We start from the raw sequence: 72,089 nt of genomic DNA on the forward strand, positions 1-72,089 counted from the left end.
ATAGAAAATAATCTGGAATCTGAACACATTGCTATGTAATTCAGACAGTCTGTTGTGATGTGAAGTTGCTGGTAACACTACAGAAGAAGACATAGCACTGTGGTAAGAATGAACACACTTGTATGAATAACATGAGGATTGTGTTTGAATGCATATGGGCTGTCTTAAAAGGAGTGCATCCCCTGGAGATCACATCACATGTCTTGTGACAGTGTTACCACTGTGCAGCCTGTCACACATCAAGATGTGTTGAGTAAGCTATTCTTGCTTTATACCATTCTATTCTGAACAAAATAATAAAAAGACTCACTAATGAATATGGATATCTGCACTAACTGATGACACCCCAAAAGAAGTCAACTCATTTTTGTCAAAAAGCACACACTAAAAGTGATCACATGAGCTGTGTATTTGAATGGCTGTGTTTTTCTATGTAGGATTTAAATCATGTAGCCACACTGTGTTGAATTATCCATTTTACAAATGTTGAGTAAGGTGATCCTGCCTCTAACTATCTGACACAATCACAGTATTTAGATTTTGCCAGATTTGAAACCCTGATTATCTAAGTCCACATTCTCAAGAGCTGCGCAATAAGCTCTAATGCCACAGAAGGAGTTATACTGCAAATGTCACAAAGCAAACACTTGAAGGGATAAGCATTGTGTTGGAAAGCATATGGCTTCTGTAGATCAATATGCATGTATCCTTTAAGAAGCTTTCCAGGGGCTTGCACAAGTATATAAATACTGAACACATATGAGACTGACTGCTATTTTGTAGTAAGCTGCTGAGATGTAAGCATGCATGTCTGTATAGTCTGTCAGTTAATCAGTTCATTTATATTTTGCAATGCTGCTATCCATCCTGATGTGTTTTTATGAAATAAAGCAAATAAACAAACTACCCAATCTGTCCGTCAGCTATATTAGAGAGAAACGAGTGACGTGGTATCAGAATGGGATCCAGTTTCTCCAGACTCAAGACCGAGAGGCATTCAGTTAAGATTAGAGGAATATACAGGAGTGAATCATCCCTACTGCACGTATAACTTGCAAAACTATAGCTATATTAAAGAGAGACGAGTGACGTGGTATCAGAATGGGATCCAGTTTCTCCAGATTCTAGATCGAGAGGCATTCAGTTAAGATTAGAGGAATATACAGGAGTGAATCATCCCTACTACACGTATAACTTGCAAAACAGGTCAGAAATGAATTTCAGGTATTAAAGCTTATTCAAATTATTTCTTATTTACAAAATATGAAATGAGGCATTCAGAACTCTCTAAACAATATTTTAAGTAAATGAAATGTCTGAAACTGTGACACATTGATAGAAATATTAAAATTATGGAAAATGTTTGAAATAAAGTCTGAATCTCATAAAATTAATGAAATAGGGAAAACAACCTAATTTTTTTTCTCAGCACATACTTTTTCATATTAATTGAAGCTGTTCAAGATATCTCAAGTGTAGGAAGTGTTTGCATATTTGTGCAGTATTACAGTACAATTATTTCACAAATTCAGACATTTCAAAGCATATTTCAGAAAGTACACTATTTTGATGAGTATATTGTGCATTTGAATGTTATTACAAGCACACCTAGCAGCTTGTTTGTATATAATTACAAGGCCATTATTTCAGTGTGTTTGAGCATAATTTGTTGGCATGGCAGATGGATTTCGAAAACCAGGTCCACTTGTGTTTGATACTAATATTACAGAGAATTGGAGTGTTTGAGCAAGATTATGATATTTTCATACAGGCTGCATTTTCTGATAAATATGACCTTACAAGACATTTATTTTGCTTAATTTAGCTGTGTCAGAAACCATTGAAAGGGAGCATTCATTTGTGTATGCACCTGCTGTATTTGCAGGAGAGGGGCAAAACTATCACATAGTTGTACTGGCTGAGTCAAGGGAGGACCCTGAGTGCTTGCAACATAAATTTAGAGAAATTTGTAACCCCCAAACAAATATTACAATGATATAGAAACAATCAGTTGCATAAACGAAACACTAACGGATGACGCTGCAGAAAATCCAAGTAACACAAAACAGGCTGTTCACATTCACTATTACCAGTAGCTCCAACAGACCCAGTTTTTTAGAAACAGCAGTAAACAGCAGTATACATATTATAATGAAAGTTCCATGAAAGCAAATGAGGCGACAGTCTGAAGACCATAGATAAAAGTTTTAATAACAGAGTTAGCGCTTTCACCCGTAGGCTTTTTCAAACTCACAAACATATCCCTTTACTCATACATCTTATAGAAATAAGAACATCCTCATAGGTCAGACAATAAAACAATTGAAGTTAATTGATAGCATTCTTAAAGGCATATTATCCTTGTATATAAATACTTATAAAATATATACTTAACAATACTTATAAAGTATCTAAAAATAACATTTATCTTTGAACCTGTTTGTGACACATATTACATGGCAAACCATGACACAAATAATAATATTAGTATATAAAAAAGTTAATACTAATATAAAAAAAATAGTTAATACTAATATAGAAAATGCACCATTATTAGTACATTAGTATTAAAATCATGATCAAAATACTATGCTGGGCAGCATAGTATTATATGCTAAGGTGTATCTCTATGTTGCTGCTGGCTACTCACTCTTTTTAGTCTTCTTTTCTTCAAAATAAGTTTTATTTGAATTTTATCATTTAATCCAGGTGGTCTGTCCGCCCTCAGGCGAATAATCCATCTAAGCTCACATTCTAAAATAAAGTTATCATAGTCCCCTCCCCTATCACTGGGATAGACAAGTTGTATGACCCGAAACCTAAAACTATGATTTCCTCTTTGAATATATACATGTTTGGCAAGTGCATTATGTTCTGAGCACTTATTAATATGGTAGACATGTTCCCTAACTCTCTCTCTGAGTTGTCTTCTAGTTTTACCCACATAGAAGCAAGTACAGCCTATGCACGTAGCTAAATAGACCAAACCTGTACTCAAACAATTTGTTCCAGTATTAAACCTATATATTCTATGTTATTGGATGCTCAAATGCAGTACTTTCATCTATATACATGCATTGATTGCATTTTTTACAAGGAATAGTATTTGCTCCTAGGTCCTTAGAGATAGGGCAATAACTACTAAGTGAAGGATAACATAAAATTCTCTTAAGGTTTGGTTTGTTGCGAAATGTAAAAACCGGTTGTACTCCTACCAGTTTACCTATTTCTTCGTCTAAAAGAAGTGTCTCCCAGTGCTTTATGACACTAGCTCTTAGTAACTCAAAATCTTTCGTATAATATGTTAGAAATTTTGAGCCCAAATTCTCATTTCTAATATCTGAAGTATCTGTCCCAGTGCATTCAGAGAAATATGGCTGTGCTGTAGAGTCTCTCAGAGTATATACATTCTGCAATGTCAAATCAAATGCTTTCACATCATATCCCCTTTCATTAAAATTATTTCTGAGAAGCTCAGATTCTAGTTGAAATCCTTCCAACGTCGGATTCAATCTAGATGCTCTCATAATCTGGCCTTTTATGACAGATTTTTACATTTCGCAACAAACCAAACCTTAAGAGAATTTTATGTTATCCTTCACTTAGTAGTTATTGCCCTATCTCTAAGGACCTAGGAGCAAACACTATTCCTTGTAAAAAATGCAATCAATGCATGAATATAGATGAAAGTACTGCATTTGAGCATCCAATAACACATAGAATATATAGATTTAATACTGGAACAAATTGTTTGAGTACAGGTTTGGTCTATTTAGCTACGTGCATAGGCTGTACTTGCTTCTATGTGAGTAAAACTAGAAGACAACTCAGAGAGAGAGTTAGGGAACATGTCTACCATATTAATAAGTGCTCAAAACATAATGCCCTTGCCAAACATGTATATATTGAAGGAGGAAATCATAGTTTTAGGTTTCGGGTCATACAACTTGTCTATCCCAGTGATAAGGGAGGGGACTATGATAACTTTATTTTAGAATGTGAGCTTAGATGGATTATTCGCCTGAGGGCAGACAGACCACCTGGATTAAATGATAAAATTCAAATAAAACCAATTTTGAAGAAAAGAAGACTAAAAAGAGTGAGTAGCCAGCAGCAACATAGAGATACACCTTATCATATAATACTATGCTGCCCAGCATAGTATTTTGATCATGATTTTAATACTAATGTACTAATAATGGTGCATTTTCTATATTAGTATTAACTATTTTTATATATATATATATTTTTTTTAATATTAGTGTTAACTTTTTTATATACTAATATTATTATTTTTGTCATGGTTTGCTATGTAATATGTGTCACAAACAGGTTCAAAGATAAATGTTATTTTTAGATGCTTTATAAGTATTGTTAAGTATATATTTTATAAGTATTTATATACAAGCATAATATGCCTTTAAGAATGCTATCAATTAACTTCAATTGTTTTATTGTCTGACCTATGAGGATGTTCTTATTTCTATAAGATGTATGAGTAAAGGGATATGTTTGTGAGTTTGAAAAAGCCTACGGGTGAAAGCGCTAACTCTGTTATTAAAACTTTTATCTATGGTCTTCAGACTGTCGCCTCATTTGCTTTCATGGAACTTTCATTATAATATGTATACTGCTGTTTACTGCTGTTTCTAAAAAACTGGGTCTGTTGGAGCTACTGGTAATAGTGAATGTGAACAGCCTGTTTTGAGTTACTTGGATTTTCAGCAGTGCCATCCGTTAGTGTTCCGTTTATGCAACTGATTGTTTCTATATATTTCTTCTTTATCTGTTGCGTTGGAACTGATACCTGTTCGTTGATCGTATTTTTGTTGTTTAAATATTACAATGGAAAGGCACTTATTTTATACAAGGTATCAAACGCCTGGTAAAACGCGTGCAGTATCTATAACTAATTTGAGAAACAGAGCTAAAATGTGCATATGTGGTGATTTAAGGGATGAGTTGATATAAGACATACTTTTTCTGTGGCATTAAAAATGATGTTGTGAGAAAGATTTTACTTTGTGACAGTGATTTAATTTTGAATAAGGCCATTGAGATTTGTCATATATCTATATATATATATATATATATATATATATATATATATATATATATGACCTCACAGAAAAGCACACAGATGTACTTACAAATGAAAAATGGATGCTTCCAGTAACCTCTAAAGCCAATTTTGATAGTATGCAGCACATGGTTAAAAGAAACAGGCCCAAACACATGGCAGCAACTGTAACCCCAGCATTAGCCTTTGGTAAACCCCAGAGCTTTCTAGCAAATTGCAGAGTTTGCACAGTCTCAATGAAGCACAGGAGTTTGTCAGCAAACTCGAAAAAATAGCCCCTGCCCAATTTTATTACTAACTGCGTAATTGTGATGGAAATCATGTGTCTAAAAGAGAAAACCGCTTAGCTTTTGGTCAACAATGTCACAAATGCATTAAGTGGAATCATTTCAAAATGTTTTATAAATCAAAAGACACAGCCTCTTTTATTAAAAGGGGACATTTCAAGAAACAAGTTGATCATTTAGAAAGCTGTGACCCCACTTTCTATGTTGATGATGTGTCAGTGCTTAATGAAATAGTCAATGCAGTAGAAATATGGGCAAAGAATGAAGTATTTTGTACTGTTCAGATAAATGGGAAACCCACAGAGCTCAAAGTTGACACAGGTTCAAAGTGCAATGTTACGTCAGCAGAAATATTTGCTAGGGTATGTGCTGGTGAGAAGCTTGATTTGGAAAAGTGTGTGAAGCTTGTTGCTTATGGTGGTGAAGAAATACAAACTGAAGGCTCAGTAGTGCTTTCATGTTACCTTGCTGGGACAAGCTATGACTTGTTATTTTCTGTGATCAAAAGGCATGTACAGTCATTATTAGGCCTCAGAGACAGTTTGAAAATGGAACTGCTTTCATTTAACAAGGATGTCCACCATGTTTGCTGAAAAGACCACTATTCTAATTTCACCCAATATATTCTCTCTACCTATGCTGATCTTTACGGAGACAAACTAGGGAAGCTTCCAGTTGTCTACTGCATGAAGTTAGACCCAGATGTCAGCCCATCTGTCAAACCAGCCCAGAAAGTTCCAGTAGCTATGCAGAACAGAGTCAAAGCTGAGCCAGATAAAATGGTGCAACAAGATGTAATTTGTCCAGCTGATGAACTGACTGAATGGTTATCTTCCATGGCTGTAGCTCATAAAAAAGTTCAGATAATATCAGAATATGTATTGATCCATGAGATTTGAACAAAGTACCAAACAAGATCTTAACATTCAATGCACACAGCAGAAGATGTTGCAGCTCTTATGCCAAATGTGCTTTCTTTTCTGTCTTAGATGCAAAGAGTTCATTTTGGGAAATTTTGCTTGACAGAAAATCTTCATTGTTAACCACTTTCTGTACTCTGTTTGGCAGGTACAGATTTTTGAGAATGCCATTTGGGATAAATTCAGCCAGTGAAGTCTTTCAACTTGCAATGGAGCAAATTTTTGGGTATTCGTGTGCTGTTATAGTAGATGATATTCTAGCAGGAGGTAATGGTGAAACTGAGCATGACAGAAACTTCAGGACAGTTCTGGAAAGAGCACATGAAGTGAATCTAAAGCTGAATCCTCAGAAATGCAAATTCAGGCTACAAGAAGTCATTTATGCTGGTTATTTGTTTAACAGCTCAGGTTAACGACCAGACTCTTCCAAGCAAACTGCTATTTTTAAGATGCCAGCTCCAGACAATGTTCAAGTTCTACAATGTTTTCTTGGAATGGCTAATTACCAAGGCAAGTTCATACCAGATTTGAGCCAATTGTCAACACCACTTATTGAGCTGACACATAAAGATGTATCCTGGTCATGGTTAGAGCAACAGCAGAGAGCATTTGATGTCCTGAAACAGAGAACTGCCAGTCTACCAACTCTCATACTATGATGTTCACAAATCAGTTACTCTTTCATGTGATACTTCAAAATTTAGTCTAGGTGCAGTCATTCTTCAAGACGGTCAACCTGTTGCCTCTGCATCCAGAACTCTAACCCACACTGAAACACAATATGCTCAGATAGAGAAAGAGCTTTTGGCAATTCTGTTTACATGTCAGAAGTTCCATGATTATATTTATGGTGGACCTATCCATATCGAAACAGACCAATAGCCTCTAGTCACTATTTTGAAAAAGCCTATGCATACAGCTCCTGCAGATTGCAATGCATGATGTTCAAATTGCAAAAGTATCATTTCAATCTTGTCTACACAAAAATCAAACTTATTTATCTTGCTGATACTTTATCCAGATTGCCCAGAAAAAGTTGTGAACAACATGAAAATCAGGTTGCTCATCCAGTTGTTGATTTTAAAGATATGGAAGTGAGAAGTTTTTCTTCCACACATGTTGATGAGCTTAAAAGTCACACAGCCACAGATCCAGTTTTACAGAAGCTCAACTACTTTATCAAACAAGGATGGCTGTCAAAGCAATCTAGTTTACCTCAAGAAGTATAACCGTATTTTCCTTACAGAGATGAGATTTTGTCTGACAATGGTATTATTATAAAAGGTCTGAAAGCTATTGTTCCAAAGTTCTTGCAACAAGAGTGCATTACTATCTTACATCATGGCCACCCAGGAGCAGAGTCTACCAAAAGAAGGGTGAGAGGACTGGTATTTTGGCCTTCCATGTCACAAGACATTAAGAGGGTGCTATCATCTTGTTCTATGTAATAGTACTAAGTCGCATCAACAGAAAGAACCATTTCAGCTATACCAGATTCCTGAACTACCTTGTTCAACAATAGCCACTGCCATTTTTGAATGGAATGGTTAACATTACTTGGTATTAGTAGACTATAATCTAGCATCCAGTACTATTATTTCTAAAATTAAGCATCATTTTGCAGCCCGTGATAGTCTGCACAGTTATTTCTGACAATAGTACATAGTTTACTAGCCAGCAGTTCAAAAGATTTGCTGAAGGGTGGGACTTAACACATGTTATGAGTAGGCCTGAGCATCCACATTCAAATGGTTTGGCAGAAAATGCAGTTCAAAGTGAGAAACAATTACTACAGAAGTAGAAATGAGACAATAGTGATGCTTTCCTGAATCTCTTGAATCTCAGAAATATTCCTCATGATAAACATCTTGGTTCATGTGCACAGAGACTTCTGTCGAGACAAACCAGAACCACGTTACCAATTAGTAGCAAATTATTGGTTCCATGTGTCAAGAACAACAGATCAGTGAAAGCCAATCTTTTGAAGAACCATTTATCCCAGAAGTCCTATTATGATAAGACCAGCAAACCACTCAATCCATTATGTGAAGGAGAGACAGTTAGAAAACAAACATGCAAAGGTTATGATCGGATTGGAGCTGTGAAGTTTATTTGCCAAGAACCAAGATCTTACATTGTGGAATCACAAGGAACAGACTTTAGGTGGAATCAGAGACATTTGATGCCAGTATCTGCACCTGTACCACAGCACATAGTCTGTGAAAGGGACTCTATATCTCAGAGTGAGTTGTCCAGTATTCTAGTTTTAGTGGACGTTGCAGTAAATATCCCTGTTCCTGAGATGAATCCTGAAGTTCCTGATACGAGTTGTTTACCAAAGACTGTCCCTGTTGCTAAGCCCAGTTCCTGTTACTATGTTACTAGATCAGATCACATCTCCAGACCATATTACAGATGTATGACAACTTGTACAGGAACATAGTGTTTGTTTCTAATGTCTCTATTATTGCATGTCTTATTCTAATGTCATTTCATGTGAGGACAATCTATTTAAGAGGGAGGATGTAGATCAATATGTATGTATGCCTTTAAGAAGCTTTCCAGGGGTTTGCACAGAAAGCACACAATTGAAGGGATGATGTAAACAGTGTGTTTGAATGGTTATGACTCCTCTAAACAGGGATTCAGGGATCAAACCCTTTTACCATGTAACTATCACCCCCTAAGTTAAATTATCCTCATCACATCTATTGATTAAGCCATTCCTGCCACTCACTCTTCTGTTAGACAGCCACAGTGGTTAGACATTACTGTATTCAAGCACCTGCCTATCTAAGTCTACACTTTATAAAATCCGGCATTAATCACTCACACCACAATAGAGAGATCATATTACATGACAACACACATTTGAAGAGGTGACTTCATCATTGTGCTCACATTTGAAGAGGTGACTTCATCATTGTGCTCACATTTGAAGAGGTGACTTCATCGTTGTGCTGCACTGCCTATGTGTAAAGTAAAAGGGCATGCAACAGTTGGGAAAATCAACTCTCTGTGTAAGTATTACCACTAGCTGGAAGTGTACAGATCAAATCTGTTGGGTTAGATGGTCTTTCCTGTCACTATAGTCAAATGAATTAATCTAGTCAAACTCTGCTGGATTTGAGCACTTGTCTCTCTAAGTCCACACTCCACAGAACCACATATTAATTGCTCACACCACAGGGAATTTTTAATTACAAGTGTCAGAGAGCACATAGTTGCAGCTTTCATGGCATATGTTTGAAGAAATGGGCAGTATAGATTGACAGACAGACAGCATAAATTTATTGAGCACAAATCCTAATTTACTGTAGTAATAAGCCATACATTAAATAATTCACATTAATTGTTGTGTTGAGAATGATATAACTGTGAGTCACTTTAAGGTATAATGAGCAGTGATGCAATTGGTGATGGTAACAAATATCAAGCACTGTAGTACTACCCATGTATTTCTGACTGATTATCACCACATCATTGCATGGTAGTCTTCTGTTTACATGTAAGCACTGGAGTACTACCCATGCATTCATGACTGATCACCACCACATCTTTGCATGGTAGTCTTATGTTTACATGTGGATTATTGACGAGTCTCTGTGACGTGTGTATAGCATGCAAGATAATTATGAGCCATACAGGCAAGCCATGTGCACAGCACTCATCAATACTAAAATCAACAGAAAAAATAAGGCATCAGCCAAAAAACAATGCCAGTTCCAAAGAAAAATGATTTAATGCAGATGTATTTGAATGTTGTGTTCTTGAGAAAGTTTTTATTAGAAAAGGTGATGAAAGATTATTAAAAAATGTTTTACTGTTTAAGGAAACTATTTATATATTAAAATATAATACTTTGACACCAAATGGTTTGAATTTAGAGGTAAATTGGAAAAGTTTGTTATAGTCTATATTTAAAGGTTTTTTTGAGTGTATAATGTTTTTTTAAATATTTAATTGTGTCTTGATTGATTAATTTGTTATAATTGTTTAATTGATTGTAATATATATAGGAGTGTATGTGTTTTGTATTTTGTGCTCATTGAAGGCTATTATGCCGAGGCTCTAAGCTGAATAGCTAAACAGCTGCATTAAATCATTTTTCTTTGGAACTGGCGTTGTTTTTTGGCTGATGCCTTATTTTTTCTGTTGTTTTTGGTATTTGGTTCTATGGATTCCAGTTCTTTACTTAACACTCCATGAGTTTTTAGAGAGAACTCTGTTCCGCCAGGTAATGGTTTCGCTACTGGCTTGAATGATGGCAATGAAGGTACTATGAACATTTCATTAGTTTCAGATGTTAACGGTCGCTCTTCTGGGACTTCTAACTTGTTTCCTGTGATGACGGCGATTCCTGATGCTGTGGTTAGACCGAAGGTTCCTACGGATGTTTTAGGTTCACCTGCAGTTCCGGATGCTCTCCAAGGCAAAAGGTTTTCCTCTACAGTTCCCACTTTTCACCGGGCTAACACTGGAGAGAATGTAACTGCTAACGGTAACATCACTTCAGAATATATTTCGAGAATTCTTCAAGAAAGACAGCAAAAATTTGTTAATCCTTTTGGAGCCCTAGGTGGACGTATGAACACTTCGATGTTTCCACAAGAGATACAAGATACTGTAAAAGAATTTGAGAAACTTTTATTTCGGGAAACACGCTGCCATTTTAATTTATTAGGATTAAACAGGTACATTGAACTTGATATTACCCCACAGGGTTTAAGGGCATTTAAAAGTCCAGCGACACCATTTGATAGTGCTGATAAAGATGATTTGTTGTTTAAGGACCGCTGGTTTTCGGCGGCTCATGCTTGTGCAATGGAGTGGGTGAAAATACTTATTGACAGAGAAGAATTGTTTCTACAGAAATTACAGAGGCAATTACATGCTATGCACTCTAAATTACTTATAGAAATAGGTACTGTCAAAGTTAATGACATTTTTGTCAGCTTGAAAGAAAATCTTAACAAATATGAGACCGAACAAATTCAGTATAAATCTACAAAAATTAAAAGAGACATTAGAGATTACGATAATGGGCAGGCGTTTCTTTGGAAAAGGAAACAACTTCCTCGCCCTTTTAAAAAACAGTCAAATAGTAATAACAAAAAACAGCTTTCTGTATCTTTTGCTTCTTCTGAAGGCTGTTGTCCTACTACCGACTCAGACGGTGAATTTAATGACTTTCCTCCCCTTCCAGCTGCAACAGATTCTTTAGCTCACCAACAACGTTTTCGGAATGAAGGTAATAATTCCAAAAGAGGAAATAAAAAGAAAGGCTTTGGTGCTGGTTCTTCACCGGGTGAAGGACAGTCTAAACAAGTATTCAAGAGAGGTAGATGGAATTGATCTAGTGAACTCTGCTTTTGCTCATGACTCTAATGTGGTTAATATATCTGGTTGTAATATATCTAATGAAGAAATATCTGTATTTAAATTAGGTCTCAAGTTTGTTCCAACTGTCATACCCAGACAACATTTACTTAAACAAGAAATTTTTAAATTTGTCAGAAAACTTCATCTGAAATATTATTTTTCTCATGACAAAAAAATCTTTTTTTAAGATGATGTTGTTCTTGGTAATGCCAGCAGTGACAGTGAGAGTACTGTTGATAGTTACTATTCCTGTCTTTCTGATGATATGTCATTTCCTATGTATTCTCAAGCATATTCCCTACTCAACACTGATGGCATTGACTTTCACAGTAAATTTATACCTCCATATAGTAATTCTACCATTATACAGTTTTCTGAAATGGTACATTTCTCTCTTAAGGAAATGATGGGTTCATTGAATGATGGATCTTGGAGGTATAATATGACAAGAAATGAATGGTGTGCTCTAAAGAATTTATCTAATAGACAAGATATTGTAATTAAGCGTTCAGACAAAGGCAACAAAATAGTAGTGCTTAATCACAATCAAGATATGGATATGTGTATGAAACATTTAAATGATCCTGTAACATATGAAGTTAACGACCTTAATAGATATTTGTCAGCTATGAAAGAATGTAATTCTTTATTTGACAGAGGTGTTAGACTAGGATATTTTTCTAAAAGTGATTCTGAAAGGAAATTTTGTATGGATAACTGTAATTTAGCTACCTCTTATTGTCTCCCGAAGTTGCACAAAAATATGGTAAACCCTCCGGGTCATTCCATTGTGTCGGCGAGTAATTATTTTTGCCGAAATATGGGCATTGTTATTCATAATTACTTATTACCGTATGTGCAGAAATTGGATTCTTATATAAGAGACTCTTTTGATTTTATTGATAAGATTTGTGATGTTATTTGGACAGAAAATATGTTTTGGGTTAATGTCGATGTTGTTAGCTTATATACAAACATTAGACATGTAGATGGCGTACAAGCTTTACATTATTTTTTAGGAGATAATCCTACTACTCATTTTATAATGGATTTAACTTCCTTTTGCCTCTCTAATAATTTTTTCAGTTTTAATGAAACTATCTACCATCAACTGAAAGGGACTGCTATGGGGGCATCTTTTGCCCCCATGTATGCAAACCTGTTTATGGCCAAATTTGAATTAGAATATGTATATACTAATAATTTTTTTCAAAATCATGTTCTGTTGTACTACCGTTACATAGATGACTTAATTTTTCTTTGTAGCAGTGGTTATGAATATGTGCAAGAATTCTTTTTAGAATTGAATAATAACAGGTATAATCTACATTTTGATGGTTTACAATTTGGTAATAAGGTGAACTATTTGGATATTTCATTGTCAGGTGTGGTAGGTAATTTGGTTCAAACTACTGTACACCGTAAATTTGTTGATGGCAATCAGTTCCTTTTTGGAACTAGTTGTCATCCTTTACATACCTTGTCGGCTTTACCATATGGAGAAATGATTAGGCTATCTTGATTGTGTAGTAATGAAGTAGATTTAGAAAAAAATATTTATGAGTGTATTATTATGTTCCTATGGAGAGGTTATAGTATGGAGATATTAAATTAATCCATTAATAAATGATTAGGAAATAATGATAATAGTAATGTGAATCAATTAATAGTTAATACAACTAAAGAAGATTTCATTTTTTCACCATATGTTAAAAATAATAAATATTTAAAAATTGTAGATCAGAAAATTCAGGATATTTATTTTATAACTACTTTTAATGTATTAAGTAATAAGATTTGGGAAATTATTCAATATTTTTGGAAATTTTTGACTTCTGATAAGTGTCTTTATAAATTACTTCCGATTATTCCTAAAATAGCTTTTAAAAGAGGTCAAAATTTATCTGATAAACTGATTAAAGCTTATTACATTTTTCCTGTTAATAGGGTAAATTATACTTTGTGCACATACGGTACTATTGCTTGTGGCCATTGTAATATATGTAGGCATGTGAAGTTATATTTTAATAATATTAATGGAATTATATTTAAACCTAATAATGTATTTTCTTGTAACTCCATTGGGGTAATTTATTGCATTGGATGTCCATGTAAACTTTATTATATAGGGGAGACAAAAAGAAAATTCAAAATTAGAATGCAAGAACATATTCGAGACATAAAAAGGGGAATATTGGATAGTCCAATAGCTTCACATTTTATGGAATTTCATAATAGTAATGTGGATGTATTTGAATGTTGTGTTCTTGAGAAAGTTTTTATTAGAAAAGGTGATGAAATATTATTAAAAAATGTTTTACTGTTTAAGGAAACTATTTATATATTAAAATATAATACTTTGTCACCAAATGGTTTGAATTTAGAGGTAAATTGGAAAAGTTTGTTATAGTCTATATTTAAAGCTTTTTTGAGTATATAATGTTTTTTTAAATATTTAATTGTGTCTTGATTGATTAATTTGTTATAATTGTTTAATTGATTGTAATATATATAGGAGTGTATGTGTTTTGTATTTTGTGCTCATTGAAGGCTATTATGCCGAGGCGCTAAGCTGAATAGCTGAACAGCTGCATTAAATAATTTTTCTTTCACTCATCAATACTACTCTGCAGCTACGTTTATCATTCCACCAGTTCACTGGGACACAACAATCAGGGTAATGCAACCTGCTGCCACAATCCTATACATATGGTAGCAGATAGACTGCATTACAATGGGCCCCTCATATCTGGACTACAATAAGGCAATAAATCACATACAAGTAATAAAAACCTGAACATTATGTTCAGTCTGTCATAACTTGTTATTGAAGAGCACTACTGGCAAGCTCATTTAAGTGATCGATGGCAAACTATTAGTGTATCCATATTATTATTATTATTATTATTATTATTATTATTATTATTATTATTATTATTATTATTATTGTTGTTGTTATTATTATTATTATTATTATTATTATTATTATTATTATTATTATTATTATTATTATTATTATTATTATTATTACTATTATTATATTTTTTAACATTGGGCAAGAACTAGCAGTACCCTTTGCTGTATGATGCCAAGTGTCATGAAAATGTTAAGTACAGACATAGTATTTTTGATTTTAATCTAATTCTGGCTGTGTGTGATGTTTGAATCTAGTGCTGGACATAATTAAAACACTGCAATGCTTTTTACCGTGCAGTGAACAAAACAGGGAGCAAGCAACAGGTAAGATAACTGCAGATTAATAAAGGAATTAGCAGGATAATGATGGGAGAGTAGCATATGCAACCAGTACTTCACAAGGTAAAAGAAAACTATAACAAATGTTGGCTTTGAACACCTGTCTAGCTTGATCAACATTTTCTGGACCTGCATATTGTCTGACCACACAAGAGAGGAACTCATATTTCAGCTATCAGAATTCACACAATAGAAGTGACTATGGCAAATGCATGAAGCAACGGACTATGCATGCATCAACCTTCAGAGTAGTATTGATGATTGAAATACCTTATATGGTGTACATTAAATCCTGGAGCCTCTTATTTATATATCATAATAACTGTATACTCACTCCTGTTGCACATTATAGTATGAGGAGCACCATATGACTGCAGCTGAAGGCAAAAATCCATTTTTTTTTCCCCAAAAGATGTGAAGCAGTAATTACTGTTTCTGAAGTATGGGTAGCTCTGCCACTCAATGCCAAACATCACTCATATTAGGAGTACAGAAATACATTTTTTTCATGGGTTGTCTCTTGTCATGTGTGGGGTGTATGAATATATTTTTTGACCAGATTAGAGATGTGAAGTGGGGATAATAAGACAGTGGTTCAAATGTAGAGCAAGCAGAGGATAAGGTACTGGGGGAGTCATTAAGTAATGTGAAGGATGGTGGTGGGAGAGCACAATAGCTATTGAGTTCATCACAAGCTAACATTCTATTTCTATGCATAATTTGACAAAAATTGGATCATCACATCATAAATTATGTGTCTCAACAACCTCATAATGTTGTCTGACCAAGTGGACAAAATCAACTGTGTTATTCCCAAACTTTGCATATCTGTGTGTCATCCACACACATATGGAAAGTGCAGAGATATGAATGGTGATTATTATTTATTTATTTTTTTTGGTTAGGACAGGTGGGCTTTTCTTTCTTTTAAAGCCAGAAAAATAATGGCGAGGACAATTAAGAATTGAGGTGAGTATATAGGTAAGTTTAAGTGGCAAGTGCAAACATAAGGACATACAAGACAAGCAGGGATGGTAACAGACACAAGAGGTTGGGGACACCATGATTTGAGATAGGCATAGGACTTCAGAGGTATATCCCCATCAAGCATGAATACAGTAGAAATCTAGGCCTCACCATCTAAACAGTCACTAATTTTCTTCTGCCCCAGACACCTGGGGAAGTGGTGGATGAGGCAGTGAGTTGGCTATTAACTTTAAGATTCTTTCCATCCAACTGATGCAGGTACTGAGTCCTCTCTCCATAATCTCCTCCACCAGCCCTGCCAGCTACTGTTGGGTGACATAGTTATCACTGCCACTAGCACTACTCCCAGTTGGTATCAAGGCACCAGCCCCTGAGCCAGAGCTGCCTGAGGCAGATGGTGCAGGTAGCACAAGGGTTGTGGAGGAACTCTGCTATATTTTGACCCAAAAGTGTTTGGTGCCTTCATTGCCTGTGATGGTGCTGTTGCAGCCACATGTGGAGGGATGGCAGTCCAAGCCCCTGTGTGTGGTCTAACTTCCCATCTTGGTTGTCATGTTGCAACTGATAGTCCAAATGCCATAAAAGGAAAAAAGAGACAGAGAGAGGATGAGGGGTGAGAGACAACATAGAAAAATATAAATGATGTAATTGTAATATATCCCAGTTGATGCATACTCCCACATAAATATTTAGATTTGTCACACCCATATATGAATGTCAACTCATATATTTTTGTTTAGAATAAAGCTTAATCTCCCTAATATTATACAAATTATGCAAAAAGTGTGACTAGAGGAAAGCTATTTATGCATCACATCATGAACTGTATATCTGAACTGAGTAAAATGTTTTCCTAAGCTCTTGATTGCAGAACAGTAAATAAAACAGACCAATTGCTTCTGCTTGGACTTGAACCCACCAACATCTATGTTTACCGAACCATAGATGAGTAATGCTGTGTTGCAAGAACCATTTATTTTGTTTTATTTATTTATTTATTTATTTATATGTATTTGTTTTCTGGGGTAGAACACTGATCTCCCTGGACATTTTCCAGACTTATACCAGAAGCAATGCCTGGTTAACTGACTTGAAAAGAGTCACTTAGTTCAGCAATGGAAGCTAAGGGAATGAAACCTTGCATCACTACACCACAGTAAACAACTCATTAACAGCTCCTTAATCCTGAAAGCCAACAGCCATTCATCCAGGCATCTACAATTTGCATATGTAGAGTATGGATACTTATGTATTGCTCTGTCAAACATTTATGGACTGATGTCTAGAGAATTGCTAACCTGTTTTAACAATCAATGCCACTATGATGTGATGAACAGTCATGCCAGACCCCATACTTATTCCATGTCTCTTTGAGGTGTTGCAATCTATGCAGAAGATACACATAACAGAAAAAAAAGAAAAAAAATGAACTGTTTGTATTGCCAATTCATGGTTATTGTACTGCATGGTTATGAGCCATAATACTTACAAAACTGAGGTGGGTTGTGGGTCTCAAAATACTCCTCTCATCAGTGAAGGAGGTCCTGCTTTCACCTTTTTAAGTCACTGTAATGGTGAAGACATTTTTGCATTGGTGAAAGCCACAGCTAAGGTATTCCAAGTCACAGCTTTGTATTGAGACTCAGTATAGTCACCCTGTAGAAGCCTACCACTGTAAAATTTAACAAGGAGTCCAGAAAAAAGTATTGGACTCCACCTGACATTACCTCTGTGCTCTAAATAAAACACTACCCTCACCATCACCTTCCATGTCTTCCCAAAGATCTTTGGAAAAATGGCAGGGAGATTAATGCCCAAATGTGCAGCAGCCTGTGCACAATGACATACACTTTAGAGAACAGTATATGCACAAGAGAAAGCACAGAAGTGGGCAAGAAGTGAATGTCAATATCTCAGTCATTAAACATTTGAAATGTTGGGACTCGGTAGAGCCAGTCCCAAAACACGGAGACTGAATGGCCTAAAGAACAAGCTTACATATACTAAGTCTAAGATGTCATTTCTTGGAATATTACCATTTCTCCAAGGTATGGCAATCTCGGAGTTGGTATATATAATGTTGGGTGTGTGGAGTGGGATTACCCCCCTACAAAATGAAGTTTTAAGAACACTCTTCTCGTGGATTTTGGTCTTTTTTGGGGGGAGGGGTCTTTTCCACACTCAGTATTTTAAGTGCTATCATTTCAATAGGGAACCATCTCAGTCACATTTTAAATTAAATATTGACCCCTCTGGGCAGGCACTCTGAGATGATTACTAGCATTCATAACTTAAAATATCATCACAAACAAATATGACATGAAAAACCTCCATGATATTGTTGTTATTCAGTATTGCCATTATGTAAATTCTGTTTAAGTTATAAACAATGGCTTGGTGACACATTAAAAAGTTAATAACTGAGTGATACAACCTTTGAATTGATGCCATAGTGAAAAGGAACTTGAGCTGCTGAACTATGTGTGTTATGTGCTATGGACACAAGGAAAATGATGTACGTTGTGGTCTACAACTTTGTACATGAGAAGATGTATGCCTGTATGTGGAAATTCTGTAAGTGCTGCAATACATGGTGTTCTTTTTTTTGAGAAATGATGTTAGACAAATATGTTTTTCATGGAAGTATTTCCATAAAATTAATTTTTATAATATCTTCAATGATAACTGAGTTGTGCTGAATGCATGATTATTTGCTTGAATGATGGCAAGTCTTAGCACATGCCTAATTATTTTCTGAGATTTTGCCATAGGGCATGAATTGCCAGTTGTCTAGAGTCGTTTCTGAATTCTGACAGTGTACCACGCCAACTGTTGCATAGTAATAAGCCACAATATAATTGCTGACATTGTGTGTGATGAACTGTTGTTTTCAATGACAGCATTAGGTATTTATGTGATAACAAATATGGAGGATAGGGCCATACAGACTTGACAAGAGGTGATGTTCTCCACAGTATATGCCAGTACAATGTAATTGGGATCACTATAAATATATACCACTGAACCAATGTTTCAACGTGTTGAAAGCTGTTTTGCTTGCTCTTTAGATTTCCCCAACTGTCTTGCTAATTTCAATACCATATAGTATTGCACATGTACTATTCATTTCACAGCATGCGCACAGAAGTGTATTTTACTATAAACCTGACATCAGTTATGCAGATGACAAAGGTCACATTATTATAAATATGATTATGTTTATCAGACACATTATACAATTGTATTGCAACATTAACAATATAAATTGCATGTATAGTTCATCTTAAAGTAAGGGAAAACAAAACAACAGATGTATTATATTATTAAAAAATATATTCTTAATGTAGATTAAAACCATGCACCATTTGTACTGTTATAAAGAACATATGTCATTAACATGTTGAGTCACTGAATAATTTGCATAATGTATCTATCTTCTGCATTCAGTAATGGTCAAACTGCTGAGTGAGATGCAAAGCCAGCAGTCTCATTCACGTGACTTACTCAGCAGTTTCAGCATTACCAAATGCAGAAAATACATATATATCATGCAACTTCTTCAATGTTAATGAAGTATGCATATGCAAAATTTCATTTTGATTTTCTTGCAATTGGAAATCACCCATTATTCAGTAAAGAGCATTGCAAATGTGCATGATGTGTAAAGCCAATCATCATGCAAAGGATGAAGCAAATAAAAAAGTCACTTTTTTATCTGCAAGTAATAATGAGTTGAGACCTAATTAACATATTCAACATACCTGGGTGGAGGGGGTTAATCTACACCATATAACCAGGACCTGGGACTGTGAAACTTCTCCCTTGATACGGAAGGCTACTTTGTTTCCCAAGTAATGCCAAACAAACTTGCTGATAGCAACGACTGTTGACTGGCAATACTTAGGATAGCAGTCTGAACATTTTCAAGCTATGTAATCTTCTTTACAGCTAGTGCTTAACAGATATATGTTGATAACTTATTTGCAGTGGCTGCTGTCTTACCTGGCAAAGTAGTAATTTTGAAATGAACAAACAAAAGTTTTGTTATTGCAGTTTTCCCTTGCTTGTATTTCATGAGGGTTGGGTAAGGTCCTTATGATGTTCAGAATGTCTGTATTGTTGAAGCTTATGTGGGTTATTATTACATTAAGCGACTGTTCTGTGTTTATGCTGTTTTATCTGCCTAGTAGTTGTATGTATTCGTCTATGTACACAAAATCATTTCTTTTTATTTCTGTATTCATACATTGTATCATTTTGTAGGGATGCATGTGGGGAGACTGCAAGGCTTGCATTGGTAGTTTCAGAACTGTTTTATACTATTATATGTTATGTCCGCATAATGAGGCATATTTGCTCCTCATAAGTGCACCAGCCTGTACCCCTACCCTTAGTGTGTCGTTTGGTCTGATATAGAATATCTTTTTCTAACACAGCAAAGAAATGGATCCAAAATCAAAAAAGGGGTCATCCTTATGGAAACTTGCCTTCACAGATGCTGAGAATGAGGTCATAGTACAGGCGCTCCATCTCCATGAGGCATGGCTACTACATACTCATTCAGCATTAAAGCCCTTCTATGATCAGTTCTGGTAGTAGTCATAAGGTCAATGATATTAAAAAGCCTACTGACAGAGCAAAGGCAAAGGGTTACCAGGGATGAGCTTCTATAAAACCACCACTCACTGAGAAGGAGAACTTTCCTGTCAACTGTAAGGGATTCAGACAGCTCAGAAGAGTTCCACAGTGTGGTATTGGATGTTGGACTAGAGATAGAGAACAACTGGGGGATTTCCAATAGTGACACAGGTGTGCAGGTATGCCATTCAAATATATACATTTGTTAAGATTTGTATTTGGTTGTCTCAAGTTGTATGATTATAATACTTCTATTAGTTGAAATGTTTAGAGACATCTGGCATTCAGATACAATGCCCACATGCAGATGGTTTGTGCATACCTTTTTGTTATTGGCTAAATGTTTTACTCTCTAAGATGATTTGCATTTGCAGGTGCGGTTTATTTATTTAGGTGCAGGTATTATGCTGTATTGTATTCATCTTTCTTTTTCTTTTATTTTTCTGGTTTCTTGGTCTATTCAGAAATGTATTTGTGGGTGAGGCTGGTACCAGTACTGTGGACCTCCCTCTTCTTGATGTCAGAGGATCAGATGCCTCTGATGAAGGTGGCAGCGATAAACAGGGACACTCTGGGGTTGCAGTCAGTATGACTGACATAGAGAGTGTGACTTCTACATCCCTTCAACACAGTGTGGACATAGTCATTATGCCTACACATACCCATGACACAGATCATCTGAGAGTGGACAGCTTGATGGGGAGCTGTTGGCCAGGCTAGTTTGATTTTCCCAATTGCAGAACTGGAGGACTTCCCCCCCTAGCCTTCACATGGGTTAAATACCACACAGGATTGCCAGTTGAGGTACTCAGAGAATGTAAGCATACTGTCATCTCATGATGTTGGCGTGTCAGTATCTTCCTCTCAGTGTATGTTGAGCACCATTGTGGAGGCGCAGAGGAGTTCCATGAGGGCCTCAAGAGAGATAGTCATGAATTCTGGCTTATGAAACTGCATGAATTGTGTGTGTGATTTCCCGGACAGGATGAATAAAACACTACACCATGTACAGCCATTTATGGATCATCTACTGTGGTAGTGCAGCATCCAAGAGGAAGAACTGCTGGTATATCGTCACATGTGAGTCACTGTAGATATGGATGTGCCACATCCCACTCGCACAGTGGCAATACTTTCACTACTATATGGGTGGTGGATACGTCCACACACAGACATGGTCAGCCATGTGGTCATGGCCATGAATATAGCTGTGATAGCTCTTCTAACAGACATTGCTCACATTTGGGTAGTACTCCATTGTCGAGCTAAGGTATTGGAATTAGCAGTGCAACCTCTGGCAGCAGAAGTTCATGTGGTCTAGGGTATCCACAATTAACCTGATCTTCTACCAAACGTGGCTCACACCTGTCCAGGATGCCAGTGTGTAGTGGTAGCACAAATGTTGTGTCTGTGTCCTGGAAGACCTACACACAGTATACCTTATGCTGACCATGACAGGTTACACATACAAGCAGACACACCTACTAATACACACACACGCACACACACACACACACACACACACACACACACACACACACACACACACACACACACACACACAGAGTGCATTCTTCAAAACTGGCCTTTTTATATCTAGAGATACTGGGCCTGACATTCACGCACACACACCTCTTTTGTGCCAGGCTTGTTGCCCTGTAACCACCACACGCATTCTGCAAATGATGTCAGCTCTGTTCTGCCCTTTGTACAGTCTATGATTTTAGGGTTGCCTATGGCTGATGTACAAAGTGGCCAGCTAGTGGTTATTTAGTCAAAAGTCATGTTTTCATTAGGTTATGTAATAATTTTCAGTTTTATTTTGCCTGCTTAGCCTCACTAGTGTCATTATTTATTTATAATTTATTGACATTTGTTTACCAAGAATGTCTGTCTGGATAAGTTTATCCATTTTCAGCAGAGGCCAAGGGAGGGTCTCTACAAATAAAAGAACAGAAAACACATATATGTAGGTGAAAATTGACATAATTTTACAATATACTGTAAATGCATATATTAATAATATTAATACACATTTGACATGTTTAATAAGAGACATATACCATCATTAAACCAAGATAAATGCAATACCATGTAGTATTGAAATGAGTTGACACGTTATAAGTGCAAGCGTTTATTACTCACTCATAAAGCAAATGGACAGAGGTAGCTTATAAATGCCTGGCTCACAATGTTCTATTTCAGATACAGGACATCATTATTCTTTCAGGAAAACTTGGCTAGGATTAGAGACCCCCCCCCAGTCATTAGTCTATGAGTCTAAGTGTCAGAGTCGAAAAGAAGGAGGAGAAGACGAGAGGAAAGTTAGAACAAATGTTAGAGGTAATAATTGGTAATTAGTAGCAGTAATATTTATGTAGCATAACTTGCTCCGCCCCTTACCCAGACGATGCTGAGATTGCCCTGACCTCTGCTGGAGAGTTTCTTACTTGAGCATGTCTGATGCACTCACTGGGTAGGCATTGCATGTTTTTAACAAACAAGATTTTCTTTGTACTCTAGAATTGCAATTTGTCATTTTGTGTTGTGATGCTGACATTACCCTTGTTTCTGTGGGGTTATATAACATGGGTCTGCTTACGAGTGATTCACAGGATGACAACACATTACATATGAAAGGGATAAATCTCTGGATTCAACTTCAATGTCTCGTAGATGGTTTTGTTTACATTTGTTGCATATATCAGTCATTGCTATGTCATTGTTACAAAAATCTTGTATAGATAACCATTAGATTTTACATTATGCTTACTTCTGTTTATATAATGTACAATCTGTTCATTACAGGTTCATCACTTCTCCTTTGTTGCTGCTGTTGAGAATGCCCTAGCCTAGTGTTACCTATGTCTGATGCTCGCGGTAGCCAGCCATTGCCCAAAACCTGTTTCTGTTTGTATCTGCATAGCTTTTTTGTATAATTACATTCTGTGCATATATATATGTAATTCACTGCCTCTTAGCCAGTTCCATGATATATTGTGCATGTCTGCATCTGCCATGATCATCCCCATCTGTAAGTTCCTCAGTTGATCTCTCATCTATGTAGGCTGGCCATTCCTGTGTTCATGGGAACTACAGTCTTTGTGCATCATTTTGCAATTACTTTCTAAGTATAATGTTATGTAAGAGTGCACAGTCAGTATTTTGACAGAGGTGGAAGGGTCATATTGCTGGTTACCTCCAGATGTATTTTGACAGAAGAACTGGGAATTGAGCAGGCCAAAACCATGCTCAGTGGTATTTCTAGTCTGTGTGTGTGTGTGTGTGTGTGTGTGTGTGTGTGTGTGTGTGTGTGTGTGTGTGTGTTTGTGTGTGTGTGTGTGTGTGTGTGTGTGTGTGTGTGTGTGTGTGTGTGTGTGTGTCTGTGTGTGTGTGTGTGTGTGTGTGTGTGTGTGTTTGTGTGTGTGTGTGTGTGTGTGTGTGTGTGTGTCTGTGTTTGTGCATGCACGTGTGTGTGTGCGCGCCAAGTGTGTGTGTGTGTGTGTGTGTGTGTGTGTGTGTGTGTGTGTGTGTGTGTGTGTGTGTGTGTGTATGTGTGAGTGTATACAGTGTTATAACATTGCTGTTGGTTTCTCATAGGAATTATAAGCCAAGGTTCTAGTCCATATCCTGCATCTCACACTAGATGTCCTTGTGGGAAGTCACCCCTTGAAAACCTTATGTACAAGTCACTATGTGCCATTTGTGGGGTTGTGGAAACCTGCCAGGATCACTGGCACAAACATTAAATGTGATACATACATAGTTAACAATGGGTTGCATCAAACCCGTCAAAGGTCTTAAAACTGAATGAAAATGAATTAGACAGCCCTGTTAGAAGGGACAATTGCCCTGTTCTCCCACATCCCTGCTACTTTAAAGATACCAATATCAAGATCACACAACAATGTAAAAAAGCAAATATTCTCTTAAATCACTATCTGCCAATCTTGTTAAAAAAAACACACAAGAGGTATGTAAATTATTAGTTTTAGTGAATGGAATATATTGACGGCCATGGTGGTGCAGCATTGTCACCTCACAGCAAGAGGTTCTTCAGTTCGATTCTCGGCTGGAGTGCCTATTGTGTGGAGTCTGTGTGTCCTTCCCAAGGCTGAGTGAACTTTAAAGACATGCAGGTAGGTACGTGCGTGTGTGGGTGTGCCTTCATTGCAGGTTGGGTGCTGGGCTGGCAACTCGACACTGTAAAACTCCACTGCCAATCATTAGTAGACCGGTGATCCACTGTGGTGACCCCTAACTGGGAAAAGCATCAAGATGTTTTAGTGACTAGAATATATCCCTTCACTTTTACTGATAAACTTAGTCAATATGAAATTAGCCATATGATTTTCACTATTTAAATATAAGCATTTTGATGTAACTCTGCAAAGTGAAATTCAAACAACGTAGGATTAATATAATAATTTTATGCATCTGAGATTAATTTGAAAACATTATATAACTTGTAATTATGTGGATTTTAAAATTACAACTTTAGATAAGTCTGTAATTCTAACTCACTCATATTTTATATCCTTGACTATATAAAGTGCATATAATATGTATTAATAACAGTCAAACGATTCTATACTGAATGCATTAATTAAACAATATATTCAAATAAACACAGATATTTTAAAGAGATTAACCTAATAATGCAATATATTTTCATCCAATACTAACATTTTTTTCAGATTTAGGTCTCTCTATATACTAAGTTGCAATGTAAGGTGTAACTTGAAGCTTTTGAATGGAGATCGCAAAACAATGTAGAACAGGGAATTTACCCTTCCTCAATGTGACGCAATCCCAGAGTCAGTATATATAATATGCAGGGGGTGTGGGGGTGCAGCCTATTGAATTTGGAGGTCCAGGGGGCTTGCCCCCTGCAAAAAAAAAAAAAAAAAGTTGATTTTTTTTTTTTTGAAGCTTGAGTGTTTGGAAACTCTATCATATCATCTCAACAATATGAATTTTCACTTTCTGAAAACATAAACTTCTGACATAAACATATATTATATTTCACTGAAAGGTTCAAAACAATGCATTTTAAACCATAGACATGCATGCTTACAACACCAATGACTAACTTTTTCCAGTAGATAATATGTACCCAAACTAAGTGGTGGGCTATGTCCCCCACACCCTCAATGTGGGGGGCTGTGACCCCATCACCCCATCTATATATACTAACTCCAGGCACACTACAATGGGGAAAAGCGCATATGCCTTTTACTTGCCTTACAGTACTCTACACAGTGCCAGTGCTTCACTTCAATGAAATGAGATTTGGTGAAATGAGTTTTTAGTAAGTTGAGCTTTCAGCGATTTGGTCAGGGTAAATTGACATTCAGTGAAATCAGCTTTCAATGAAATAAAGTAGACCTATATATATATATATATATATATATATATAAAATATATGTGTGTGTGTGTGTGTGTGTGTGTGTGTGTGTGTGTGTGTGTGTGTGTGTGTGTGCGTGTGTGTGTGTTTTCTGGTTTATTTACCTACTCATTGACATGCAACCATGGCTTTTCACCTTTCAGTGACTGCAGCTACTCTGGTAGTTTCACTCACCCTGTCACACTATAGGTAATTTTTCTGGGTACTACATAGGGGAACTGTATTTTGTACATTTGCATCTGTTGCTTTAAAAGCACAGTGGAGCATACTTTTATTAGACTCAACAGGTACATTGAATGAACATTTGGGACAAATATAAAAAACGTGCCGATTCAAACCAAAGAAGCGAGAACTCACCCTTGGTCCTTGGTTGAAGGAAATTACTCTGGAGAGCAGCAGTTGTAGGAGAAGGAACCAATCAAAGTAAATAACAATCCCAAAGAAAAAATGTGAAAGTATGTTTGCCAGAAGGCACCAGGCAGACAGTTACTATCAGAGACTGCTTCCTGGCGATATAAATTAGAGCTAAATGTACTGGCTGTGTACTTTAGTTAAAAAAAAATAAGAATAATCTTGAAATAAAATGTATACTTAAGGGGTGAAGTGCCTCCAAAACAAAGTTATAAGTCCAGTAGAAAAAAGAAATTAGAAGCACACCACGACAATCAAAGCCAACTTAAAAAGCTGATGTATCCTTTGTCGTGTTTTTATTTCAAGATTTATCTTTGTACTTTGTGTTTTTATACTGAGGGGACATGACAGAAGCAACTGGAACCCACATGAGTGAATTTAGAAGCAATATGATGAACATTAATAGTTTGGAACAACTACTACAAAATGAAGGTAATCCACTGCTAAGGTTATCCTATAATGACTTGGCTAAAGCAGAAACCAACAAAAAAGGACAATCACTAAATGTAAATATATTACAAACAATGAGGAGACTGGAAGATGTATTAGTGAAAATCAAGAATGCAGAATGGCAAAGGAAACATATGGAAGCATGTCTAGCATTTAGAATTGTCCCCAGAGGACTACGCATACTGAAAATGCCTACATTCGGATCCACATACCCTGAATTATTGTCGAAATGGCAAAAAATTAATTTGGAAACCAGCTTTAAATATATTGAACTTTTAATAGAGCAATATACTACCATAGAATCTGAACTGAAAAGCGAAGCAGATACATTAAATCAACTTTTGGTTAAATCCCTTAATAACATACAGACAGAGGGATTTTTTAGTGAATTATCGACCACATTATCTATACATGATAATAGACTACTCTTAGCTAAAAAAAAGGAAATTAGAAAGGGACTGTCTAGATTTCGCCAAGGGGAACGTCTTCTCCTGGCTGAAGGAGTCCATCAGGACCAGAAATGCTGAAACTCCCTCTTACACTGAGAAAGCAGTAACACAGTACGATCGAGTTACTGTTCCTACCACCACTACCGGTTCTATTACATCATTTCAGGCTAATAGCGTGCAAAAACAAAAAGAGGTAGTGGTGGAGATACACGCTGAGCCTGTCGCTACATTCAAGGACAATTCAGAGCCTGTCTCTTCATTCAAAGACAATCCTCAACCGGTCGTTCGACCTAAAACGACGCTAACAACAACGACAGCAATAGATACCATAGAGGAATTACATGAAGATCTCCATTTTCCCCTTTCGTTCAAACATATGAACAGAAAAGAATGGAGTCCGATTTACAAGGGGTGCAAGAGGATAACATCCGAGGAGCCATACAAATTCCAGAAGAAAATTCTGAAGCAAGCACAAAGGACTTGATAGTGAACTTATCGAAACATACTTTAACGTTAATGGAGGTAACTGTTTTGAATAAAGGATTATCTTTTATTCCTTCACAGTCTCTTGATGTAACTAACATTATAATTGACCTCAAGTGCTTTACTAGAAATGTAGCATTAGGCTTACTATACAATAATGATGATCAAGGTTTAATGAATAACAATGTTGGTGTATTTTCTAAACCATCAACTTTTATACCTCCACTACACAGTTATTTAGAATGTTTTGAAAAAGCATGTACTGCGGACTTATTAGCACTGTTTAATGATAGATCTTGTAAGCCAGAAACGCAGTTTTTTAATTTAACTAGAGAAGAAAGACAAGTTTTAAATGAATTACAGGATAATGTAAATATTGTGATTAGGCCTGCGGATAAGGGAGGTGCCACTGTGATATTAGACAAGGACTTTTATGAGAAAGAAATAACTGACATGTTGTCTGAACAGACTACCTATAAGTGCTTAACTCCTATGGAATTGAATGTTTTAATTAAGAATGTATACACAGATTTATATGATATGCTAATGTGCTCTATTATAGATAATGATCTTTACAAATACTTTCTTATTGAGAAACCACTAGTTCCTATGTTTAGAGGTTTACCAAAGATTCATAAGAACCTACAAAAAACACCTCTCAGACCCATAGTCTCAGGTAAGGGATGGTTAACTGAGAGCATCTCCATCTATATAGAGAAACAGCTAAAACCTATTGTACAAACAACTACATCTATCCTTAGGACACAACAGTTTTAGAAGCACTAACTACATTAAATAATGATGGGCTCTTGATGGAAACAGATTATCTAGTAACCCTGGATGTAAAGTCCCTATTTACATGTATACCCAATGATGTAGATCTAGAATATTTAAGGTTGTACCTAATTCAGAAAGATATAACAAGGGATGAGGTAATTAAGATTATAATGTTTTTGGAAATAATTTTGAATAATAATGTTTTCATATTTGCTGATAAGTATTTTTTGCAAACAACATGAGTGGCAATGGGTACCCCATGCGCAAACTCATATGCAAATTTAGTACTTGCTTACTGGGAGCATACATACATTCTACAACATACTGGTTTTTCTAAATATATTAGACTTTATAAGAGATTTGTGGATGACCTCTTTTTGATTTGGGGAGGAGACTATGAATCACTCAATGATTTTATTACCTATATAAATGGCACCACTAGCTTTTTAACATTAACTAGTAACTGTTTAAAAGATTCTATAGAGTTTCTAGATGTGTTGATTTCAAAAGATACAGATAAGATACATACATCGATCTATTGGAAACCCTGTTGAAGAAATGCCTTCTTACACAGACCCAGTATGCATCCCCCACATATATATAAAAACGTGGTAAAGAACCAGGCATTGAGATGCTCAAGGTTAATTAGTAAACAGGAAATTTTTGAAAAAGCCTTATTAGACACAGAAAAAGATTTATCAGACAGGGGTTATAATAAAAAAGATATAGAGAATCTAAATTATGTGGATCGAACAGGTAAAGGACGTTCATATATAGAAGGTGCTGAACAACAGAATAATAATATGGTAGTTCATCAGAAAAGAAATAACAAGATTGGACAAAGAGTTAATATTCCTTATACTAACTGTAATAGAATGATAACAGATGTTATTGGAAAGAACTGGGGAATTTTGACTTTAGATGAAGAGATTAGTAAGATAGTAGGTCAACATCCGAGCTTCAGTTATAAGAACACTAGGTCCTTGAAGAGACTACTATGTTATGAGCACAAACAGACTAGAATACTTTCAGTAAAAAAGGGAACTTTTCCTTGTTACAATTGTAACCAGTGTCGATATATATATATAATAGAAATACTTTTATACATCCTGACACACAAGTATGTTTTCTATGCTAGCTGTGCTTCCAGAAATGTTGTTTATTTAGGTGTTTGTCAGAAATGCAATATGTATTATGTTGGTAAAACGAATAGAACATTAAGAGAGCGAATTAGGGAACATCTATATGCCATAAGCAAAGAGAATGAGACCAATGCCCTAGCCAAACATGCAATTTATAATGATACCACACATAAATTTAAGTTCATGGTTTTAGAACTGATACATACCACCACAAGGCTAGGAAACATAAGTAACTTTACTGAAAAAGAAGAGAACAAATGGATAATCAGACTACAAGCTGATATTAGACATGGTCTCAATGATAGAGTTTCTTTAAAACCCTTTTTGAAAGATAGACCATTGAGACATTAACAACACTGCTCTTTCCATACAGCTCTTCACTTGCATACACTAGCTTCTCTCATTCAAGTACACATATTGCACTTAATTCATACTGATTTTTACCAAATACTCTCACATACACATTCATGCGATTCTCACATACATATATAAGCATATACATACTTTTTTATATACATTTTTACATTCCCTTTTATATTTACATTCACACACATTTCCATCATATATTAAAGTTATTTCAAACGTCCACATATATATTTATATATATATATATATATATATATATATATATATATATTTTTTTATGTATCATATATATATATATATTTTTATATATATTTTTTATACATACTTATTCACACACATATATATATATATATATATATACTTTTACACACTTATATATTTATACATAACATCGAGGTATAGATTGAGTCACATATAAGTATACAGATATGGATATGGATATGTATGTATTTTTTACATTTTCATATTTATATGTTTACATATTTTTATATTTTTATGTTTCTATATGAATTTTTTATGTATGTCTGTTTGTGTATAGGTACATCATGTGTATGAATATATTTTATTAATATTTTATTATTATTTTTAGAAACTCACAGTAGACTGCCAGTTTTATTAGACAATTCTATCAGTCAACAACTGTCTTTATAAAGATCTCTCTAAAGACAAGGAAATTAAATGCTGTAAATTAGAATTAATTAGAATGACTTAGCTAATTGACATTCAGAGATTTCAGTGGCTTAAGAAAGAGTTAAGTAGAGATATAAGGGAGTTTTTTACTTTTTATTTTCATTAAAGTCTGAAGAAGCATCCTGTGAGGCGTGAAAGTGCTTACTTTCTACAAATAAAGGATACATCTGCTTTTTAAGTTGGCTTCGATTGTCATGGTGTGCTTCTAATTTCTTTTTTCTACTAACAAGACAAGAATGGAGTCCGACTTACAAGGGGCGCAAGAGGAAGACGTCCGAGGAGCCATACGAATTCCAGAAGAAAATTCTGAAGCAAGCACAAAGCACTTAATAATGAACTTATCGAAACATACTTTAACGTCAATGGAGGTAACTGTTTTGAATAAAGGATTATCTTTTATTCCTTCACAGTCTCTTGATGTAACTAACATTATAATTGACCTCAAGTGCTTTACTAGAAATGTAGCATTAGGCTTACTATACAATAATGATGATCAAGGTTTAATGAATAACAATGTCAGTGTATTTTCTAAACCATCAACTTTTATACCTCCACTACACAGTTATTTAGAATGTTTTGAAAAAGCATGTACTGCGGACTTATTAGCACTGTTTAATGACAGATCTTGTAAGCCAAAAACGCAGTTTTTTAATTTAGCTAGTGAAGAAAGACAAGCTTTAAATGAATTACAGGATAATGTAAATATTGTGATTAGGCCTGCGGATAAGGGAGGTGCCACTATGATATTAGACAAGGACTTTTATGAGAAAGAAATAACTGACATGTTGTCTGAACAGACTACCTATAAGTGCTTAACTCCTATGGAATTGAATGTTTTAATGAAGAATGTATACACAGATTTATATGATATGCTAATGTGCTCTATTATAGATAATGATCTTTACAAATACTTTCTTATTGAGAAACCACTAGTTCCTATGTTTAGAGGTTTACCAGAGATTCATAAGAACCTACAAAAACCAACTCTGAGAACCATAGTCTCAGGTAAGGGATGGTTAACTGAGAGCATCTCCATCTATATAGAGAAACAGCTAAAACCTATTGTACAAACAACTACATCTATTCTTAGGGAAATGCAACCGTTTTTAGAATCACTAACTATATTAAATAATGATGGGCTCTTGATGGAAACAGATTATCTAGTAACCCTGGATGTAAAGTCCCTATTTACATGTATACCCAATGATGTAGGTCTAGAATATTTAAGGTTGTACCTAATTCAGAAAGATATAACAAGGGATGAGGTAATTAAGGCTATAATGTTATTGGAAATAATTTTGAATAATAATGTTTTCATATTTGCTGATAAGTATTTTTTGCAAACAACAGGAGTGGCAATGGGTACCCCATGCGCCAACTCATATGCAAATTTAGTACTTGCTTACTAGGAGCATACATACATTCTACAACATACTGTTTTTTCTAAATATATTAGACTTTATAAGAGATTTGTGGATGACCTCTTTTTGATTTGGGGAGGAGACTATGAATCACTCAATGATTGTATTACCTATATAAATGGCACCACTACCTTTTTAATATTAACTAGTAACTGCTCAAAAGATTCTATAGAGTTTCTAGATGTGTTGATTTCAAAAGATAGAGATAAGATACATACATCGATCTATAGGAAACCCTGTCGAAGAAATGCCTTCTTACACAGAACCAGTATGCATCCCCCACATATATATAAAAACGTGGTAAAGAACCAGGCATTGAGATGCTCAAGGTTAACTAGTAAACAAGAAATTTTTGAAAAAGCCTTATTAGACACAGAAAAGGATTTATCAGACAGGGGTTATAATAAAAAAGATTTAGAGAATCTAAATTATGTGGATCGAACAGGTAGGCGTCCATATATAGAAGGTGCTGAACAACAGAAAAATAATATGGTAGTTCATCAGAAAAGAAATAACAAGATTGGACAAAGAGTTAATATTCCTTATACTAACTGTAATAGAATGATAACAGATGTTATTAGAAAAACTGGGGAATTTTGACTTTAGATGAAGAGATTAGTAAGATAGTAGGTCAACATCCGAGCTTCAGTTATAAGAACACTAGGTCCTTGAAGAGACTACTATGTTATGAGCACAAACAGACTAGAATACTTTCAGTAAAAAAGGGAACTTTTCCTTGTTACAATTGTAACCAGTGTCAATATATATATAATAGAAATACTTTTATACATCCTGACACACAAGTATGTTATGAGTTTGATTTCTATGCTAGCTGTGCTTCTAGAAATGTTGTTTATTTAGGTGTTTGTCAGAAATGCAATATGTATTATGTTGGTAAAACAAATAGAATATTAAGAGAGAGAATTAGGGAACACCTATATGCCATAAGCAAAGAGAATGAGACCAATGCCCCAGCCAAACATGTGAATTATAATGATGCCATACATAAATTTAAGTTCATGGTTTTAGAACTGATACATACCACCACAAGGCTAGGAAACATAAGTAACTTTACTGAAAAAGAAGAGAACAAATGGATAATCAGACTACAAGCTGATATTAGACATGGCCTCAATGATAGAGTTTCTTTAAAACCCTTTTTGAAAGTTAGACCATTGAGACATTAACAACACTGCTCTTTCCATACAGTTCTTCACTTGCATACACTAGCTTCTCTCATTCAAGTACACATATTGCACTTAATTCATAAAGATTTTTACCACATACTCTCACATACACATTCATGCGATTCTCACATACATACATATATAAGCATATACATACTTTTTTATATACATTTTTACATTCCCTTTCATATTTACATTCACACACATTTTCATCATATATTAAATTTATTTCATACGTCCACATATATATTCATATATATATATATATATATATATATATATATATATATATATATATATTTTATGTATCATATATATATTTTTTTTATATATATTTTTTAAACATACTTATTCACATATATATATATATATATATATATATATATATATATATATATATATATATATATATACTTTTACACACATATATTTATACATAACATCGAGGTATAGATTGAGTCACATATAAGTATACAGATATGGATATGTATATGGATGTATTTTTTACATTTTCATATTTATATGTTTATGTATTTTTATATTTTTATGTTTCTATATGAATTTTTTATGTATGTCTGTTTGTGTATAGGTACATCATGTGTATGAATATATTTTATTAATATTTTATTATTATTTTTAGAAACTCACAGTAGACTGCCAGTTTTATTAGACAATTCTGTCAGTCAACAACTGTCTTTATAAAGATCTCTCTAAAGACAAGGAAATTAAATGCTGTAATTAGAATTAATTAGAATTAATTAGTTAATTGACATTCAGAGATTTCATTGGCTTAAGATAGAGTTAAGTAGAGATATAAGGGAGTTTTTTACTTTTTATTTTCAGTAAAGTCTGAAGAAGCATCCTGTGAGGCGTGAATGTGCTTACTTTCTACAAATAAAGGATACATCAGCTTTTTTAGTTGGCTTCAGTTGTCGTGGTGTGCTTCTAATTTCTTTTTTCTACTAAAAAAAAAATAAGACTTTATTTTGCTTGGAAGCTATAGATAGATAGATAGATAGATAGATAGATAGATAGATAGATAGATAGATAGAAAGATAGATAAATCTATCTATGTATTTACTCCTCATTCGGCTTCCCGGCTGCTGTGTGCACCTGACCCGGTATTGCTCTCTTAGCTCGTTCTATCCACTACCCTGCAATAAGGGACCTGCCTGACTACTAAGGATTCTCTCATCTACCTCCAGCCTGCCAACTTGGACCTTCCTTTTTATGCTGTCCCAGTACTTCTCACCTGATTGATTAGTACTTGGCAAACGTTCTATCTACTACCCTGCAATAAGGGACCTGCCTGACTACTAAGGATTCTCTCATCTACCTCCAGCCTGCCAACTTGGACCTTCCTTTTTATGCTGTCCCAGTACTTCTCACCTGATTGATTAGTACTTGGCAAACGTTCTATCCACTACCCTGCAATAAGGGACCTGCCTGACTACTAAGGATTCTCTCATCTACCTCCAGCCTGCCAACTTGGACCTTCCTTTTATGCTGTCCCAGTACTTCTCACCTGATTGATTAGTACTTGGCAAACTTTCTATCCACTACCCTGCAATAAGGGACCTGCCTGACTACTAAGAATTCTCTCATCTACCTCCAGCCTGCCAACTTGGACCTTCTTTTTTATGCTGTCCCAGTACTTCTCACCTGATTGATTAGTACTTGGCAAACGTTCTATCCACTACCCTGCAATAAGGAACCTGCCTGACTACTAAGGATTCTCTCATCTACCTCCAGCCTGCCAACTTGGACCTTCCTTTTTATGCTGTTCCAGTACTTCTCACCTGATTGATTAGTACTTGGCAAAGTATGTATTATCATTGCCCCTTGTTGTAAACAAATATGTTCTCGTTTTTGATCCCTATTAACTGTTTGTTAGATCCTGAGTCTGGAAAGCCAGCAGCCAGACCCCTCCCTAGGACCATTATCATCTATATACTGCTTCCCTGCCATTTAACTTACCCGTCCTTACTTGCTATACTTCAGAACTCAGTCACCTGATGCTATACTAACTCTGACCACCAGGTGGCAGTCTAACCTAGCCTAGACCCCTTCCTCTCTTTTCAATCTACTAGCTTTGGCTCCTTTTTTCCTTCTTTTCTCTTCCCCTTGCCCTACTGCCTAGCTATTCTCCTAATCTACCTCTTCCTGCTCCTTCTCTGCACTCTTTTCAACCCCTACCCCCTGCAGACTAGTAACTTCCTTATTCTGCCCTCCTAATTACCCTTAGTCTTCCTTCTTACCTGCTCTACTGAAACCTTCTTACCTGCTCCACCTTCTCTCTCTGGGTTGTTACTGCTTACTGATTGTCTCCTTCTCAACTTACTGTGACCCGCTCCATTCGCCCTGCGGGCTCACTCCGCTCCACTACCTACCCCCAATTCCCACCCACCCCCAGTGCTGTTAAACTTATAAATATCTGGCCACACCCACTGTCCTCTGAACCTATCACCTAACACTTGAACATATCAACTCCACCCCTAATCCCCCTCTTCTATCATCTGTACACTACTACTTTATACCTACTCTCCCCCAAACCTCCTCTAACTATCTTATCTTACTATATATCTTACTTCACCACATAATTTGTCACTTTAGCCTGCCTTATAACTTACTTAACCTTTCTACCATACTAGTACAATATGGCCTTTGTACATACACCTATCCTCAAATATTCTCTACTCATGTCTTCTTCATTAATATTCCTTAACTTAACTTATACCCTTACCTACTATGAACACTACTCTATGTTCTTTAAAGTATCCTCTCAACAGCAAACTACACCAACTACACACCCCAACTCTCTCTCTCATAGCAACATTACCTTTACTTCAGCCTACCTACTGCCTAGGTTTCACAGATATACCCACATTACTTACTTCACCAACATGATAAGTCTACCCAAGTACTATAAAGTCATAAAACCTGCATTGACACATTCTTTAAACCTTCTAATAGGTGGAACCATTCATCCTAATCCTGGTCCAATACTACAACATGGCAATCTACAAAAACAATCATTCAACAATGCTTCCTCCTCTATAATATCAGGAAACTCACTCAGAATAGCTCAACTCAATATCCGTAGCATTAATAACAAGATTAGCCAACTGCATGCTCTTTTACAAGCTCATGCATTTGATATCCTTTGCCTAACTGAAACTTGGTTAAAACCCGCTACTCATGACCTAGAAATAACCCCACCTGGATACAACATCCTAAGATCCGACCGTACATCCAAAAAAGGTGGAGGTGTAGCCATCTTGCATAAATCTGAACTTCTTGTTACACCCATTGATGTGTTATTACCCCCAAATACCAATGCTGAAACCCTTACTGTCAAACTTCAAATTAATAGTGCTAAATCTGTCTATATAATCTGCTCCTACATCCCTCCAAGTAATATTACCACTCTCGAAAACATTCTTAGCAGCTTATCGACTCTCCTACCTCAGGAAACTATAGTACTTGGTGATTTTAACATAGATTGGACCACATGTAACTCCCCTAATCCAAACACCCACATAAACTTATTTGGCTTCACTCAAATAATAAACTCTCCTACAAGATTCAATAAACCTAGCAAAAAGGAAACTATTCTTGATTGGATCCTTATAAACAGTCATCCAGATACTTATAAAGTTAGATCTCTCCCAGACGACATTAGTGATCATGTACTAACCTTCATAATAAAACAAAAGAAACACAGCTCTAATAATTACAACATGGTCACCTTTCGTTCAAAAAAATTCTTCCAAGCAGAAAACTTTCAAAATGAACTAAAAGCCGTTAATTGGTCACCTCTAAAGCAACTCAAACTGGGCGAAGCTGTCTCTTATTTTAACACTTCATTCCTTCAAATCCTAAATAGCCATGCACCTATCCACTTTTCCTGTGTAAGGACTAAAATAGCCCCCTGGCTCACAAAACTAACCAGAGAGAAAATGCTCCTATGGAACAAAATATGGGCCAAATGGAGAGCCTCAAAGAACACTGCTGACCTCTTATACTTTAAGCAATTAAGAAACACTACCAAAAAAGACATTTTGTTAGACAAAAAAAAATATTATTCCAAACTTCAACAATCACACTCTAACAACCCTCAAAAGTTTTGGTCAGGCATTAATAAACTTCTCAAACCAGGGCAGGCTAGAACTCCAGCCCCAAACTCTATTCCCCATGATAGTCCTTTGCAAATAGCCAATACCTTTAACAACTACTTCACTGAAGCTATTCAAACTTTAACAAAAACACTAACACCCACTACCCCCTCTCCTTTACAGAATACAAACAGTTCTATTCCCCTCTTACAGTTACAACCAGTTCCAACTTCCTTTATCTGTAAACTCCTTCAGAAACTCAAACCTTGTACTCTCTCTGCAGATAACCTCCCAGCAGAATACCTTCAAGTGGCTGCCACACCCTTAGCTTATCCAATATCCATCCTTATAAACAGAACAATCACAGAAGGTACCATCCCTTCCATATGGAAAGCATCCCATATAATCCCTTTGGATAAAGGAGGTAAATCCACTGACATTTCCAACTACTGTCCAATTGCTCTACTTTCTCCATTAGCCAAAATAATGGAAAGATGTATCCACCATCAACTACTCCAACACCTGCTCCATAACAACTTACTTGCTAACTGTCAGCATGGCTTTAGACCCTTTCATAGCACCACTACTGCCCTAGTAAGCTTTACAGACTGTATTAACAGAAATCAAAACAACAACTCTCTGTCATCTGCTCTGTTTATAGACCTATCAAAAGCTTTTGATATGGTCAACCATAGCATACTTATCAGTACTCTAAAAGCCCAATCTCTTGACCCACAAGCTATTCTTTGGTTTAAATCCTATCTAGATAACATACATCAAGCAGTTCTCTGGGACAATCTTTCCACACCCCTCCCTGTGAACACTGGAGTCCCTCAAGGTTCTATCCTAGGCTCTCTCCTTTTTTCTATCTTTATTAACAATCTCTACACTATTGTTCCACAAGCCACTTGCATACAATACTATGATGACTCTACTCTAATCTGTACTGCCAAGTCCTCATCCTCTCTCCAAACCCTTACTCAAATGGTATTTAATTCTGTAGAAAAATGGTTTACTGATCATTGTCTCCTCCTCAACCCCAAGAAAACCAAACTATTACTCTTCACTCCCACTCAAAAATCGCCACAGATCCACTTCACTATTAACTCCTATAATGGAACTTGTATCTCCTCTGATCCTACTGCACGCCTTCTGGGTATAACCATTGATCACAACCTCAGCTTTGATGACCAGATCAATAATACTATTCAAACTATCAATAAAAAACTAGGCTCTCTGTATAGAATCAAACCCTTCCTTATACAACTGACTAGAACTTCCACTGCCCAGGCTCATCTTACTTCTACCCTATTCTATGCTTCTGCCATTTGCACAATCTTACCAAGCTTGAATTTAGCTATAATAATATAGTTAGATTTGCTACTGGCTCTCCCTATAGAACCCACCACTGTCTCAACCTCAAACAACTCAAATGGTTAGAACTACAAAACCAACTACGATATAATCAACTTGTAATCACACAAAACATTCTGTACCACCCTACTAACACTCCTATCCTCTCTAACCTGATCTCCCCATATAAAAATCTTACAACGCTACGCTCAGCTAGCAAGTTACTAATTGCCAACATTAAATCTAATAACAAAGCTGGGGACTCACTCTTTACCAATGTGGTGGGCAAAATCTGGAGCAACCTTCCTACAACACTGACCTCTCTTTCATCTACTCCACTCTTTAAGAAACAGCTCAAAGATCATCTAAAAATACATTGGCTATGTCCCTGCTCAATGCCTGACTAAATATTCTTATTCTCCTTTCTCTGCCCCTTTTTCCCCTACCTCCTGGGCTACTGCCCCTCCATAGTTCTATTACAAGCTAACTCTTCTCTATTTATATCTTCCAGCCTACTTCTCTTCTCCCTCTTTGACTAAGTGAATGTCAATTTGCTTTTCATGCTAATTTGCTTTTCTTGTCAAAAATTGTATGAACTTGTGCTGATTGTACCTTATAACTCATTGCTTAATTGCTGTTTAAACCTATACCAAGACTTTGTAACTTTGATTCACTCAAATTGCTTGTACTCTCCTTACAATCATTTTGTGCTTCAAAATGTATTTTTAAGCTTGTTTTTTTATTCTAACTATTGTATGTAGTAATCTTATCATAATTGGAGCTTTTCTCCCCGGGCCTCTACTGAAAAAGGATATGTATCCAGCTAGACTAGCCCGGTCAACAAATATAAAATAAAATAAATAAATAAATAATAGATAGAGGGATGGATAGATAGATAGATAGATAGATAGATAGATAGATAGATAGATAGATAGATAGATAGATAGATAGATGGATGGATGGATGGATGGATAGATAGATAGATAGATAGATAGATAGATAGATAGATAGATAGATAGAGGGATAGATAGAGGGATAGATAGATAGATAGATAGATAGATAGATAGATAGATAGATGATAGATAGTTAGATAGACAGACAGATAGATAGATAGATAGATAGATAGATAGATAGATAGATAGATAGAGGGATAGATAGATAGATAGATAGATAGATAGATAGATAGATAGATAGATAGATAGATAGATAGATAGATAGATAGATAGATAGATAGGGCATGTTATATAATGACTTTTCAATAAGCATGACATAGATCTCTACATTGATTTTTTTTTTATCCTGCCATTCCTCTTAGGTTAATACGTAATTACTAGGCATGTAAATGAGAAGACCATTGGTGACGATATCCCAATTTCCAGATTATCTCAGAGCACATCTGGATAAGAAACTTGCTCAAAGTCACACAATAGGCAAATGGACCTTGAGGGGGATTAAACCATATAGTTCAGAAATCATCTCATTAACAGCTGATTACCTTAAGCCCCCAGAAATCATCTCATTAACAGCTGATTACCTTAAGCCCCTGTGCTCTCTGCCGGACAATTATCACATTAATTATTAATTTCTACTTTCCAGATGACATACTGTTAACTATTGTTTAGGTTTAAGTGCTTTAATCATCCATTTCCCTTTCATCCTTTTGTGACATTTCATGAACAAATATCCATATTTGTTATCCACACTTTATGTATTTTAATAAATTAAATTCTAGGTATGCAAGTCCTTGTCATACTAGACTGCTTGCTGTTTTGATTTAGTAACTATATATATATTCCAAAATGAGAGTTTAACATCTATAATTAAATATAACATTAAAATATCAACATTTACAACATGATCCATTATGATTATAGCATTATTGCTATATAGTCAGTCAACTATTTCCAGCTTAACTATTAAAGAAAGATTCTAATTAGTTCTCAAATTTTATGCATCGACAAAAAGTCTCTAAATAAATTTAAACTATGTAATTCTTAATTTTGTATGTACCATCCTACCTGTCATCATTTTAAATCAGGATAAACTGAAGCAAAATAAATCTTATGAATAATCAAATAAATAAAAACTTCTGCTGTAGGCTGAATATCAATCGAGAGACCACACAGACTTCTTTAGTGCAAAGCAAAGTTTAATCTCTGCTTTTGTCCATACAGTTCTTCAGAATATATTAGTTAAATACTTCGTTAAATCTATTTTAAAAAATCATCCAATAAACATTCAATTACTATTTAAAACACTAAAACTTTAAATACTCAAAAAACACTTAAAAGCACCCCAAAACAGTTAAAAATCTAAGAAATCTATTATAAGAAAATAAGAATTGTGTAATTGATAAAGAAAGTTTGTGACCAGTGGCTTTTACTAAAACTCTTTCTTGAGTATTAACAGTTTCTATTTGTGTCTTCTTATATGTAGTAAATATAATTTTAATTATTATTCCCATTTTTTAGTTCTAAATTTACTATTTCTTGTACATTAGATTACTTTGAAGTTGATTAATAATCTGTTTACTCCATTTGAACATGCATATGGTAATCTTTAGTGAGACACACACTGTGCAATCATTATAAAAAGCAACTTGTACTAACTGTAATAAAACTTCTATTTTTAACATTTAAGAGTTAATACTGTAGTACTTTAATATTAGGTAAGTTACTGTCCACCCCTTCCTATGTCCTGTATAAGCAATGTTTGGTGATATTTTATTATCTTAAATAAAGGAGAGAAAAGAGGGAAGGGATATGGAAAGTAACTAACACGTAAGACTGTCATTTAGCATATATGGACCAATATATATGGACCAATATGTGTATAAAGGAAGTAAACCCTATCACCCATTAAAAACAGTTTAACATCTAACTCTAATTCCTTGAAAGGCATCATTTTTTCTCCCTATTTAATGTCCCTGCTATGAATAAACAACACAGCATTTAAAATATTTAATTTGACTTTTTCTCTCCACTAGAACAGTACTGTACCATACTGTGGTAGTTTCAATTTAAAAAACTTTTAACCCACCTGGGACAAGTCTCCAATTCACTGATGTCATCAAGGCCACTGAATACAGGTAGTTTTTTGGCCAATTCTATCCCCAAACTGACATTACCATGACTGTCCTAAAAACCCACCCATGCTGTGATGTCACTGCTCCCTGGTCCCACCCATACAGAAAGTAAAGGCTAGAGCAAGGAAACAGTACATGAGTCAAGTCTCCTGCTGTGAGCTGTCAATCACAACAGGTAAAAGCTCAGAATACTCTTAGCACTTTGACAGCTAGGGAAGGTGTGAAGGGGGGGTGGGAGATAAGTCAAAGTAATACAATTCAGGCTTCACAAAAAATCTGAAGTTTTGCAATTCTAAAAATCAGCAGCAGTAAAAAGCACTTTGAAAGTCTGTTCTGTGGCATTTTCAATGTTTGTGTTTTAAGTCGTCACTAAACGGCATGAAATGTTACTTAAAATTAACTGACTGAAAGACAGCAGTGTATGCATGTAAAATCTATGCAGTGACAGGAGCTTTAGGATGAAACAGGCCTGCGAGATGTAACTTTTTACAGATGAACACTGTATTATGGGATACCTAGAGGCAGACTAAACAATCAGAATTACTTCAAGATCCTAGACCTCATGTGTTCAGACTCAAAAATTATGTATAAAAATATTTAAAAACATGTAAATAGTCCCAGAGGTGTGTTAAAATGTAAGAAACACCAAACCATGATGAAATAATCATAGGTTCATAGGTTCATAGGTAGGTACTAGGCTATCGTCCCAAGGGCCTACATAAGCCTAGCCAGCAAGGTACCATAGCTTACGCCACCCAAGAAAGTTATTTTCCTGTGCCACTGTCCAGCAGAGACACAGAAGTGATCCCCAGGGTGTATTTCCTATTTCCCATCCACTCATCAAGATTTTTCTTGAAGAGTGCTAATGAAGAACGTTGGTTGACATAGATGGGTAGCTTGTTCCATAGTATAGGAAGTTTCTGGGACAAGCTTCATAGGTTCATAGGTTCATAGGTTCATACTAGGCTATCTGCCCTAGGGCATTTATAAGCTTAGCCAGAGTGTGTTTGGCTTTCGCCACCCATTTTAAATTAATTTTGCTATGCCCTTTTTTGAGGTTAGTATACTGTGCCTCTGTCTAACAGTGACACAGAAGTGATACCCGGAGTAAACCTACAATCTTCCATCCACTCATCAAGATTCCTCTTGAAGAGAGTCAATGAGGGACTCTGCCTAACCTGGACTGGGATTTTATTCCAGAGTGAAGGGAGCCTCTGGGTTATGAATCTGTCCCTCCAGCATGTCCTATTTATTTCAGTGATGAGGTTCAAGTCTCTCGAGCGCATAGCTCGATGGGATTTGGATTTTCTGAGGTGCAGCATGTCCATTAATTTCAGGTTGGACATGACTTTTTACGTCAGGTATAGATCGCCTCTGAGCAAGCGGTATGCCACTGAGTAGAGCTGGAGTTTCTTTAACCGGGCAACATATGGCATCTGTTTGAGCCCTTTGATCCTTTTGGTGAGGTACTTTTGGGGTCTTTCCAGTTGCTGCAGGTGTGTGGTAAGGTACATCCCAAAAAGAGGCATTGTACTCAATTATGGGCCTGATGAGGGATGAGTAAAGAGGCACGATGACCTCCCCTGATCTAGATGTGAATCCCTTCATGATTAGGTGGGCTATATAAAATGTTTTTCGAACCACTTTGGCCATGTGGTTGTCAAATGAGAGATTGCTATCAACTTGGATCCCCAGGTCCCTAATTACTTCTTCTGTACTTAATGGATTACCGCCTATGTGGTAATTTGTGGGCACTTTGTTTTTGCCAGAGGGGATGACTATACATTTTTTGTCGTTTAGCTTGAGGCCATGGCTCTGGCACCAGTTGTCTGGTTCTATGAGGCCCGTTTGGAGGATGCTTGTGTCAGCTGGAGAGTTGATTATGGTGCCCAGTTTGCAGCATTCTGCGAACTTGGTCAGCCACAGTCCTTCTGTGTTGACCTGTACCTCCGAGAAATATATACCGAACAAGAGAGGTCCCAGGACTGAGCCTTGTGGGATGCCATTTGTAACTGATTTGGAGTCTGACATCGCTCCAGCAATTCTAACCATGTGAGTTCTGTCCTTGAGCCAGTTTTCAACCCATCTAGTGACATAGGGGTTTATTTTTAAGCTGGTGAGCATATCTATAATGCCTGAGTGGGGTATTGTATCAAAGGCTTTTGCGAGGTCCAGGTAGGCTGTTGGACCACCTTCCCCTCGTCAATGGCCTTGGTGACTGTTTCAAAGAAATCGACCAGGTTTAAGAGGCAGGATTTGCCCTTAACAAAGCCGAACTGGGTAGGATCCAGTGTCTGCAGGTCCCCAATATCTTTATTTATGAGGTCCGTGATGATCCTTTCCATAGCTTTGCAGACTAAGCTAGTCAGGCTTATGGGGCAATAGTTTCCAGGATCCGTTGAGGCACCACCTTTGTGGAGAGGGACCACTGTTGCTGTGCGCCACTCTTTGGGTACATATCCTGTAGTAAGGCTGAGATTGAACAGTAGTTTTATGTTTGGGTTTAGCTCATCTTGTAGTTCATGTAGGACGCAGCCCGCGATACCGTCTGGTCCCATTGATGCTATGTTTTTTCTTTGGAGAGGGCGGCTCTTACATGAGCATCTAAGATGTCAGGGGGGCAGCACTCTGCTGGGATAGATATTTGCCCTTTTGGTGGGGAGGGGGGGGATTTTCGCTGAACCTGTCAGCTAGGATACTGGCAATGTCTGTGGGTTCAGTGTATTTTTTGTCATTTTGGACTAAATCTGAGCATATCTGGGAATTACCACCCAGGTTCCTATCATAACTAAAGAAAGCCTTGTGATTATACTTAGTGTCCTGTGCAATTTTTCTCTAGAAGCTGGCCTTAGACGATTTTATGAGTGCCCGTAGTTTTTTGCTAATACTGATCAGAGATGCCTTCCCTTTTTGGGATTTTGCTCTATCATGTAGTAGCTTCCTCCTTCTATTGTATAGTTTGTTTATGGCTGGGATCCACCAGACAGGACGTCTGCCTTTGGAGGATTGGGTCTTGGTTTTATTTGGGATTGCATGTTCCATGCATTCCTGAAGGTGTTCATAGAATGTGTTTATAAAGGATTCTGCAGTCTGGGCCATATTTTCCTCAGGCCCAGGGGCTTTGAAGGATCCACCTCGAATTTGAGGAGTGTGAAATTTGCTTTAGAGAAGTTTTTCACTGTTGTTTTCTTGGCAGGCGGTGGGGTCGGGATGTGAATATCCAGTGAGATTTGTTTATGGTCTGATCTTACCAGTGAGGGATACACTTCTGGTCTGGAGCATAGAGTCCCCATGTTGGTAATGATCAAGTCCAGTATGTTTTCCCCTCTTGTGGGAGTGGTAACAAGTTGTTCCATAGTATTTGAGTTTATAAATTCTAGGAACCTTTGGGCTAGGGTGTTGGAGCTAGAGTAATGCTCCCAGTCTATGTTTGGGTAGGTGAAATCGCCCAATATAATGGTGTTTGGAGAGACCTTCATATTTTCCAGTGTTCTCAGGAAGGCCGAGTGGGGTTCCTGGATTTGGGAGGGAGGTCTGTAGCAGGCTATAAACTGGAAGGCTGTTTTACCCACTGTTAGTTGCACATGGATAGTCTCTGATGCTTCGTGGTGTGCCACCAACCTGGAAGTGTGGGTATTTTGATAAATATTGATACTCCCCCTCCTTTTGTGGTTCGGTCCAAGTTTTGGAGCCGAAAAGCATGGTATGAGGTATAACCTGGTAGTGCTGGGGTGCTCTCGGGAGCCCTGAACCAGGTTTCTGTTACTGCACAGATATCGATGTTGTCCATGCTAAGGAGAGTTTTGAGTATGTTCATCTTGAGGATTAGACTTCTGGCGTTGAGTAGCATTACTCTTAGTTTCTTATCCCTTGTGATACCTATGGAGGTGGATTTGTCTTTTGAGCCTTGCCTAAAAAAGGCACTATGGGGGTAGCAATAGCCTTTGCCAATATCCAAAAGCCCAGGGGTGACAGGTGCAAGCCGTCCCTAGCGAAGCATTGTGGCTTGTCGAGCATGTCATCCCAGGCTGACAGGCATTGGATCCCCTTTGAATGACACCAATACTTAAGCCAATTGTTGAAATTGATCATCTTGTCTTCATATTGTGGCATCATTCTTAGTGAGGGTAAGATGCTACTCAAGGTCAGGGTCATACCAGCCTGGGCTACATGCTCAGAGAGCTCCTCTATGTCTCTTTTCATGTAGTCCAGGGAGGTACGTCTCAGGTCATTCACACCAGCATGGACAATGACTGAGTCATATTTGTACTTGCCTTGGAGTGACCTGAGTGCTTGTGTTATGTGGTGGATCCTAGCGCCTGACAGGCTGCTCACCATGACCTTCTCCTTGTTTATCCTGGTGAGTGGGATGTCAGTTTGCCTGACGATAGATTCACCTATTACAAGTGTATCAGGTGGGTTGTTTAGCCTTAAGGGCTGTGACTGTTCGGCACACTGGCTTTGTGAGCTATGTGTTGCAGGTTTTTTGTTTTGGGGTAACGGTTGCTTGGGTGTCTTCTTTGGAGGTCTCTGCTGCTTAGGCAGATTTTTATTTAGAGCCTCCGAGTATGTTTTTGTGTCTTTATGTGTTTGATTTGCTGTCGTGGTATCTCTATGTGAGACTGGAATTGTAGTGAGTGTGGTTTCCTTCTCCTCCTGACTGGTTACGCCAGTACTGAGTTGAGAGAGCTTTGCCTCCAGTTTGGCTATATAAATAAAAACTGCGAAAACACCTATGAGTGTCCAAAGAATAGTTCAAAACGTTAACGCAAAACGAACACCGACCATAATAAAAGCATAAATACCACTGATTTATTAAAGCAAGAACAAAACCACAATACGAACGAGACAAAAATGAAAAATGAAAGTAAGTTAAGCGCTTTCACCCATTGCCACTGGGTTTCATCAGAAATTCTGATGAAACCCAGTGGCAATGGGTGAAAGCGCTTAACTTACTTTCATTTTTCATTTTTGTCTCATTCGTATTGTGGTTTTGTTCGTGCTTTAATAAATTAGTGGTATTTATGCTTTTATTATGGTCGGTGTTCATTTTGGGTTAATGTTTTGAACTATTCTTTGGGCACTCATAAGTGTTTTCGCAGTTTTTATTTACGTAGCTATTTGTTTGAGTGTTTTACAGTTTGGCTATATGGTTGCATCTCTCACATGTGTTGGAATTTGTTGGGAGGAGGAGAGGGCTGTCTGTGGACATGAGGCAGTTGTAACATTGCCTCAAGATTCCCAGATTCACCAGCTGGACTGGAGAGGAGATTGACAACTGACCTTTGGACATGCTAGAATAGTATTGGGAATTCCTTTATAATTGGAAAAAAGGGCCAATGGGGAACAAGGTACTCAAGGCGAGTTTGTGAGGGTGTAGTGCTTTTAATTTTGTAGTGCAGACTTATATAATTGCTTTAGTGTGCAAGTGCCAGGTAACTTAAATGCAATGTGTTACAGGTAACTTAAATGCAAAAATGACAAACAGTAACTTTCTTTCAAGTGAAACAAGGAAATATGTACAGTAAGCAATGCAGATATCACTAGGGATCCACAGAAGTGCTGAACAGCCACGTTTTAGGTGAAATTAGCATTTCAGGGAAATAACAAGCAAATAAACAACAAGCATATAAACAAAGCTAGATTCAGCAGGCCTGGATCTAGTCTATGCTACAGCAAACAAGGTGTACCAATTTCAGTAAGAAACAGTTCAAATATGCAGGCACTATAAGCCTTTAACCAGAAATTCCCAACTCAGAAGGGCAGAGTCCAGCCTCTCCTCCCACAAGAGTGCAGACCACAAACCTTCTTAATGTAAAATAACTGGCCTAAAGCCCAAGTGCTTAAACCAGAACTAATACACTTTTAGAATAACAGACACTGAGCCCTCAGTCAGCAGTTCCCAACTTAGAAGGATGTAAGCTACCTGTCCTGCCACCACAGTGCAGGCCACAAACCTTCCTAATGTAAAACAACTGGTCTGAAGCCCAAGTGCTTAATCCAAAAGACTTAGAATGATAGCTACTCTTTAATCAAGTTACTACCAAGCAGTAATAAATACAATTGAATACTTTAAAGAATGCCTGGATTAGTGCTCAAGTTATACAAACAAAGCTAGATTCAGCAGGCCTGGATCTAGTCTATGCTACAGCAAACAAGGTGTACCAATTTCAGTAAGAAGCTGTTCAAATATGCAGGCACTATAATTCTTTAACCAGAAATTCCCAGCTCAGAAGGGTAGATTCCAGCCTCTCCTCCCACAAGAGTGCAGACCACAAACCCTCTTAATGTAAAATAACTGGCCTGAAGCTCAAGTGCTTAAACCAGAATTAGTACACTTTTAGAATAACAGACACTGAGCCATCAACCAGCAGTTCCCAACTTAGAAGGATGTAAGCTACCTCTTCTGCCATTACAGTGCAGACCACAAACCTTCTTAATGTAAAACAACTGGTCTGAAGCCCAAGTGCTTAAACTAAATGGCTTAGAATGAGTTACACCAAGCAGTAATAAATACAATTGAGTACTTTTAAGATGACACAAAAGCAAAATAAAGTAGGAAAAAACACAAATACAGTAAAAGCAGATACATTTTTTTTTTGAGTGAGCAAATGAGATGGGTCATGCGTTTTGAGTCTGTGAGTGTGGTTCTCCTTTAATCAACCAAGTACCACAATCTCATCAACACATTTAAAGGCAATTCTTCATCTTCTTCTTTCGGCTTTTCCCTGTTAGGGGTTGCCACAGTGGATCATCTGTCTGCTCATGATTGGCAATGGAGTTTTACAGTGTCGAGTTGCCAGCCTGGCGTCCAACCTTCCACAGAAGGCACACACATGCACACACTCACACCTAGGGCCAAATTAGAGTGTCCAATCCACCTACTGCATGTCTATGGGATGTGGGAGGAAACCGGAGCACCCAGACGAAACCCACGCGACCACAGGCAGACTCCGCACAGAAGGCACCTTGGCCGAGAATCGAACCAGAGAACCTCTTGATGTGAAGCTGCAATGCTAACTGCTGCACCAACATGGCCACTCAACACATTTAAAGACACATTTAAAGACAATTAATGCATCTAAAATAAAATGCATCTGTTGTTTCTGTCATACGCCAATCAGTCCCTCAATTTACACTGGGTTCTCATAACTCAAGTTCTATATCTTGGATGTCAAAGTGAAGAAGATCCAGTACATACACGGAAAATGGAAAGTGCCTACATATAACTCTAATGTATATCACTTCTTTAATGTGCACCTGCATCTGAATTTAACCAAAGCTGTCCTCTTTCATTTAGACAAGTAATATAAGCCTATCCATTCTATTTACTCCAAAGAATGCAACACAGACACATAAAATTATATGTGTGTGTGTGTGTGTGTGTGTGTGTGTGTGTGTGTGTGTGTATGTGTGCGTGTGTGTCTGTATATATATATATATATATATATATATATATATATATATATATGTATGTATCTTAACACATTATGGATGCAAATATAAAAAGCATCAATGTGTGTTAACATACATTTATGGCACCATATTCTCAGTATATTAAACTATACAAAATAGGAAGACAACTGAATATTTAACACAGATAAAAATTCAGTATTCACAATATGAAATATCTGATGTGCAGTCATGCCCATACATGTCAAGCAGAGTGCCTCCTTGTCCCTCTTCAAAAGGAACCTTGATGATTGAATGGTAGATAGGAAATTCCCCCCAGGGATCATGTCAGTCTCCCTGCTAGATAGGGGTCCAGGGAAGTAAATATTGTGGGAAGAAATAGCCAGGGAATTGTTATGGCTAGGCTTGTATAGGCCCTAGGGCCGAAAGCCTAGTACCAACCAAGGAACATATGAGCCTATGAACTATATACCACTCTTGATGTTATACTAAACAGGATATATTATATCCATCTGTAAACTGTTTCTGTTTATACTGTATATCCCTTCATATGATGTAATTCATAACTTCACCAAGCTACTATCTTTAGTTTCCTCAAGATTAAAACAGAAAAATCTTCCACAAGCTATGTAAGAAAGTAAAATGCAGACCAATATTTTACTATTGCATCAAAACAACAGTTCTAGACTGCATGCTAACATTAAATAATCAAATCTCATTCACAAAATCATACTTAAGTATAATGCAACCAGCTTGTTGCTTTGTAGTAATATTAAAAAGACTTCAACCTGCAATTTGTGATGTGTACTTCTCATGCCAATTTGTGTGTTATGCATAGAAACATTACTTTTTTATTACCAGAAGCAGCCTTCCCAAGCAATAAACACAATTGTCTTTTATGTGATAAAGAAGCAAATAATTAAATCACCTCCAAGGAATCAAATCTGTAAATACAATGCAGACAATTTTATGTCTTCTGCTAATCTGAGTAAGTTGCAAACTAATTTATTTTTCTTGCCATTCTAGCTGAGCCAATGTAGCTAAGCAGAAATACTTTTCAGTCTTCCATTCAAACATATTATCTCTGCACTGGTTTTTGTTTTATTTTACTTCTGTTAAAATAGATGCTTTGAGTACAAAGGCTCCTTTCAATTTTAAGGCATGTCAGTTGCTTATCTCATTGTACCAGTTCTACAAATGAAAGTTTTGCCATTATTAGACATCCAAGAATTGGAGTCACTCTACCTCAGAGCCATTCAGGCTTAACTTGCACCTGGTGTTATTCACTATTCCACAGTCTGGTGCCACGTAACATTAAGTTGAGAAGCAAAAGAAAAAAAAAGTCAGTTTGAGAGCTGGCTGGATCTCCTAAACTGAGGAGTGATATAGATCACATTTATATGCCCCTCAACTTTCAAAATGTTGAGAAAAAAAGTCCTGGTGTCTCTACGTTTAACTCTATAGCACGCTATCTGTAGTCAAGGCCAAAAAAAGTATGCATTTCTATACCAGCATTCAGGAATGTGGGCACAGAAATCAATACTGGAACTGCTCTACATCTCCCAATAATACCCCTTAGACATTGCACCCCTTCAGGCCACCCTACCTACACCTCTGCTCTGCATGAACACAGTGTGTTTCCTAAGCTTCAAAAGCTTGCTAAACACAAATATTATGTTTTAGCGTAAACAAGCTTAAATTGTAATAGCATGCATAAGCTAATAAGAAGTAAATCTGGAAAATTGCTTAATTTGAAATTGTTGTCATGCTATGAATGCAAACATTCACTTGCAGATTAAAATACACCATTTTTCTTTAAGGTACCTCTTCAGTGGAAGGCTGACTATATTGTAACCAGTAGTATAACAAAATATATGTTATTGTTATCTTCAGAATATTTCTAAGATAATAAAAGTCCTGCCTATGACTGTCAATCCTACTTTAAAATCTCTCTCTCTCTCTCTCACACTATTATATATATATATATATATATATATATATATATATATATATATATATATATAGATAGATATATAAACACACATTTAACTAGAATTATTTGACATTTTTGCTCAGACCACATTTTTTGTTTGTCTTTTATAGTTTTCTTTCAATGTCCTAACTGGCATTTCCCTTTTCATGAAAGATCTTTTCATCTTGGTAAGACATTTGCACAAGATCTGTTGTGTATTAAACCTGACATATCTGAATATTTTCTTTTCTCTGTTTTTCCCATTAGCAATGGTTTTCCAGTTGTTGCTTCCTCCTTTGTTTTTCAGAGTTGAATAACTCTAGTCTGTGTCTTATGTCTTAGGGGCAGTATTATGGTTCTTGAAAATGAAACCACTTTGTTGGTACTGAAAATATTTCTTCTTATTTAGAAAAAGCAGTTTTATTTTGGTTGTTCATGTTACATGTTCATTTATGTTATTCTTTATTAGAACTTTTATCAAAGGGCAGCAGTCATTTCTTTTTATATGTTCTTTGTTGGAAATCTTTTTCATATCTTACAATTTTGTTGATTGCATTTAAAAGAAGGTTTGACTAAGCAGATGAGATGCTTAATGAAGTGTTTAGTAAACTTGACAATAATACATCCTAGAGGGGCTTCCAGATTTGTGTAAAGTTTAATCAAAAATCTATTGGCTCTCTTAATCCCTTCTTAAAAGTTTAATATTTCTGACAACCACTTAGTTGAACATCATAATATTATCTTCTTTTAGTTTTTCTGAAAGACCCTGGGATTCATTAATGAATATACTAAGTGTACACTGCTCTGAGTAAACAGACAGCACAAGCATAACTTATACCTTCTGTGATAGGTTCATATGTTCATAGCTTGGCACTGGGCTATCTGCCCGAAGGCATATATTAGCCCAGCCATGTTGTGCGGTATTCACCACCCCTTTAGTAGTTCCCTATACCCTTGTACTAGCAGCTAGCACCCTTGGCCCCTATCTAGTAGTGCTGTTGGTGTGATCCCCGGTGTGAACTTTCTGTTACCCATCCACTCATCAAGGTTCCTCTTGAAGAGTGATAGTGAGGGGCTCTGTCTTATGCAGCTCGGGACCCTGTTCCATAGTAAGGGAAGTCTCTGCGAAGGGAATCTATCCCTCCAGCATGTTCTATTCATTGTTGTGTTGAGGTTTATATTCCTAGAGCGTGTAGCTCGAGTAGATTTGGTTTTGCTAAGATGGAGCATGTTCAACAGTTCTGGGTTGGACATGGCTCTGTACATTAGACAGAGATCGCCTCTGAGAAAGCGGTATGCAACAGAGAACAGTCTTAGCTTTTTCAGTCATGCTGCATAGGGCAACTGTTTGAGGCCAGTAATCCTCTTGGTTAGGTATCTCTGTGGCCTCTCCAGCTGCTGGAGATTTCTAGCCAGGTACATTCCAATTGGTGCATTGTACTCAATAATGGGTCTGATGAGGGGAAGAGTAGAGGGGCACCATTACATCCTTAGATCTTGATGCAAACCATTTCGTGATCAGATGGGTCACATAGAAGGATTTTCTAACCACTTTGGCGACATGGTTATCAAAGGAAATCTGAATATCTTCTTGGGTCCCTAGATCCCTTATTTCTTCTTCAGATTTCAGGGGATTACCTCCTATGTTGTAGTTTGTGGGTACTCTGTTTTTTTCCAAAGGGGATTACTATGCATTTTTTTTTTGCATTTAGCTTGAGACCATGGCTTTGACACTATGCATCAGTCTCATTTAGGCCCTTCTGGAGGATCTCCATGTCAGCCGGAGACTCTATTATAGCACCCAGTTTGCAGTCATCCGCAAACTTAGTGAGCCATAGCCCTTCCGTGCTTGTCTGTACTTCTGAAAAGTATATGCCAAGCAGGAGGGGCCCCAGGACAGAGCCCTGAGGCACACCATTCATTACTGGTCTGGATTCGGACATAGATCTTGCTACTATTACTTTATGGGATCTGTCTGAGAGCCAGTTTGCAATCCATCTTGTGACATAAGGGTTTATGCCCAGGCTGGTGAGCTTATCAATAATACCTGAATGGGAAATGGTGTCAAATGCTTTAGCAAGGTCAAGGTAAGCCGTGTGTACCTCCTTTCCCTTATCTATAGCCTGAGTAACTGTCTCAAAGAAATCCGCCAGGTTCAGGAGGCATGATCTGCCCTTGAAGAAGCTGAACTGTGTGAGGTCCAGCTACTGGAGGTTCCCAATCTCTCCATTTATGAATTCCATAATGATTCGCTCCATAGCCTTACAGATCAGACTGGTCAGGCGTATTGGTTGGTGGTTCCCAGGGTCAGTTGTGGCCCCACCCTTGTGCAGCGGGACCACTGTTGCTGTGCGACATTCTATGGGCACATATCCTGTGGAGAGGCTGAGACTGAACAGGGTATTAAGATGTGGGGTTAATTTCTTTTGGAGCTTGCGTATGACACAGCCTGGGACACCATCTGGTCCCATGGAGGCAGTGTTTTTAGCTTTAAATAGAGCCTTGTTAACCAATGTATCAGTAATAATTGGACTTACACAATCCCCTGGAATGGTGATAGGCCCTGTAGGTGGTGAGGGGGGGAGAAATTTGCACTGAACCTGTCAGCCAAGATGTTGGCAATGTCAGAAGGGTCAGTGTATTTTGTTCCATTTTATACTAGCTCAAAACAGACCTGAGCATTGCCATTTAGGTTTTTGACTTAGCCATAGAAGACCTTATGGTTATCCTTGACATTCTTGGCAACTTTCTTTTCAAAATTAGCTTTAGTTGACTTGATGAGGTCACCCTACTTAAACTGGGGCAGTAAATAAGCAGCCTCTATCCTCACCACTGTCTCCGGTAAGGGAGTGTCACTGAAAGCAGGGAGAGAACCCACCATTTCCCCTAAGCGTACACTGGAAACAGGCTCCAGACCTGGGACTGAACTGTTTGCTTCAGTCCAGATCCCCAAATGAGTCTTCACACTACCCACTGCAGAGCACTGTGTCCCTTTACCCTTTTTGTGTTTTCTGCACCTTTTATATTTTTAGTGTATTATCAAAGATGTTAAGAAGAAACTTGTTTTATGTTTTGTTTTCCTTCAGTCTGCCCTCCATATCTGGAACAGATGCTTCTATGTCTTATTATCAGTTGCTCAGCAAATTTTAAGAATTTCATATTTACTTACTACACTTTCACTGTTTATGTTTATTACAAATAGCAAATGTAGCCATTTGCAAGTTCAAGTCCTGCAAAAGATCGCCGTCTGTTGAATGTCTTTATTAAATGATATGTCCTGTTGCGTAAACTCTGAAGTTCTCATTTTATACTATGATCCAAATGAGTTCTACAGATAAATAAAGTAATACGTCCATACAATCCAGCTGATGACAGTATAAATAATTTAAAGCACAACAAAGACACTGAAATATGTGGAATTGCAATACACTATTAATTCCTGAAACCAGTTACCTACAAGAAATAATGAAGTAATAGAAAAGATGCCACAGAAAGTCAAAGAAAATTAAGTGATACCCAGGGCCATTACTTTTTTAAAAACATTTTTTATTGATCATGACAAATCATGAATCAGTATGAAGTTGTGTAACTAGAGATCTCCATACCGAGTTATTGTGACACTGATCCAGTCTCATCTCAGGGAGGGGATTCAATTTTGTACTCAATTATAATCATATGGATGAGAACTGACCACCACAAATTCCATCCCTTTTATCTTACACACAACAGACCCAAGTAGTATGCTTATGAATATGTTATCTGAATAATGAATGCTTGATGGAGAATCTGGGTATATCTGAGACTGTGCAAGTTAGAGCAGTGGTGATAGCTTATGGAACTTGTCAGGTTATAATGAAAAACAATACATTATTAAGACAAAATAGGCGATTGCCTAATGGACTTGGAAACTGAAAGATGCTGCACAACTGTGTTTTATATCAAATGAACAATGAAACAAAACTACCCATGTAAAGATGACAAATTTGTCTGAGAAACCATGATAAAAATGTAGTATATGCATTTATGCTCTGCTTTCTGCAGATGAATATTTTTTGATCTTACTAAATTAGTGTATCGGATTGTAAAATGAATAGTTAACCTCATTAACTGGTTATTTTTAATTAGATATGGTATTATCACTTTTTGTTTGCCAGACACAATAAGTTTTATCTATGAGCTGGCTTTTTGCAGCTAGAGTTTCACAGACCCTGCAAAATGTATTGGCTTCAGGTAAAAAAGGTAATATATATGTAAACTAAATACAATGGGCTAATGGAAAAGTGACATCACTTTAAGGATCATCAGATTTGCCTGTACCAAAGGAGGTCATTGAAAGTGGCAGCAGCAGCTTAGAGATGTATGTTGAACAATAAACAACTCCATATTGTACAACATCAGTTCCTCAAATGTATTTGTTTGAAAAACAAATTCAAGAAAAATCTTCTTAGTGTACTCTATATGATTTCTAAGCTGATGAAATAAAAAAACAAGACTGTGACAACAAAACAGAAGAATGAATATGCAAACAGCGGTAAGCATATGAAGTTATAATGAGATGCAAATAGGCTAATGAGTCCTTCTCCTGCCTATTTGTGATTCATAATCAGAACTTCAAGCATTTCCATACCATCCTCAGATTTGTTATACAATTGGAATTGTACCTTGTCTATGTACTTTGCAATCCACGATGAAGCTGTCCCTTGCTGTCCCTTCTGCTAGCCTTGCTGTTTCGGAGTGTGATATGCTTGTCTCAAGGAAGGCAAAATTGGCTGTACTCAGCAGCTGCTCACCAGCCAAGAAAGCAGAGATATATGCATAGAATAACTCAGTATAATTTTGATAATCAAGAGATACTCAATAGATTTAAAATGGACAGGGATATTGTAAGGGTCTTAGTGGATGCATTGCCTTCTTATCCATGTGCACACAATGTAGTCCTCACTATATGTGCCATGGGGGCCTCCATCGATAGACAAGGGATACTTTGGGTATCTCACAGGCTTCTGCTTTAAATCATATGTTGGCCAGTCTTGTATGTACGCTTGGCACATGTGGATAAGTAGATGTATTTCTTGGGGTCACCCCAGGGCTCAGCATAGACTATGAGTGCCTTTCATGAGATGGCACATGTCCCTGAGATACATGATGTGATAGATTGCACCCATAATGTAATTAGGACCCATCTCTTCCACAGGTTGAGAGTACTGCAATAAAAGGGCTACCATTCCATAAATTGCCAGTAAAGTGTGTGATACATAGGGTGCATCACCAAAATCTCTGCCCAGCATCCTGACAGTACACATGATTCCCATATCTGACATTGTACCTCACTGTACCACCTCTTCCTGCATGGTAGGATGCCTTGTGGTCATTGTGTTGATAAGTGGAAAGATATATATATATATATATATATATATATATATATATATATATATATATATATATATCTATATTTATTTATTTATTTATTTATTTTATTTAAGCAGTTATTCATGGTAAAATGCATTGCTGAATATTAAGACTCTTTTTATCTCATTATGCTTCCCTTCTTTTCTCTCTCTCTTTCTCTTTTTTCTTTTCTTTTGGGTAATGAGGATGACACCAATGAGAAATCCAAGTGGACTAGTTGAAGACAGTTATAACACAGCCCTGTCCTACACCCATATTGCCATTGAGAGTGTGTATGGAAAGATGAAGTCAAAATTCAGATACCTGGATGAGTCTATGTGTGTCCTTCAATATGACCTGGCTACTGCATGCACAATGTTTACTGCATGTTACATTCTGTATAACATGATCATGCTCCAGTCTGGTGATGAAGTCACCTTTGCTGCCACTGTTTTCTCTCCAAATATGAGTAAAGATGACAAGATGTCAGCAGTATAAAGGATTCAGCGCAGCAGGCTTGAACATAGCATATGGCTGTGCAGGTAAAGGGATGGCATCAAGTCCAGAACTATGGACCATGACATTCCGATTAGAGTTCCCTTAGTTTCTTGTAAAAAACACATAGAGTACAGTTAATGCATGCAGTGATATATGTGGGTGCCCTGCGCTGTGTGGTACATGGTCTGCTGTCACTGTTCATCAGGCATTCCCTCTCATCTTTAAATATATATATATATATATATATATATATATATATATATATATATATATATATATGTATGTATATATATATATATATATATATATATATATATATATATATATATCTATATTTTTTTTTTTTTTAGAACAAGTACTCCTTTTATGCCTTAGTACTCACTGACTCCTGTTCAGCAATGTTGTAAGGCATCATATAAGGAAGATCACATTTTTAAAAGTTTTACACAATACATTCTGCTGAAGTGGTGTTCCTAAGTATGAATGTATTGAACGTCCTCAAGTGGTACAATTAATAAAAAGTGATATGTTTGTATTTAATATGAGTTCTATACCATGCAATTTTACAACAATGGTAATGCATAGAACATTCATGGTTAAAATCACTACTATCTTAAGTTATGAATCTCAGCTTTCTTTGCACACTTCCATAAAGTTTTGTGCAATACCATTATATGAATGAAATGCATGCTGTGTAAAAGTGTCCTTAGTGTAGACATATTTTTTTAGCTTTTCTTTTTATTTACTTTATTAATAACTAATTTCCTTTTGAGTTAAACATTGGCATCTATGTGTGAAATTCAAATTGTAAGTAATAGAAATATCACACTAGAATCACAGTAACTCCAAGGTCAAATGTGTCATACACCTCTCCAAATGATAGGGTATGTGATGGTGCAAGAGATTTTGATGAGGATCTGTCATGAGAACTGGGTGGCGAGCTGGTCCAGAGTCATTGCTTACTTTAAACAGTGCTCCTGCAGATACAGTGACCATTGAAATGTTGGTACTTACTACAGTGAGTCCCAAACATGTAGACTGAATGGCTGGAAAAATTGACTTATACATACCAAGTCCAAAATAGCCATTTCCCAGAATATTCTCTTTTTTCCTAGGCATGGTGATCTCAGCATTGGTATTTATAAGTATGGGAGGTACAGGTTATTGCCCCCTTTTAGAAGAGAAGTTTAAATGAGAAGAGAGATGTTCAAGATTTACTCTTTGCCTGGATTTTCAATCTGTTTTTATGGTCTGTTGGCACTAGGCATTACAAGTGCCATTTCAATAGGGAGCATGAAGACACTGAGCTGACATCGCTGCAGGAGAGGACCTTGAATGACAGGAACTCTTAGCTGAAGATGAACATGAGATGTACTTCCTTGAGAAGTACTTGTAGTCACAAATCCAGACAGTATCCCATCTTCTTTCCCCCTCCAAGACTGCTTCCTACTTGAGTCTGGTAAATCCTAACTAGTGTATAAATGGAGGGGGCCATGGATGTTGGTGTGCAACTGTATTATGCATCAGTGTAATCATGGCATTATCATTCTGCCATTTCAATGTACTGCTAGATATACCACACGTCCTGCATCACTCTGACCATTTCAAGCTAACTGTCTGTGGCAGTGCTATGAATCCTAATAATGACATGGCACATTTGCTGCTGGGCACCCGATGCTTTATGTGTTGCCTGGGGTAGATGTGAGAAGTTATTTATTTATTTGTTTATTTATCTTTGTATACCAGGGAAAGTCCAGCTGAAATAAAAATGTTTTTCAGAGGAGGCCTGAGTTGGAAAGCTTCACATTTAACACCAGTTTTAACACATGATATCAGAAGGAATGCAAAATATAGGTAAGTGTACATAAACAGGAGAAGAAAACTTTATGATAGCTTACATAAACTATTAGAAACAGATCATGCACATAGCTTACATAGGCATATACAGTGCTGATCATTCATTAGAAGCAGACACAAGCTTGTGATAGGCTTAGATACAGAGATATAACATTGCAGAAGATACTGTAATATTACCTGCTGTCTCTAGCAATGAAAATAATGACAAGGAGAGGCAACTTACCTATGGAAATATTTGAAGGGGAAGATGTTTAATAATGAAATATAATGTGATATGTTAGTAGTAGATTAGCTATGAAAGTGCAGTTACATTTAAGATTGAAAAATAAAGTAATAAGGAAAGTTTGAATGGTTGGTGTGCCTAAACTATTATAAGGAGCATTAGTTTTGGATAGATGAGTAGAGAGAGTGAAGAAACTGGAACAGAGGTCAAAGGTGAGGTAATGGTCGATCTAGTCAGAGAGAAAAGAGATTCAGTCTTGTCATTAGAGCAAGTGATTGGTATAATTCCTGTAAACAAAGTTACTCCTTGTGGTTTAGTAGGAATCTTTCTGTCCCAATGGAGAAAAAGGGAGAAGTGAAAAAAAAAGAAGTATTTTGAAAAAAGTTACCAGTTGAAGCCAAAAATGTATTGCAGCTGGGAGCTGAACAGTAGCCAAGATGTGCTTCCTCATTGTGTGCAGATGTGGCAGTTTCACATTTTAACAGTGATTTTGTGTCAAATATAATAAGTCCATGCCAGCATTTAGTTCACTATAGAAATATATGCTGCTGTTTTTGAACCAGCCTTCCTGAGCAGACGTGTTCCTACTGCAACCATTGGTATTAGCTAGTGTCCATTCCACCTCAAATTATTACACACACCCCCATCGTCTGTGTTACAATCATTCTCCAGCATGGAGAGGAGGTATTCTTCACTTGGTGTTAAAGGGATAAGTGTAGGAGGTTTGCCACAGTACTGGTATGGGCAATTGGTTTGCCTCTTACTTACATTTTCCTCAATCCTATCTGATAAAAAAAAATAATAAGTTTAATCTTCTTCTATTACTGTAGTTAGTGTAGCACATTGTTATGACTATGTATATCTACTTCTTTGTACTTATTTAGTATGTCTTACTGTATTTTATTGTATGATTTAATTCTTGCCATTACCTTGTTCTTATATAATACCAAACATCCTTGTTCATGTATAATGTCAAACTTTCTTGAACTTTTTGGAGCTTTTCTCCCTGGGCCTCCACTGAAAATGGGTTCCTGTCCCAGTCAGACTTTCTCTGTAAACAAATGTTGAATAAATAAATATCCTTTTCCCCCTTCATACATTATATTAGGGTGCAGTTCCTTCCAATACCATTAATATCCTTAATCACTTGATTCTAGGCCTTTGCACTCTCAGGTTATTAGGGCCCCCCTTTTCAAAAAAGTGATATTCCATATGACCTAAGGGCTGCCAAGAGGATGCAGTTCTCATCATGGATAAAATTATCCTTTCTCTACCTTGATCTCTGGTTTTGCTTCAACACTGCACCTAAAAGAATATGCCACAGTCATACACAAAGAAACCTTTGACATAATCATCTTTTAAACAATGTAAGCAGGTCTGCTATCATCATAAAAAAATAGGTTAGATTACACTAAACCCATAATTATATATATGAGCAAACTCTCAATCCAAACACTTTATACCTTCATCATTTTGATTGCATTTGCAATAGTAAGTCAAGCAATTTGTTAACAGCCCTGTCCTTCCCCTATCACTTTCTTGAATTCTTAATACTGTCACTCAGCAGTCACACTCAGGAACCTCCCAATAAAGATATGTACGTTGTGCCAACAAAGCATCCCTGACACTTCAATATTTTACAATTAAATCATTAAAGTTCTACCATATGTGCACAGTCACTAAATTACAGCAAAATAAACATATTTTTCTTAGTGATCACTATGCATTTTTACTGCTACTTTAGTGAATGTCTATTTAGAAATGACAGTTTTACAGTAGTCATCCAACTATGTCCATCATGTCAGTAAAGCAAACATTTCTTCAAGTTAACACAGTAATCTAACATCATTTTGAACTGTTTCATGTTAGTCTGCAATATTTGTAATATTTATTGCTTACTCTAAATAGTCCACAGTTTCTTAAATCATTTGCTACCTAACTCAAGTAATCAAAAGTTAACATGGTGGTGTTAAATTTATTTGCATAAGTTCAGGGTCATTAACATGTATAGTATGCAGATTAATCCCTTTTATGCATATCTGTATGAGTCGCAGTAAATCATGAATGTGTAAAGCAAGTCATTTTATTTTATTTTTTATTTTTTATTTTACATTTGTTGACTTTGATAGTCCGACTGGATGCATGTCCATTTTCAGCGGAGGCCCGGGGAGAAAAGCTCCAAGGGTAAGCAGATACAGCTTTACATAATACCAGCATTACATATTACAAATAGACTATTTACAGAGATTACATAAGTAAGCAAGTTAAACAAGTTCCACAGGTTACAGTTAATCCTGAGCGCAAGTCAAGATTAAATTAAATTACACAGTAAACTGGTTAACAGATTTTTACACATTCTTGAGAGAGTTAGCCAGGCTTAATACATTGGCAAGTCATGAACGGACCCTTGGGGATTTGAAAATACACTGGGGATGGTTGTGGAGTCCCCAGCATTTCCCAGCAATGCCTGGAATGCCTGGATAACTTCAGTTATTCCCTAGATATTCCCTTAAGGTGATAATGTTTATAAATGGGAAAACAGAGTCATATGCTTAACAGTATGCACAACCATGAAGCATAATCCTTGTCAATCCAATGTCATCTAGCAGACTTTATCAACACAAACTAATTAACATTTACTAAATATTGATACTAGCATAGTCTCCATGATTTATTTTACCAGAAATAAAAAAAATAAATAAAAAACAGTAATACTGCTGTTGCGCTGCAGAAGGACATTCAGGTATAATACTCCAAAAAGATACTAACAGCAAGGCATACAAGCATTAAAAGTTGTAATTAGGATAAAAATTAATGATTTTATTAAAGACTTTTATCCACCATATAAATAAAATAAGAATGTATTCCTTAAAGGAATGTCTAGATTTTTGCCTCATATTTTTGGTCTGTTCCTCATAAAATTTGTAGCATTCTGACAAATCATGGAGGATTGAAGTTGATAACTAATTACATACATACATTTGAGGGTCAGACTTGATAATCTTCAAAAGGGCTCCTGTTACCTGATTGAACATTTAGATTAGTGAATACCTAAACGTCGATCTGGTAATAGCAAAAGCAAAAAAAAGCACGAATGGCTGATTTAACACAGGGAAATAATTCCCTTGGCCGTTATGCAGGTTTTGCCCCTTTCCCTACTATAAAGCTATCTCAGAGTTGGTATATTTAGTTAGGGGATGTGGGGGGCGAAGTCTCCCACTTCATTTGGTTTAATTTTTTTTTTTTTTGCAGCCGAGGGAATTTATTCCCTACATTAAATCGGCCATTCACTGTTTTAATTTTTTTTATATTACCCGTTCATTATTTAGGTACTTGCTAACTTAAACATTCGATCGGGTAATATAGATGCCTTTAAAATATGCATGTTAACACAATACTGTTATTCTAGCAACTTTCTATGCTTATAAGAGCAATATTTAAAATCTGTCCCTATTTTTGGGCCTTTGTTCCCCATTATTTTATGCTTTATCCATATTTCCTGAACTAAGAGGCTGAAAGGTATGCAGGGGCATTCCTGCCATCAGCAACTTTTTCTACATTCTGTAGTATCATCCGACATGGTGACATAGTCTCTCGTGAAAATGATAACAGTTGCTGATGTGCTTATCACCTAATTATATGAAGCCACATTACAGGAATCCGGTATATATTTTGCAAATTGCATGCATATAAACCCATAAAAAAGAATGCTACTCAAGTATATTTAATCCTTTAAATGAAATGTTCGCATTACTGAAACAAACTAAATTTCAAATTAAAGGTAAAATAAGAAGCAATACATTATCAACTGAGAAGTCTCAAAAAGGCATTAACAGAAAAAATATACAAAGATGAATCTCATCAAAGTAACAAAAAACTAAGAACTCAAATTGTTACATAACCTTCTTCAAACTAATAACATCTTACCAAACATGACCTGGCAGTATTTAAAAAATTAAGTAATAACTCAGAGCAAGCACAAGAAATATTATTTTATGGCATCCAAGTGAAATACATTGGAAACAAAAAAAAAAGGATAACTGCAATATGTGGGAGCCTGATTACCATTCAATCCTTTTCCACAAAATCATTCTGTAAACTGCAGTATAATATATATCATGACCTCATAACTTACCATGATACATATTTCTGAGTAATGAACATCATTAAAAAGGCATGATAAGAAAAGCATTTATCTTATAAACATACTGCTATTTGTATTTTCACCACTCAGTGCATATTATAAAACACATACCCCCAGTTCATATGTTTGTCATAAACCAATCCAATGCCATTTCAACAAATAAATAAATAAATACATTTTCATACAATTCACTCATTAACACATATGAGTCCCAGAAAAAAAAAAACATATCCACGTAACACAAACCATTAGAAATTATTTTTAAAAAGAATGAACAGCTTAAAATAAACTAAAAGAAAACCAAGATGCAACAACATATAATTACCAAAACCTAAAAACTTGTATACATTTCTTTTAAAATCTATTATTCAAAGAGGTTTTAATATAAAACAATAGCAGAAAGTTGGTTTGGTTGTTCATATGAATGTTTTTATATGAATGTCTTTTGTTAATTAAAATTTGTTAATTAGGGAGGGGTTACTAGTATTTAACCTCAACCTTTCATTGAGTCTAACTGTTTTGTCTGAGGAAGGAGGGTTAGTGAACCTTCCGAAAGTTCTTGGTTAATAAAGTGCTAACACCATTGTTTTTAAAAGCTATCGCCTGCTTATTGGAACATTTATTACTTCTGCACTCAGCTTCCTTCGTGGTTTTCTTTTTAAAGGTTTGTTTTGCTGTTTTTGTCTTAAACGTTGAGGTATGGCTCACGTTGGAAGCAGTTCGATGCAGAACCCATTGTTCTCCCAGGATCGGAGATTCTAATAGCGTAAACGGAATCGGAGAGGGTGAAGAAGTGAATACTGACGGTGACTTGACCACGCTGATTCACCTGCTTTTAGGCAGGATGGATACGTTAACACAACGTATTGATCGTTTAGATAATAAGACCGGAAGGACTGAAGAGTCGTACGGAAGCGGAGGAGATACCGGGTCTCAGAACAACACAAGGGACAACGCTAAGGAAGTTATGGATTCGAACAAAGTGTCTAGAGCTGCAGGACGTAACAGAAGTGGCTTAACAGTCGAAGAGACAATCGAGACTAATTGTTTGAATGCCACTTCAAACAGCGATACACAAATTCCACCAGGTCAAGGACACTTGCCCATGCACAACACAGGGCACACACAAGGTACTGTAATGAGAAGTAGGTTGCACGATTCGGCACCTACTATAGATTTGTATTTGAATAAGAAGAACTTTTTCAATGACAGTTATGATTATAATAATGAAAGTGAACTGTGTTTGGGAGCTACGGGCTCAGTATTGGACAATATTAACATGCTCATCAGCAATTTTGATGCTAAATTATTTAAATGTAAAAAATTACAATTAGAAATTGCTTATTTAGAGGAGTGCATAGAAAGAAAAATTGTTCCCAAAGGGCTCAGGCAATGGCGTTTTCCAGTAGGTGTGATTGAAGGGTCTCCATTTCATTATGTATTGCTTGACCTTTTTGATAAACAGAGCGTTGAGTTCATGAGAATATTGATTCAGCATTATGATGAACAAATAAACACCCTAAGAGAGGAATTAGCTGGGTTGGAACAACAAATTAAAGAGCACCAAGATTTCTTGAGGTATAAATATGATTATGCATGCATTTTCACAAGCATAGAGGCCACTACTAGTAAGCTATGTGAAAACAAGAAAAAGAAAATTAGGAGAGATGTCCAACAGTATAAGGCCAACGTGGCCTACCCAGCACCTCCGCAGGTGGGTAAAGCTAAGAATACTAACAATATGAACAAGGTGAAAGCTAATGGAATCCCTTCTAAAAAAGACCGATATGATTTGCCCAGAGTAGGGCAGGCAGCGCATTGTTTAGATGATTTTCTGAATAATGAAGAATTTAATAACCAAGGGGAAAACCTTAGGGGGGATGGTTTAGAGGATGATGTGGAGGTTATAGTCATGTCAGACAACGCGGGCATAACACCCCCACCACAACAAGGAGCTTCTAATTATAAAGGAGGTGAAATTGGTGATAACCACAATCAGGGTTTTTGGGAAGGCCGGAATTCACACCAGATGAATTTGAGGTCAAAGAGGATGGGGACATCAGGCACCAACCTAAAGAGCAAGCAGAACCAGGGAAGGCTATGACAATTGAAGAGGATTACCCTGTGGTAGTATGTAGTTCAGAAGGAGATTTTAGGATTTTTAATTACACTACCTTGAACATCACCAAGGACATGGCGGATTTCTTCTCTAAAGGTTTAGGATTTGTCCCTGATTCCCACATGGATCTAGTTAAAACCTTAATAGACCTCAAATTGTTCGTTCGTAAATTGAACTTGAAAACTGTTTTAGGTAGGGATTCAGCTTTAATTAACCCTTTTAGAATAGCTAGCTTGTTTAACCCACCCCTCGTCAATCACCTGAAATCATTCGAAAAGGCTCATGTAGCTAGATTTAAGACACTTAGCAGAGGGTAAACATAGTAAAAGAGGAGTATCCTCAACATTTCCAGCGAACAGCGGACTTCTTGACTTTAATTCAGGACTGTAACATACGGGTGATGAAACCTGATAAGGGTAATGGGCTCATTTTCATGGATAACTTTGATTATGTAAACAAATTATCTGCCCATTTAAATAACGGCCCGTATGAAACAATCAGTTTGAATGAAGTTAACAAAGCCTTTAGTTACATCAGAAATGTCATCGAGGATCTATTTTTGGAGGAGTTTATTGACCAGGACATTCACACTTACTTGTCCATGTTAGCACCAAAAATGCCAAAGTTTTTTGGAGTCCCAAAAATTCATAAATCCATCATTGAACCCCCGTTTAGACCAATTGTTGACAGCAGGGGGTCTATTTTAGTGGGGTGTGCTAAATACGTGGATACAATTCTTAAACCACTTATAAAAACTGAAGAACAAATTTGTAGGGACTCGTGGCATTTTTTGGAAAACATTAATAAAATAGTCTATGATCCCAATTTTATTTTCTTAACAGTGGACATAAAAGACCTGTATACGGTGATTCCGCAACAATTGGGAATTGAATGGCTACGGTCTTTCATGGAAGGTAAAAAGGTACCTCAGAACATTATTTATATCACTGAAACGTTAATGGAACTGATTTTAAAATACAGTTTTTTCAATTTTAATGGGGTCACCTATAAACAAACCACAGGCGTAGCCATGGGCTCCCCGTGTGGTGGAGCATTTGCCAATTGTGTCATTGCACAATGGGAAAACATGTTCTTATTTACTAATGAAGTATATAAAAAACATGTCGCCTGGTACACCAGATACCAGGACGACATGTTTTTTCTGTGGAACGGCCCTGTTGATGACATAAAGGGCTTCATCGACATTATGAAGACTTTTACTAGTTTTCTGGATTTTACCTTTGAAGTTAATGTCAATGAAATAAATTACTTGGACATACTGCTTGTTAAGGACTATGGGGAATCGAGATTTATGAGTAGTATTTATCGCAAACCCACGTATTCCAACGGGTTTCTACATTTTAGTAGTTGCCACCCTTACCATCAAAAGAAAGCTGTGGTCAAAGGACAGATGGTAAGGGCAGCACGTATGACCACTAGAGACGTGGATTTAGTTAAGGAATGCGATAAATTAACTAGCATGTTCATCAATAGGGGTTATCCGCAAGTACTTCTTATTGAAATTAAAAGGGAAGTAGAAGGCAAAAGGAGGGCTGGCCATTTTCGGCCTATTTTGAATTCAGAGTATTTTTATAGTAATATGGAAGACGACAACAAGGCAATTGAATTGGGGAATATAGTTAGGAAGGATGTAGGAACTAAGTTTTTGTGTACGTTTTCTGTTGATCATCATTACATCAGGGACATTCTACAGAAGAATTGGTTAATAATTAAAGAAGACAAACAGCTAACTGACCTATTAGGCATAGTTCCAGGATTTACTTTTAGAAAAGGTTTGTCGCTGAAGTCCCTCTTGGAGAGGAACAATAATAAAAAAACATTTTCTAACAGGTGTCAAGGGATGACCCGATGTGGGACATGCCGTCAGTGCAAATGTATCCTAGAGGGGTTCCAATTCAACATCAATGGGAACATATACAAAGTTATGGGCAGCTTTAATTGTGAGTCTAAGGCAGTCGTTTATGTTGCCCTATGCACCCTATGTTCGGCTTTCTACATAGGAAAGACTGAAAGGGCGCTTAAAAAACGGATATATGAACACCTTTATGCTATTTCAAAGGGTGACATAAAGAATGCACTAGCCCGCCATATTGTTGACTATCCGGGGCATGCTTTCCATTTTGTGGTGGTAAAACAAGTACCCACAGACTTAAATAGTGGCCCCTGGCAGTTAATTTTAGAAAAGGAAGAACTCCTTTGGCAAGTGAGAACGGCAGCGTACACTTATCCCGGCTTGAATGAGGCTATTGCCTTGTCTTGCATCCTCAGATTATTAGCCATGAGGAGATAAATTAGGTTTGATTTCAACTCTGACTGATTCCCTTGAGGTCTGTTTGGCTGCTTAGGTGCATCCTTTTTTCTCGGATGTCTGTCCACTTTTTGTAGTTTTACAGCTTTTACCTTTGCACAATAGGTTGTTTATTACTACGTATGCTAGTTAGGCTCAGGCAGACTTTTTTATGGTGACCTTTATGTGTTTTCTGATTTTATGTTGGGGGGGGGGGGAGTATCATTGTTTTATTTTTTAAGTTTTATAAGGCAACACTATTTGATATGTAAGGATTGTTTTCCTTCTGCCACACTAGTTGTTTAATATATGTCATTTATATTTATTTAGTTCATAACATTCTCTTTAGTATTTATTTGTTTGTATACATACATTGGAATTATTAGAAGGTTTATTCTATTGAGGTATATTTTATAAAAGAATGGTAGGATTTTACATATATTTGTAAACTGACAAAAGATGTCCTTCTGTTTAACCAAGACGAAAAAGTTGGTTTGGTTGTTCATATGAATGTTTTTATATGAATGTCTTTTGTTAATTAAAATTTGTTAATTAGGGAGGGGTTACTAGTATTTAACCTCAACCTTTCATTGAGTCTAACTGTTTTGTCTGAGGAAGGAGGGTTAGTGAACCTTCCGAAAGTTCTTGGTTAATAAAGTGCTAACACCATTGTTTTTAAAAGCTATCGCCTGCTTATTGGAACATTTATTACTTCTGCACTCAGCTTTCTTCGTGGTTTTCTTTTTAAATAGCAGAAAGTGGCAAGAATATTAAAATACGTTAAACTTTACATCAGGACTACAAAAAAATCCATTCATGGTCCAGGCAATTCAAACAACTTTATACAATCTGTGCAAGCCCCTATCCTGTAGAAAAAAAATATATTTTCATTTATCCTTTTTGACCAGGTTAGTCCCATTATGACACTGCCTTTTCTTCAGGGGACACTCAAGGTGGTACTTATACTGACCAGGGTATCAAGAAACTTCCCAGACTATTTTTGATACCTACCATGGTATCTTTTGCATCCACATGAGCTGCCACCAACTGAAGCAGGTAGGGCATTGGCTTCATAAACCATATGAAGCATGGCACACTGATATATTTAAACTTTGTGCACATGCATTATACCTAACCAGCGGAAATACTCTGTATTATACAGCATAAGTTCAAGCCAGGACATAGTACAAAGACAGCATTATTATCCTTCTTAGCTTTGGTCGACCAGAAAATATCAACTCAAAATATCCATGTTACATAACCTATCAAGAGCCTTTGAATCAATATCTCCCAACCTCCTCTTACTACACTGTCAAAAATTCAACAATTTTCGTAATCCATCCTTTGGATGAGACATTAAACCAAGATCCCATCTTTCTAAGTTTACGATAGCTTAGGTAGATGTAAATTATTCCACGACATCTATTCAAAAAAGTAGGGCCCTTTATTTATATACAGAAAGAAATCTTATTTACAACATATTTACAAATATTTACAAATGGCCAAATATATAAATACAAATATATTTAAAATGCTAATAATTTCCTTTACAGTCACATTCAAATTTTATCCATATAAGACCCCATTCCTTTTTCCAAAATCATAGAATACTGTGGTCTCTCTCTCTGTCTCTGCAGTTAGTGAGGGCTATTGTGTTTCACTTCATTGATATTCAGTGTTAAACTCCTAGCCTAGAGGGTTTCTGTGTATTTATAAGTGTTAGTCACATATCTTTGACTTTATTACTGCTCAGTATCCAAGTTGCTTGGCTTCTGCTACATACCCACAATCAACTGCATTACTAGCTGAGTTAAGTACAAACTTGCAGTGTTAAAGATTGTACTGCATTTTATTTTATTTTTCTGTATATTTAATTGTTGCATTGGTCTGTGTCTCTCTGTAGTTATTTATTTTTCTATTTAATTGTTTCATAGAATACTGTGGTCTCTCTCTGTCTCTGCAGTAAGTTTCCCACCTGCCCTCCCTATTCTTGTTCTGGTATTAATCTTGGTGGCTTTGGAATTGCCCGCCCCTCCTGTAAATTTGTGTTTGAACACTCCTCCTGTGTCTATCTCATTTGCTCCATCAACCGAGTACAGTGAGATCATATTTTGACTTCAGACACTCCTACCAGTCCCATATGTTCAGCTCTATCTCAGCTCTATTCCAGTCTAGTGTCACTACCTTATTCTAACTAATACAGAGAGAACATTTGTGATAGGCAAGCCACTTAGGTCCTTAATTTTGAATTATCTTCTGTTTTTCCTTTCTCCCTTTCCACTTTTCCAAACAAAAACATTTTATAAGCTTGTTTCCTGTCTTTTCTGTAACTAGTTTAGTCCTGATACAGATTTGCTGTAATCAGGGCTGTTTGTAAGCTTCTGAGCCCCCAAAGCCTTTCTGTGTTGGAGGGAAGCCGTCTAGCTTATCAGTGGGAGTGGTAAGCACTAGGTAGCCTATCTACTACAAGAATGGTTTCTGGCCCAGAAATTGTAGTTTATTGGCCATTTGGGCAGTTTTTCCATCTCCATCAACTTTCTGGTTTAACAGCCTACATTTGCGCTTGTTTCCCACCTTTCTTGTAACTAGTCTAGTCCAGATACAGATTTGCTGTATCCAGGACTGTTTGTAAGCTTCTGAGCCCCCAATGCCTTTCTGTGTTGGAGGAAAGCCTTCTAGCTTATCAGTGGAAGTGGTAAGCACTAGGTAGCCTATCTAACACAACAGTGATTTCTGGCATGGAAATTGTAGTTTATTGGCCATTTGGGCAGTTTTTCCATCTCTTTCAAATTTCTGGTTTAAAAACCTGTGTTTGCACTTGTCTCCTACCTTTTCTATAAGTAGTCTAGTCCAGATACAGATTTGCTGTATCCAGGACTGTTTGTAAGCTTCTGAGCCCCCCCAAGCCTTTTTGTGTTGGAGGGAAGCCTTCTAGCTTATCAGTGGGAGTGGTAAGCACTAGGTAGCCTGTCTACCACAAGAGTGGTTTCTGGCATGGAAATTGTAGCTTATTGGCCGTTTGGGCAGTTTTTCCATCTCTTTCAACCTTCAGGTTTAAAAGCCCATGTTTGCACTCGTTTCACACCTTTTCTATAACTAGTCTAGTCCAGATACAGATTTGCTGTATCCATGACTGCTTGTAAGCTTCTGAGCCCCCCAAGCCTTTCTGTGTTGGAGGGAAGCCTTCTAGCTTATCAGTGAGAGCGGTAAGCACTAGGTAGCCTATCTAACACAAGAGTGATTTCTGGCATGGAAATTGTAGTTTATTGGCCATTTGGGCAGTTTTTCCATCTCTTTCAACTTTCTGGTTTAAAAGCCTGTGTTTGCACTTGATTGCCACCTTTCCTGTAACTAGTCTAGTCCAGATACAGATTTGCTGTATCCAGGACTGTTTATAAGCTTCTGAGCCCCCAAGCCTTTCTGTGTTGGAGGGAAGCATTCTAGCTTATCAGTGGGAATGGTAAGCACTAGGTAGCCTATCTACCACAAGATCCAGGTACATATTCTTAGTTTTAGCACTTGAATTTGCTTATTCGTGCTCAGCACTTGTTCAGAACTTGTTGTTAGCATTAAATAAGCCACAAATTACTGCAGCACTCAACCTTCCTCCTTGCCTAGAGGAAAACCGTTTTTGTACTTACTTTCCTCACTTGCTTAGAGAAAAACAGCTGTTATACTCACTTTCCTCACTTGTCTAGGGGAAAGTAGTTTTTTATTCAGGCATGTCCAAGGGTCAGCTCCCAGTGTTCGTTCCTGTCTATCTGATGAATCTGGGCATCTTGAGGCAATGTAACAATTGCCTCATGTACACAGACAACCCTCTCCTCCTACCACCCCAAACCACAACCTGTAAGAGATGCACTTATTTAGCCAAACTGGTGGTAAAGCTTTCTCCAACCAAGACTGAATGTGACAGTCAAGAGGAGAAGCTAAACACTTGTACCACACCACACTCATCACATAGTCCCACTAAACCAACACCACCAAAATCCACACATAGAAACACAAAAACATTTGCAGAGGCTCTCAATAATACTCTGCTCAAGCAACAGAGACCTGCAAAGCAGAAATGCAAGCAACCTTCACCCCCCAACACAACCCAAATGATACATAGCCCACAGAATCAGTGTGCCAATAAACCACAACCCATAAGGCAAACCAACGTACCCAACACACTAGTCATAGGTGACTCTATAGTCAGGCACACTGATGTCCCACTCACCAGGCTAAACAAGGAGAAGGTTACTGTTAGTTGCCTGTTGGGTGGCAGGATCTGCCACAT

This window comes from Protopterus annectens, chromosome 10.part0, assembly GCF_019279795.1.
Source record: "Protopterus annectens isolate FY-2018-M chromosome 10.part0, PAN1.0, whole genome shotgun sequence".
In the NCBI taxonomy this organism is placed as follows: Eukaryota; Metazoa; Chordata; order Ceratodontiformes; family Protopteridae; genus Protopterus; species Protopterus annectens.